A 72,089-nucleotide genomic window follows, 5' to 3' on the forward strand; every position below is an offset into this window, starting at 1 on the left:
AGAATAGAACATCCTTTTCTCTCTCATTACTTAAACTGTGAACAACCTTTGGCCTCATTCTAAGAGTCAAAAGAAATATTTTCCTCTGCAAAGGTACCATTGGCCATCATATCCAACAAAATTCATGCTGTTCATCAAAGGATACTTCCCCTGGTGAAAGACATGAGCAAAGTCTGTTGTAGGAAGCCTTTTGTTCATTTCCCAGCCACCCAGACCCCGAAATAATCACACAGAAACTAAATTAAATCACTGTTTGGCCTATTAGCTATAGCTTCTTATTGGCTAGCTCCTACTTATTAATTTAATCCATCTCCATTAATCTGTGTGTCACCACGTGCCTGTGACTTACCAGCTAAAGTTCTAGCATCTGTCTCTAGCTGGGCTACATGGCTTCTCTCTGACTCTGCCTTCTTTCTCCCAGCATTCAGTTTAGTTTTCCCCACCTACCTAAGTTCTGCCCTATCAACAGGCCAAGGCAGTTTCTTTATTTACCAATTGTATTCACAGCATACAAAGGGAAATCCCATATTACCTCTTCTTTTCTGTTTAAATAAAAAGGAAGGTTTTAATGTTAGCATAGTAAAACTACATATAAAAAAGCAGGCAAGAATTATAGCTACAATATTTATATCTACTTTATCTCTTATCATAACTAAGGAAAACTATAAATTCTTCAACTCCACCAAAGATTCCAGAAGGATATAATATTACCTAAGAAAACAGGAAGTGCATTGTAAACTACTTCCAGAACTCTAGAATTGACAGAGACTTCTTGCTACCTGGACATTATACTGGATTTCTTTTGAATTTATTGGAAAGGTAAAAAGAGAAGGTGGAAGCTAAAAGAATGACTGTAATTTGCATAACTCTCCTATTCTATTCTTTTCTGATGCATTGCTCTACAGCTAAGAAGGAACTAGAAACACTAGTAAACAATTGGAACTCCTTGGATTTGTGAACTAGATCATTCTAGTTGAAGCCATATAAATCCTTTCTTTAGCAGGTGAAATCCTTACCATGATGTCATTTCCCTTACCTGTGTCCTGAGTTTTGTTAGTAATCCTTCCATGCCGATGAGACATGCCAGTGTACATTTTTCCTTTGTAATGGAATGGTCACAACTCTCTTCTGTCCACTTTACACTGGTAGGAGCACTGTTCTGCACTCACCCTGCCCACACACCCTCTCCATTTGTCCTGGTCAGGGTCTCTCCTGCTGTGAAGAGACACCATGACCACAGCAACTTTCAGAAAGGAAGAAAACATTTAATTGGAGCTGACTTTCAGTCTCAGAGGTTTAGTCCATTATTGTCATGGTGAGGCTGCTTGCAGGCAGGCATGGTGCTGGAAAAGGAGTTGAAAGTTCTACATCTTGATCCGCAGGCAGCAGAAGGAGACTGTGTCTCACATTGGGCAGAACTTGAGCATATGAGACTTCAAAGCCTCTCCCCACAGTGACAGGCTTCCTCCAATAAGACCGCATCTACTCCAACCAGGCCACACCTTCTAATAGTGTCACTCTCTATAGGCCAAGTACTCAAACACAGGAGCCTACAGAGGCCAAGCCTATTCAAACCATCACACCATTCCTTACACATTTATTTTCACTTATCTTTTGTCAGCTCAAATTCATAGTGAGAAATTCGTTTGCCCAGAGGATCATGAGCATGGGTGACCACTAAGACCCTCCATGCTTGTTTTTATTGTAAAGCGACATCCTTTCTGTGAATGACAGCTGACTTACCCCTTACCCTGTCCCTTCTCCACAGCTCTTTGATTGCCTTTCACGCTTGTGTTGGGGCATTGAACATCATTCTGAAGAAACCTGATTTCAGTATGGAAATTGGTCCTTAACAATTACTTGCTCTCAGCTCACAAGTTTTAAGAATTCTTCTTATACTCTAGTAGTATGGCCATTAATAATTTTGCATATATTTTCTAGCATATCATATACTTTAGAAATATGCACATGTCCTTCTCTTTTCTTTCATTTTTTTTCCTTTTTGTTAGATGAGTTTTCCAGTTTTGTCTGAAGGTTGTCTCTCCTGCCTCACATATTTCCTCCCAAAGATCTTTTCTATATTTGCATGCTACCAAGAACAAAAGGCAAAACCACCTCAATGTCTTCACATCAGACTTGGGGCACAATGTACAAACAGATATGTTTTCTAACAAATGGCATAAAAATGGATGCACTTCCTGTCCTCTGGTATGGTTTTACTCTCTACCATTTCCTGTTTCCATGTGAATAGTACGGTTCAGGTGAGTGTCTAAAGTCGATGCATTAAAGGTTTGGTCCTCAGGGTGATGTTATCAGAGGGCGGTAGAGTCTTTAGGAGGTGGAGCCTTGTGGGAAGTATTTGGGTGATCAGGAGCAATTCCTTAAAGGAGACTGTGAAACCTTGGTCTGCCGGTTTGCTTCTGCTCCACGAATCACAGTATCATTGGTGCGCTAGACCTCAAAACTCTTCTTACAGAATGTTACTATCAGTAGGATCCCCAAGCTATGTGATACCCAGTCTCGAAATAGAACCTCTGAAACAATAAGCTAAATCAACCCTTTGCCCTTATAGCTTAATTGCCTCAAGCATTTCATTATAGTAACATACAGCTGACTAATTCAGCTGCCATTGTTGGAAGCTAATGAGATTGGGTTTCTGCCACTGGCAAATAGTTTTGTTGTCCTTTTGTTTTCTTGGTTTTAAGTTGTTCATTCAGAAAACTATTCTGTAAGACTTTCTTACTCTTCCATCTTAACATAAATATTCCTAAAATTTGGGTCTTAAGTGATTCAAGAATTCAGTTTGAGCTCAGTGGTCTCCTCCGTGTCAAGCCCAGTAGTGCTCACTCTTGCGCTGATGTTGTATTAACCCCCCTCAGACCTTGGAAACTCTTCTCTTCCTGCATCTTATTGTGAGGCTGTGGCAGGGAGACAAAGAAGGTAACGGGTGGTCATACATTCCAGACAAACACTGCCAACTCAAGAGAGGAGACATTGTTTCCATTGCCACCTTCTCTTACAGGAGGAATTTGATCGCATACCAGTTCTTTCCATCTATGTGGACACTACAAGTGCGAAGAAAGTTACCCTTATTTCCATGGATAAGCCTGTAGTTCCCTTCTTCGTTATTATTTTATCACAGAGGTCATAAAACCACCTTGAAAAACAGCCAGGTGCTTGTTCACTGAATGGCACAAATTCAATGATTTAAAAATATCCCCTTAATTTATTAGTAACCTATAAAAAAATCCCCTAATGAAAAGATTAAGCAACTGATGCCTAAAAGAAGTGGGGACGTGATGAAGAATAAAGCCCAGGAAGCCAGTGAGTTGTTCTGGGTCTATTTGCAACAGTGTTTGCACTGAAGAGAGGGTTACAGAGAAGCAAAGCCACATGGAAGGATCCCTGTCTTTAGTTCTCTCCTGGAGACAGCCAAGCCAGGCGTGAACAGCTGAACACACAGAGCTGGGAAACTCTCATGTGCTTCACCTTGCAGTACATCAAAGTCATAAAGGACATTAAATAAATGTTCCCCTAGTTCTGAAAACAGAGCCGAGGACTGACTTATGACAGTAACCAAGAGGAAACAGGCAAGAAACTCCATGCCCCCTTGTGAAACCCAATAGCCTTATCATTGGACTGAGGGTGACTCAAGAGTACAGTAGCCACACTGTTCTTATGACTGAATCGTCATAGATCTCTTCAGAATTCATAAACCCCTAAAGGCTCTGGTCGCTCCGCTTCACCCTGACCTCTCAGGACTCGGTGTCACTATTTCTTGCTTCAGACTTTCCACCTCAGGAAAATCGTAATGAACACTTGACAGGACCGCTCTCCTTACCTTTGCTCTCCATTTCTTGCAAAGCAGTGTGATGCACGCCTTTAATCCCAGCTTTCAGGAGGCAGAGACAGGGGAATATCTGTGAGTTAGAGGCCAGCCTGGTGTATATAGTTCTAGGACAGCCAGGTCTACACAGTGAAATCCTATCTGAAACAAAAATAATAAGTACGCTTCTTTTCTATAGTCAAAGCTCTCCTTAGTCAAGGTAAAGGGACTTTAAACAGTTAGCACTCTGCCTATGGTATGGAAGAGTTTGAAGACACATTTCCCTGGAAAGCCTTTATGCAGGTAAGAGTCACATAATATGAGCCAAACAAGAACGTATAGAAAACTGCTTTACAAGGATACATATTTAAAAGCTAAATATAATTTATTTATAAATAGTATTTAAATACAGAAATCAATTATATTTCCCAGGTCCCTTGTTTATTAGTGCATACACGCCAGAGAAGAAAGGAAACATATTATGCTTCTGCCATTTGACAGTAAAACAAGGTTGGGTCGAGTCAGATGTCTTAGCAGAGACACAGTGTCAGGCCACCTACAAAGTGCAGGCACGGGTTACGTTTCTTATTTGTGGGAACGTATGAAAAATTTCTCCAAATATACTTATTCCCATTGCCCATGCTATAAGACTGCCACAAATTCAGTCATATGATTTTAGGTTGACTTAAGTTTGTTCTTTAATTGCCATGAGTTCTGCTTTAAAAAAAATTGATGAATAAACAATATCTAAAATTTAACCCCCTCTTATTTCCCCTGTGAATTCTCTCCCAGGATTAATTTGTTCCACCTATGCATCACCAAATATAGTCTAATGTGGTGAATGGTTCTTTTTATTATTATTATTTACTGTTATCTGTAGTATCCCCGGCCACACATAGCATGGCAGATTTGAATTTGGGAGATGTGTAAACACTAGCAATATGTGTCTTTTAGAGTGAATGCCAATGTAGACACTGATACTCTGTAGCCTGGAGGGTTTTAGCCAAGGTTGACTTCTTCCTCTGTCCCCAGTAGCACCAGCTCAGTGGTTTCCATGAAGCACAGTAAAGGAGGCTCTGAAAGACTTGAGAGAGACACCTGTTGTCCACACGGGAGCAGCAGGAGGCTGTCGTGTGGAATGGAGGTGGTTGTGTTGGCGCACGTGCACACACTTCTCTCCAAATGCCTTCAGCCCACAGCCACATTCCTCTTCTCATTCTGTTCACACACCTCGGAGAATTAAAAAGAAAAAACAAAAGTTTCCCATGTCTTCACAGTTCTTATTCCTGGCCTTATAATTTTGATAATGTTAAAAGAAAAAGGTCACGCTGATTCTTTTCGTGGGAGAGGGAAATCTGTCAGTAAAGGACTAGCAAAGATGCATAGCCATCACCGGGCTCAGCCTGGCCAAGGAGGCTGACTGCCCTCTCCAGCTTCAAGGGTTGGTAAGTCCAGGATGGGGAGCAGCTAGAAGCTCAGAGTGTGTGCTGTTCCCTTTAGACTGCCAAAGAAAACTCATGAGTGCAGGTTCAGCCATCTCTTTTAATCTGGAGTTAAGAAGAAATATCCTGTCCCCACCAGATCTCTGCGCAGAAGGTAAATGTCAACAAACAACTCCGAGAACAGAGGAAAGACTGAGGTCTCACAAGGCATAAACACAGTCCTTCCTTAGAGAAATATAAACGTAAGCTCTTGTACAGGGCTGGGGCTGGATTCTGCTCTGCTCAGTTTGACCTTGAACCTGAACTCTCAACAGAAAAGTCATCAAGTGTCTGTCTGAACAGGGCTAAAGCTCCATTCCTTCATCTTTCTAGTGTATCTTTTAATATTTATGAAGAACACAGAACCACTCTCAGTAACTCAGAAGGGCCATAAAGACCACTGGTTGAATTCATGGGAAAAATGCATAAATAAACAAAATGTAGACTCTTTTTTTTTAAGAAATAGGAAAATAGGTTGTGTTACAAAATGACGTCTGCAGTGTGAGTGCCACATCTGGCTCAGCTGCTCCCGGAGTCTCCCCACAGATATGAAGAGTCCCTAATGCAGGTTTGCAAACCACAGCTTGTCACAAAGACTAGCATGAACTCATCCTACTGATGGGCATCCATGACACTTTGGTTTGCTTATTGGCAACATCTGGTGGCACATCCTACACTACCAGAAAAGGCAGAAACCAAGATGACAAGAGCCAGACCCAGCACCTATTACTTCTTTTCGTGCTTCTTGGTCAGCTCGCACCCTCCCAGCTGGCTTCTGGCCCGGCTGTCACCGGGTCTGCCTTCCCTCCGCAGGCTCTCCTGGGAGACTTGCTGCATGGCTCGCAGAATGGCGTTCTGTACAATCTGCTTGCTGGCATTCTGAAGCTTCACCTCCTCTGGCTCAGTCCCAGGCTTCTCACCTAGGAAAAGGCATGAAAAGGAAGAGAGAAGTTAACTTCAGGAGCTGTGACTCTGGAGGGGTAGGGGAGCCCTCATAACAGAAGCTGTTATTGTACCCCTCCATTGATTTGCCCTGCAATGCACCCCAGTTAATGTTCTCGTCATCCTAGAATGCCCAACTGCTAGAGGTGGTCACAAGACAGCCCTGGATATTGAAGTCCTCTGAGAAGTCTGTTAGTAAGGGACATAGCCACACCTCAAGTGTTCATCCCTAAAGACATGTACATGAGAGCAACACTAAATGGACTAAGCAGGAATCATATATATATCATACATGCCGCACATGATTGTATATATATTACATATAATCAAAGGCAAAGGGGCCATGAAGTTGAGAGTGAGGGTAGAGGGACATGAGAATGGAAGGGAACAGGAGGAATGAATATGATGTGTAGCACAATTAATAAAAACCCAGAGACAGATATTGGGGTCAACCTGAAGGTCAGAGAAGCAAAACAGCCTGTCACTGGCTCTTATCTCTTCCTCAACCCAACATGGCGATCCTGCCTTCAGGAATCTCAGAATGAGACTGTGAGTGACAGCTGTCTCCTCCCATCTTACATTCCTCTCTAGGGCTGGCATTAAAGGCGCGCACCACTACCACCAGTTTCTATGGCAAACTACTGTGGCTACTGGGATTAAAGGCATGTGTCACCACTGCCTGGTATGTAGGGCTGACCAGGACAGCTGTTTTACTCTCTGATTTTCAGGCAAGCTTTATTTATTAAAATACAAATGAAATATCACGACAATGATGTAAAGTATGGACATATAAGAAATTTTCAAGAAAATAATTTAAAAAGAAAAAAGAGACAACAGGGAACTGCTAGTAGAAGAATGTTTTTATTGTTGTTGCTGCTTCTTTTATTTTTTGAGAGTTTCATATAGTTACAGTATTTTCCCTTTTTCCATTCTTCCCTCCCAAATCTCCCATATATCCCTCCTTTCTGTTCAAAGTCATGGCCTCTTCATTAATTGTTGTTATATACAAATATGTATATATTCCTAAATATAACCCACTCAGTCTATTTCATGTAACATGAGGGGCTAGCTTGTTGGGGTATCTGTTCCGCCCAGTACCCCACAGTCGGCAAGTCCCAGAGAAAATCAATCACACAGAGATCTCTATAAGTTATAAAGCTGATTGGCCCATTAGGTCAGGCTTCTTATTAGTCCTTGTAACTTATATTAATCCATTATCGTTATCTATGTTAGCCACACGGCTCAGTACCTTTCTCAGCATGGCAGCTCACATGTTGCCTCTTTGGTGATCTGGGCAGAACTACGGAGGGAGCTTCCTGTGTCCCAGAATGCTCCCAGTCTCTTTGTTCCACCTCTACTTCCTGTCTGGCTTTCCCGCCTATACTGCCTGCCTGGCCAATCAGCGTTTTATTAAAATATGATTGACAGAATATAGACAATTCTCCCACACCAATTTCATGTTACTTATATGTGTGTTTCTGGTCTGGTTAAAAAAAAAAGTCAGAAACCACACCCAGAAAATTTCACCAACAATGCTGCCTAAACCTGGGCTGAACAAGGACAACAGCGGTAGACATAATAGGCCAGGAGGCCTCACCACTACACAAAGCACTACAGGCAACTAAGGAATGCTGGGTGCAGTACAAACAGTCTCCCCAGGGAAGAGCACACCAACTGTTATCCAATAGCGAATGGTCAGCCTAGGAAAATGCGTTCTAAGGTACTTCAGGGCCTCATTCAAAGCCTCCTGCCCCACACAGCCATGTGATCTTGTGCAAGACCCTTAACCTTTCAACATTCACTTGCACATCTGTGCAATGGCTGGCAACACCCATTAAAGAAGATTGGTATGGGGCAAAGTGATGTAACATCCAGTCAGAACTCTGAGCAGACTCTGGTACCAGGTAAGCATCTAGGGAAAGCCTGTCATGGTCTATTAGTGAGGGGGCAGACTATGTTGTGGGAACAGAAAGACGGAAACATGAGACTGCCCCATGGACAAGGATACTTGTATTCTCCCCTGTAGCACTACAGATAGACCCCAGTGTGTCTGTGGTTTGTGCCTCCGGGTTATCTGAGGACTTCCCTTCCTCCTGTGTCATTATCCTGATGTTCGGTACAATACAACCTTAGCCTGCACGAGGGACACCAAATAAGCACCATCCGGACTGGAGTTGTAAGGAAACAAAAGACAGGATGGAGAGAGAGAGCAATCAGTTTCTCTTTGAAGACTTGTTAAAGAAGCTAGGCATAGCAGTGCACCCTTGTAATCCTCATGTTACATAAAGGCAAGGGGGTCATGAGTTCAAGGTCATCCTCGGCTGTAAAGTGAATCTTAAATGAGAAAGGGAACCGTCTAAATTGAGCACTGACCTAATATTTAAGCTAAATTATCATGTCTTCACTCAGTCATTACAAATATAAATGGATTAATAAGTCAAAGTTGGTGTGTGCCATAGTCTATGGGGCCCCTCAATAGCCAGGTTGACATGGCTGATGCCCTCTGTGAGCTAGCCTCTCATTGTCCTCATGACCTCTTCGTCTTGGGTCATGAATATTCACTTGCATAGGAGATGAGGAACAAAGTCACTTGTAAGGAAGGCACAAAGGAAGAGACATGACCAAGAGCACTTAAGAGACCACTGAAGAAAAAGAAATGCGGCATACTTGTGCATCGGACATTTGGGTGCATCCCCTCCCTCTCCCCTAAGCTATAAAGAAAGGACAGAGCAGTGACTGTAGGGACAGGAGTCCCATAGGCGACTTCTAAGATGAGCCTCCTAGCTCCAGCCATTGCATTATCTGGGTTATCCTTTGCCAAGAGAGTGTCAGCTCTCATCGGCTGCTACCAGCCAACAACCTCTCCAGTAATTCTATGCTCTCCCCAGTTCCATGATTGGTGTAGGAGAGTCTTCTTTCTATGTGTTGCTTTCATTGGTTGAATAAAGAAAACTGCCTTTGCCTTTTGATAGGGCAAAACTTAGATAGGCGGAGTAGACAGAACAGAATGCTGGGAGAAAGGAGGCAGAGACAAAGAGCCGCCTGCCATGAAGCTGCCAGGTCAGACATGCTGAATCTTTCCCGGTAAGCCACGAGCTCATGGTGACATACAGATTATTAGAAATGGGTTGAATCAAGATGTGAGAGTTAGCCAATAAGAGGCTAGAACTAATGAGCCAGGCAGTGTTTAAATGAATACAATTTGTGTGTTGTTATTTCGCGGTTCAGCTAGCCAGGCGGTGGGAACGCCACTCGTTCCTTCTTACTACACAAGTGCTCACTCAAGTCTCTGCTTCTCTGTGACTTGTCTTGTTTCCTGATTTTACAGGCTTCTCACAGGCATCCTGTATCAAGAGTTCTAATAGGTCTTAATAATAAGCCCTGAGTCAGATATAGGGGAAATGCTGAGAGATCAGAGAGATGGAAGAGCAAAACCACAGCCACCTTACCTACTCAACTTCCCAGCCAAAAGGAGAGTGAGTTCCTGTCTCCTCCCACCCTATCACTTCCTCTCTCTGCCCAGCCATATCACTTCCTGTCTATAATGGTTGTTCTGATTCTTTAAGAGACAAGCCATGCCCACTCCCTCCCCCATCCGCTGAGGCAAGTTGATCTTCAGCTTCCAGCCTGAGTTCTCTCTCTTTTCCAGCTCCCTCTTGGGGGGGGGGGGCAGCTTCCGTCTCTCTCTCTCTCTCCCCTCTCTCTCCCCCTCTCTTTCTCTGCTCTCTGCTCTTCTCCCCTTCTCCCCTCCCTTCCACAACCAGTAAATAAATATCCAACTTCACTCTGCATGGTGTGCCTATCCGTTTATCTCTCGCCCACCAACAGCCACATGGCTTGCTGCTTCCGGGGACCAGCCACTTTCAGAGACCTGCCGTGTGGTCTCGTGCACCATCCTTGACTGGGACTGGCTGCTTTCGGGATCCCGCAGCAAGCTGCTCGGGGATCTGCAGCTTTTTCCATGTACAATGGAAATGTAATTTTTCCATTACACTGTCTGTCTGTATAGACCTCCAGGTCTGCCTCTATGGTTGGCTAGTGGCTAACTGCCCTCTGATCTTCAGGCCAGCTTTATTTGTACAAACAAGATATCACCACAGTATCCCAGCTCCCTGGCCCTTATATCTTAAGCTGAAATTTTTAGGAGAGAGTGTTAGACCTAGCGCATCACCACCAACCACAGAAAGGTAGGGTCAATTGTTATCAAGGGTTGTCTGTCTGCCATTTTTGCCGATCCATTCATCTGTGGCTAGGGAAGTCAAACCCACAGGTAGGAAAACAGCTCCTTGAAAGAAGAAATCACTCAGGCCCTTGAGATGTAGGCAGAACATGTGTTCTTTGTCCAACATAGTACTGATGTCTAAGCCAAGAATTCATTTACAGAAACATAGTGTTGGAGAAAATCCTGGTGGAGATGCAGCTTCTCCCACAAGTTTAAAGTGAAGATGTGTAGTACAACCTGACAGAAGGCAGAGGCAGCCCCAGAAATGCCTGGAGCCTTGCCATTTCCTCACAGGCATTTAACTTGCTGTAATGTAATGTTCACCTACGCATTTTAGGTGGCCTCCTGCCTGGTTTTTAATGACGCGAACGTCCTCTGGGCTAACTAGCATATTATTGTCAATACCTGTTCCACAAAAGATGACGAATTGATTTAATTAGCTCTAAAGTAAAAACACCCAAAGCAAAGTCAAGAATGCGATACAGTTAAATTGGTCTTCAGTATCTTCCTGTGGAAAATTGTTAGTCCCTCCCCCTGCCCGAGCACCCAGAATGCCTTGCTTTCCAGGGTCCATCAGGCCTAACCTGTGGATGTCCAGCATTCCAGAAGTCTGCTGCTCCCTGCCATCCCTGTCAGAGCTTCCTCCTCAGTGCGTGTCTCACCCCTCTGGAGCTCAAATTCTAATTGTTCTTAATAACTAAAACCCAGAGTCAGATATTAGAGGATCAGATAAGCAGAGAGGCCAACCCCTAGAGAGACCTTTTACCTCTACCAATGCTCAGACCAAAATGGACAATCCTATCCACAGGCTGCAGCTGTCTCCACCAAACCTCAGACAGCAATGAGCTCTCACCTCCTCCTGCCTTACATTCCTCTCTTGCCCAGTCATGTCTCTCCTGTCTCTACCTCCCTAGTGCTGAGATTAAAGGAGTGGGATCCCAAGTCCTGGGATCACCTTTGTCAGAATTCTGTTTTAGATAGGTTCACTTTTGTGTGGCCGAGGGTAGCCTTGAACTAACAGAGATCCCTCTGCCTGTGTCCCCTGAGTCCTAGGATTTAAGGTGTGAGTCACCACTCCCTGGCCTCTAGTGGCTTAGCTCTGTACTCTGATCTTCAGACAAGCTTTATTTGTTAAAAACATAAACAAAATATCACTATATACACCCTGGTGGAAAGTATCTAAAGAATTTAATTGACACGTGGCTCACGGTTGCTGTCTAGATGGGATTGGGAGTTTCCCTGAGGCCCTGATGATTGGATACGGGTATTTCCCCTCACCTAGATGGGTCATGCCTGGTAGACCAGCTGTGGACTGGCACTAGGGCCTGGGTTGCCATAGTCCAGGAACAGGAACTTGACATTTCTTCCCATGAATGTGGTCAAATGGTCTAGATGCTGAGATGTGAAATGTTGTTTGCATCCCAGAATTCACTTGTTAAAGGTGAACTTGAGATATCTTGAACCTCTCTCTCTCTGTCTCTCTCTCTCTCTGTCTCTCTCTCTCTCTCTCTCACACACACATACATACACACACACACACACACACACACACACACACACTTGAGAGTTATAAAATGTTAGTAAACTTGCTGACCCTTGCTGCCCTCCAGACCCCAGCTTTTAACTCTTCATCAGCTCTTTATTTCTTTTTCATCCCAATTCCCCCACCCCAGGACCCTGTCAAGAACCCTTTTTTAGCTGGTCCTGCTCAGCTAATAATTGGTATTAATCTTTATGGATAACTTAAAATTATGCATCTAACAACTATGGGAAGATACAAATTCGCATCAGTCCTTAACTCCAGAAACCTAAATGCTGTTTACCTCTGTTAAGTTCACCTTATCATATTCTCCTGCAGTGGGGTTGATATGGGGTCGCGTTGCCATGCAGTTTAGAGACAGGATCTGAACGGTGACTTTATCTGCATCACACAGAGAGTGACAGAGGCTGTGGCACCAACAGTACCTCTAAGCTCTCATCACTGTCTGATGGGTCACCAAATCTGCCAGGGGTCACCAAATCTGCCGGGGGTCACCAAATCTGCCAGGGGGGGTCACCAAATCTGCCGGGGGTCACCAAATATACCAGGGGGTTACCAAATCTGCCAGAGGGTCACCAAATCTGCCAGAGGGTCACCAAATCTGCCAGGGGTCACCAAATCTGCCAGGGGTCACCAAATCTGCCAGGGGTCACCAAATCTGCCAGGGGTCACCAAATCTGCCGGAGGTCACCAAAACTGCCGGGGGTCACCAAATCTGCCAGGGGGTCACCAAATCTGCCAGGGGTAAATGTTCTCTTCAGGACAGCAGAGGGCCCGCCACCTCTGTCCCCATGTGCTCTCAATATATCAAGTTGCCGGGGGCAACCAGCCAGGCATTTTTTTTGTCGTTTGATATTATAAGGACAGTGTTGTCATTCATCAATGACCAGAATATGAGACACAGAGGAGGAGAATTCATTATGGTCCCTTTAATAATGGAAAGCACAGTCTTTTCTCTGCTCTGTGCACACAGGAATTTTTCATGAAGGACCAGATGTTAAGTCTCACCCATCTGTGCCCATGGCTAATGAAGCTCTGCTGCCTGCCCCGCTTTGGAACTGAGAATGGTAAAGCTCCAGCCCCTGCTTTTCTAGCTTGATGCTAACCTCCCTAATCCACGCTTTCCCCACACACACCATAACCACATCAGGACAGTTTAGAGTCTCCAAAAGTAGTTTTGATGACATAGTATCGTCAGCAAGGGAAGAACACTTCTGATCATATTTAAGCGGTATCCTGGTATTATAACTCTCACACCTACCGAATCATGTGTGGGGCAGCAAGAAGGCCCAGTGACTCTGCCTGCAGTGGCCAGGAATATTATTTCTGTCGGATCCGGCCCTAGGGGTCCTTGTGTTCCAGAGGAGGGGATGTGGATTGAGGAGAGGAATATACAAGAGACAACAGAGAGAATCAGTGGGGTGTCCAGTGAATACTGTATTCCAGCCTCAAGTTCATTATTCAAAGTTGTCATATACCCCAGTCACAAGTGGGCAGCAAAGGACTTCTTTACCATGACAAAGAACAAACAAAGCAATTTCCTCCTCACCTCTCCAAACATCAAACCACACCCTTGGTCAAAACATCCTTTTGTCCTGTAAACACTCCTTAGGTCAAGCATCCTATCCCATGACCTTGAAGGAGCAAGAAGAGGTCTGAGCTCTCTGACCTTCAGTCAAAGTGGAACAGATTCATTCTGAGGACCCCAACATACGTCAGGGTGTGGCTACACTCACAAACTACATGGAGCTCGTTAAAATTTCCTACAGAACAAAATAAGAAGAATTGCAAAGACTTTTTAATGAATATATTCTTTGATGATTTCACACACGTATGTAATATCGTCTGGTTACTTTGCCGCCCCCCCCCCCCGTCCCTCCTCTAACCCACACAAGACCATCTCCTCCTACCAAATCTCCACCCTTTGTTCCTGTCTTCTTTGGTATTTTTGTTTTCACTTTGTTACCAGCTGGGCTTAACCAGTGTCGCCAGAGCCCTGTGAGCTGCCAGGAGTGTGGCACTCTCCTCTGGAGCAAGGGTTACATGGTGGTTACACCACAGAAGACAATGAATTAGCTTTTCTCCCCCTGTAGCCCCGGCCTGCCATCAGTTCCCCTATGTGGAAGCCCCTTCCCCGTCTATGACTGGATATTTAGAGGCTCAGTCTGAGAACCACAGAGATAGTTACGGAACACCTCTGTGCAGGGCACCACTCCGTGGACCAGAGTCCTGCGGGCTGAAGCATTTCTGTTTGTGCATTCATCCACAAAATAATTACAGGGCATTTTCGGTAGCATAAACACTAGCTTGGGGAGGTCAAAATATTGAACAGAACACGCATGAGCCCTGCCATTTTTTCCTCATATAATCTTACAGAAGAGTAGGGTTTAGACTGAGTAACTGAACAGGCTTAGAATTTTTGAGCTGAGGTACACACTGTGGCAGAGGAACAACCACAAAGGTGACTGATCCAGTCCGGGGTAAGAGCAATGGATTCCCAGAAAAGGAGCTTCTGTGTTAACAAGGCACTAATCAGTGAAAGTGTGAGAACAAGAAAGTGAAAGACCCCCCCCCCCATATGAGAAGACTCTCACTCAAGTCTCGGGATAACACGACCCTCCCAGTAACTCATGAGAGACCGTCCTTGCTGCAATCACACGAGGTTTAATCGACGGGAAGACGGGAACCATTGCAATGGGGCCGAGACTCATAACCCACACAGGGGAAGAGTTTGACCCCGAGTATCTGGGAGAAGGGAGAAGGGGTTTTTAAGGGAAGAAACCACAGCCCAATAATCCGAAGTGGGTAGGGAGGTCCAGTGACGAACACAAAGGGGCAACTCCCTGTTCCTCAAGGTTATTCAAGATTATAATCAGCTAGTTCCTGAAATACAGTATCCCAAAAATACCAATGATAATCACAAGGGGGGAAACTCCCTGTTTCAAGATTATTCTCAAGATTATAATCTAACTTTATCTTCAGCTAGTTCCTGAAACACTGAACTGGCTAATCCTGGATTTCTGATTCTTCCCTCCCTGCTTAGATTTTTGGCTCTATTTTTTTCCTGCTGGGGGGGGGGAGTCTGGATTTATCCAGGTCTTTCAAAAACAAGAAGAGATGAGGCCAGGAGGTCAGATTGGAAAGTCCCAGAGGTGTGCAAAAGTGAGGCTCACCGAGACGAGACGTGAGGAAACCTGAGTGTCTGGGAGGAGGAGACACAAGGTCCCACAGGAAAGGAGGCCAGCCCAAACAATTTGGACTCGAGATGCCTTTAAGAGGCTTTTGTGGCAAAGCAGCATAAAGTCAAATCTATACCACACATCATAGCTGGGGAAACCCAAGGGACCTGAGTCACTGGAAATCTGTAGGATCTAGAAAAGGCCTGGAAAGACAGATGGAATTTAGACTGCTAAGGGGAAAACAAACTGAGTCTTTCTTGGCCCCAGATGACAGGGTAGGCACGGGACTCACTAATAGCGCCAAGGAAGGCTTTTAGCTTGAGAGCTGCTAAATGATTTCAGCGCATAATTTAATTTCTACACTATTACTGGGGTGCAGTGCCCTAGGGAAGCCATGCAGCATAGTGTCAATATAACCTGGAAAGGAAACAGCAATTTTAATCTAGGAATCGGACTTGATTATTTCGGGCACAAAAGACCGAGGTAATTGGAGAAAAATCAATGAATGGAAGGGTCCAAGTTAGCAGCGACCAATGCCAGTTATAAAGCAGCCTACTCAGGAAAGCGCGGGAGCGTAGTTTCCAACCGTCTAGAAAAGCACCGTCCAGGAACAACCCAATAAATACATGCGCATCTGCTTCCTAAGAAACACAACAACAGGTCTGAGCCACCCAGAACTCTGACTAATTTACGATCCCCATAATTATCTCCAGGTAGATTTGATGTCTATATTAAATACACATTTAGAGCACAGAGGATGTTTTGTATAGTGAAACTGCTCCTATGTAATAATAGGCACATGTCATTGAAAGACCTGGATAAATCCAGACTCCCCCCTCCACAGCAGGAAAAAATAGAGCCAAAAATCTAAGCAGGGGGAGAAGAATCAGAAATCTAGGATTAGCCAGTTCAGTGACTCTGTTTCAGGAACTAACTGAAGATAAAGTTAGATTGTAATCCTAAGAATAATCTTGAGGAAGAGGGAGTTGACCCCTTGTGATCATCACTGGTACTTTTGGAATTTTCTATGATGCCCTCCCTACCCCCTTCGGATTACTGGGCTGTGGTTTCTTCCCTTAAAAACCCCTTCTTCCAGTTACTCGGGGTCGAACTCCTCCCCTGCGTTGATTATGAGTTTCGGCCCCAGTGCACTGGCTCCTGTCCTGTCAATAAACCTCGTGTGATTGCAGAAAGGACGGTCTCTTGTGAGTTCCTGGGAGGTCGTGTTATCCTGAGACTTGAGTGAGAGTCTCCCCTCACTGGGGGTCTTTCATCATAGTCTACTTGACCAAACCCACAGGGGCTCGCGCAGGGAAAGAGCCTTAAGGTGTCACAGACTTTAGATGTGTGATGTTCACAAGTCACTGTGTGAAGTGGAGTGTGGTAACTGTGGGAAGTTGTGCGTGAGCAGGGACAAAGGACACATGGAAAACCCGTGTCCTTTTAATTCTGTCGTGAACCTAAAATTGCTCCAAAAATAATAAATTCTTTAACTTTGTTATTTCTTAATATGTTGTGTGTATGATGAAGGGGCTTATGTGTGTGGATGCTGTTTTAGGTGGAGGTCAGAGGGTAACTTTGGGTGTCTGTCCTTCCTTCCACCATGTGAGGGAGGATATTATTGTCCTCCCCTGCATTCCCCAGGCAAGCTGTCCACCCTACTTCTCTTCCCTTCTAGAGATGTTATTTCTGTCTATTACAAATGTACCCTTGTCACATTTGGCTTTTAGGTGGATTCTAGGGATCAGAACTCCAGTCGTCAAACCTGCGGAGCAAGTACTTAATACACTGAACCATCTCCCCTGCCCTAAACACCAATGAATTCTTAGAAGAAAAGGGCACATCAAGTAACAATTGTAAAGCGGGGAGGTGATCAGACTAGGGAAACACAGAATGGAGGTGGGGTTTGAGGGGATGGGGAAAGTCAACAACCCGGTGGTGCACGCCTTTAATCCCAGCACTCAGGAGGCAGAGGCAGGCGGATCTCTGTGAGTTCGAGGCTAACCTGGTCTACAACAGCTAGTTCCAGTACAGGCTCCAAAGCTACAGAGAAACCCTGTCTCAAAAAACAAAAGAAAAAAGAAAAAAAAAAGAAAAGAAAAAGAAAAAATTGTGCAGTGGAAGAAGTTGGAGCACAGCAAATGTTCATGAAAATCTTATGTTGGAGATGCTTAAATATTGCATTTTTCTGAGAACGTGGAGAACAAGAAACTCAACCAAAAGTGGGTTGAATCCATAGAGCCCCAAAGCTGTTCTGCTGAGTACAGGACAGAATGGAGTTAGCAGTGATTTGGGTTCCTGCCTTTCACACCATCACTTCCAACCCCTACTTTCGGGTGGTCAGTAGGAGTTCTAGAATATTCCAGAATAGGAAATCAAGAGCAGTGGAGCTTGCGGGTCTTTGGGCGGAATAAATCTTCCCTCCCTTCTCCTAGGCCAGGTGCGCCCCCAGGTCCTCGCACAAACACAACCTCAAGCAAGGCCCAGCGGCCTGGCCCCAAAGGTGCGCGGTAGAGCGCGGGCCCCATTGGATGGAAAAAGCCAGGCATGGGGTGGCCTTGCTCCACTCTGGTGGAAACCAGGGCGGACCGCGGAAACCTCTGCTGCCCCCTGCAGGTCACTCATAGTCCTGCTGCAGCTTCGAAGACCCAGAGGTCGTAGGATTGAGCGGAGTGGTCCTGACCTCTGGACTCAGTGAGACAGGGGTGTTGGAGTTTTCTTTTATTAAACCCACTTAAACTGCTCCAAGGACCATGTTTGTCAGGCCATTTATTAAAAACGGACTTACAGTTCCTGTTTTGAGGTTAGAAGCAATCCAGAGGCTTCTTGCCCTCAGATTTGGAAAAAAAAATTATTTGTCTGCAATGCCAGAGATCTTAAATAGTTAACAAAATACTCTGTTCTCCTAGGTAAAATTAGCCAGATACTGGCCCTCCTCACTTACTAGGACAGTGGGAAGAATCAATGTGAGTAGAAATAGCACGAAGGGTTTTAAATGAACCCTTAAAACCACCTTCTCGTGCTGCCCCTCCCTAGAAAGCGCTGTGGCATTGCGGTAGTCAACATCTTCGGCTAAGGAAAGATTGAAGTTCCCGGAAACAGCCAGTACAGTGTTAACTAAATCAGCTCTCACAAGTCACTCGTGGTCGCTGGAGGCAGAAATCACATAGGAAGGAAGATAGCAGAGGAAGGTGTACACTGACCTATTTCCTTCTTCCCTGGAACAAAGAGGCTTCAGAACTTTGGAAATAATCCATTTGTAATATCAAAGTATCTCATGTATTCTCCTTTCACACCGATGAAAAGAAGCTATAATTTGGTCATGCGCCAATGAATTTGGATAGTAATAACCCATATTCATTTAAAAATATTCAGGTGAGGCCCGGCGGTGGTGGCACATGCCTTTAATCTCGGGAGGCAGAGACAGGTGGAACTCTATGAGTTCGAGACCAGCCTGGTCTGCAAGAGCTAATTCCAGGATAGTCTCCAAACCTACAGAGAAACCCTGTCTTGAAAAACCAAATATATATATTCAGGTGAAACCATGTTTCGTCTATGGACATTCATAGCACAAACATGGAGTGGTGGTTTGAATGAGAATAGCCTCCACGGGAGTATTTATTAGAAGACTTGGTTCACAATTGGTGGAACTGCTTGGGAAGAATGAGGAGATGTGACCTTGTTGGAGGAGGTGTATCTCTGGGGATAGGCAGGAGGCGTGGCCTTGTTGGAGGAGGTGTGTCTCTGGGGGTAGGCAGGAGGCGTGGCCTTGTTGGAGGAGGTGTGTCTCTGGGGATAGGCAGGAGGCGTGGCTTTGTTGGAGGAGGTGTGTCTCTGGGGATAGGCAGGAGGCGTGGCTTTGTTGGAGGAGGTGTGTCTCTGGGGATAGGCAGGAGGCGTGGCTTTGTTGGAGGAGGTGTGTCTCTGGGGATAGGCAGGAGGCGTGGCTTTGTTGGAGGAGGCGTGTCTCTGGGGATAGGCAGGAGGCGTGGCTTTGTTGGAGGAGGTGTGTCTCTGGGGGTAGGCAGGAGGCGTGGCTTTGTTGGAGGAGGTGTGTCTCTGGGGGTAGGCAGGAGGCGTGGCTTTGTTGGAGGAGGTGTGTCTCTGGAGGTAGGCAGGAGGTGTGGCTTTGTTGGAGGAGGTGTGTCTCTGGGGATAGGCAGGAGGCGTGGCTTTGTTGGAGGAGGTGTGTCTCTGGGGGTAGGCAGGAGGCGTGGCTTTGTTGGAGGAGGTGTGTCTCTGGAGGTAGGCAGGAGGTGTGGCTTTGTTGGAGGAGGTGTGTCTCTGGGGATAGGCAGGAGGCGTGGCCTTGCCGGAGGAGGCATGTCTCTGGGGGTAGACAGGCTTTGAGGTTTCAAAGGTCCACACCATTCCCAGTTAGCACATTTTCTGCCTCCTGCCTGTGAATCGGAGTGTAAGCTCTCAGTTGCTACTCTAGTGCCACGCCTGCCTACAACCGTCCTTCCTGTCATGATGAGGATAGACTAGAATCCTGTGGGACCACGAGCCTGCAGATCAAATGCTTTCTTTCTAAGTTGTCTTGGTCAAGGTGTCTCTTCACAACAATAGAAATTAATTAAGACATACAGCATTCTGTCCACTAGACAGTGTATGGGCTGCCTTGTGCCCTACCAATCCTGTCTGCTAAATAGTGCATAGCCTGCCTTGTGCCCTATGTGGCTGCCATCTGAAGCAACCTCAAGAAGCAGAAAAAATGTGAATTGATTCCTAGCGGTGACTTTGCAAACCCATTATGGGGTCGGGGGCAGGGCCACAATCCTAGGCTTCCACCAACTGGGTGTCATTTCCAGTCTCTCCCAAACAACTATGGCGTGGTAATTAAATGGCCAGTTCTTCAAAGTTTGTACATAATAGATACCTTCAGGGGTGGCTAGGATTTCTCTCAATTTTAAAACTAAACTGTATTTATTTGTCTTGGGTTGGGGCATGCTCACATGTGTCACAGGACACGTGTCGATATCACATACAACTGGTAGGAGTAATTTTCTCCTTCCGCTGTCTGGGTCTCAGGTCAAACTTGGGTCATCATGTTTGGTAGCAAGCACCTCTACCCCTAGACCATCTTGCAGGCCCAATATCTTACATATCTTACACAGTGTACTGTGAACTATGTTTAGCATATGAAAGAACTAATGGATATAAACACCAATCCTATTTTCAATTTCTTTCTCTTGTCTATTTGCTCTGTATAAGACTTTTAGTGGTGTTACTGAGAACACCATGAGTATTTTAAGAGAAATGCTTTCAGGTTTCCCCCATTCCTTAAAATGTGGAATGTGGTTCGTCATCAGAAGCCTTCATTGTGTTGAGGTGTGATTCTTTTATTCCTAGTTTGTTTGGTGCTTTTATTTTGAAAGGATGTTGAATTTTATAAAATGCTTTTACTGAATCTATTGAATTGATCCCTCTTTCTGTTGTGATATATTATGGTTATTAATTGGTGTGTGTTGAAACACCCTTGCAGCCCACATGATCATGGTGTGGTGGTTTGAGAAGGTATGGCTTCCATAGACTCACGTCTTTGAATGTGTAACCCATACAAGGGAGTGGCGCTATTAGAATGTGTGACCTTGTTGGAAGAAGTGTGTCATTGTGGGGGTAGGCTTTGACGTCTCCTATGTGCTCAAACTATGCCTTGTGTGACACAGTCTCCTTCTGCTGCCTGCAGATCAAGATATAGTACTCTCAGCTCCTTCTCCAGCACCATGTCTGCCTGCATGCCGCCATGTCCTGCCATGAAGATAATGGACTAGTCCTCTGAAACTGTAAGCCAGCCCCAATCTAATGGTTTCCTTTATAAGAACTGCCGGGGTCATGGTGTCTCTTCACAGCAATAAAAGCCTAAGACATGTGGTGACTGACATTTATGATGTGTTATTGAAATTGACTTGTTAGAGTTTTATTAAGAATATCTACATCTCTGCCCCCATGGACTTTTTGTTGCATCCTTGTTTGGTTTGGGCGAGAAGATGGCGCTTACCTCATAGTGTGAATTTGGCAAGTATCCTTCCCTTTCAGACTTGTGGAGGAACCGTGCAAGAACTGGCACTGGTTCTTCCTGGAAGCTTCCTTAAATCTCAGAAGTGTCCAGGGAACTAGAGGCACAGAGTATCCTGTGCCTGATAAGTCTGATCCTGACTAAACTGGTGTCCTCCCTGTGGCCTTGCCTGGGGCTCTCACACTTCACAATAATAGGTAAGAGCCCAGGGGCTTTCTCCTCTCCACAGGAAACAGACAACACATGAAGTAGCCTCCCACTCACTTCCTCATAGTCCCTCCTTCTAATTTAAGTGGCCGTCTTGTCTTTGAACTTCCCTTAGCTCAGCCAAGAAGGCCATTTGAAGTCCCAGCACTGGAAGCAGAGGCAAGAAAGGCAAGCAGATCTCTCTGAGTTCAAGGTCAGCCTGCTCTACAGAGCAAGCTCCAGAATGGACAGTCTCCAAAGCTACAAGGAAACACTGTCTTGAAAAAGAAAAGAAAAGAAAAGAAAATGAATCAGACAAATCATACCCTGCTTGGGACTCTCTCACCAAATTTGAAATGCAAACTCTGTATCCTGATACGGAGAGTCCTGGCTTTCAGTGCCTGCAGGACAGCCTTGCCCTGACTCCCACCTCAGCTGATATGGATCTCCCTGTGGTTTTCAAACTATCCTGCAGGAGATCTGATTCACAGTTTTTGTGACTGGCACAGTTTTGGACTGTGGGCCCAAGCCAGTTTCTTCCTTTCTATGAAAAGAGAAAACCCTCATATGGCTGTAATTAATAGTGAATGTGGCCGCTCTCCTTAGCACAGTCAAACCCAAGTGCGACACCTCTGCCCTGTCTTGTTCCCTGCTCTTCCCAACACCTTATGCTCCCAGGGGACAGTTAGTAAGCATTGCTCAGGGGATGACAGTCCCAGTAGCTTTCCATTTCTGCTCTGACTCCTCCTTTCTTGGCTCCCATTAATCTCCGTTCTTGCCCTCCTTGGCCCTTCTGTTGCTTGGCCACAGTGGACTAAAGAGCATGAAGAAAGGGCCTGAGAGATGATCTTTGAACACCAGCTCCAGCTCTCTGCAGGGAAACTAAAGAACACAAGCAGGAGTCAGGCTGTTAGAAACCTTCTTCAATTTCCCAGCCTCAGCCACAGAGCTGATGTCTAACTTGGAGATTTTTATACTAAGTTCCCATCTCGATGTAGCAGCTTCAGAATCCCCCCATCTCTGCCTCCTTTTGCATCTTAGTAAGCCTCTTACAGGGGTGGAAGGTTCTTGCTCTCTCCTCATGCAGGGGTGGAGGGCTCTTGTTCTCAGCTCACACAGGGCTGGAGGGTTCCTGATCTCAGGTCACACAGGGCTGGAGGGTTCTTGTTCTCTGCTCCCTCCCCATAAACTTGGGTACTTTTCAGAATAAGAACACACTGGCCCATCTTAGTAGGTTCTGAGGAGCTTCCCAGTTGGTTTTGTTTTTATCAGCCAGCCACTTCCCGTGAGTGCACGCTCCATGAGGTTATGAACTCCCAGAACCCTGAGCGTATTGATCATGACTACTGAAGAGTCCAAGAATAAGAATATAGAAATGTAGAGTCCAGAAATAATAATGTAGAAGTAAAGAAATGCAAAGTTGTAAACCTAGAGAATGAGAGCAGGCTGTCAGCAGCTTTCTCGGCAGCTTAAGGGTTAACCATTAACAGTGGCTTACTCTGCTTTATAGATAGCTCTGTTTGCAAGGCTGAAGCAGCCCTCTACAAATGGAGGTTCAGCTTTTAAATACCCCCTACCCTCCCCCCCCCCCCCCCCCCCCCCCCCCCGGCCACTGATGGCCAGCAGTTGATGTGAGCTGAGTTAACTTTTAAATGATGGGATGAACCTGACGTTTTGGTTGTGCAGTTTCCCACACCCTTCCTCACTGTGTGAAACTGGTTGTATCAGGAGAGGTGCAGAGCTTTGGTAAATACCATCAGGGAGCGCCAGGAGAAATCAATGGACTAAATACAAACACTAGTTTAACTGAAAAACTCTGTAAATGGAAATTGTAAAAAAAAAAAAAAAAAAAAAAAAAAAAAAAAGGCTGGTTGTATCTGAGTTTTACCTCGAGATTGTAAAAATTCCTTTGTTCATACCTAATGCTTGTTGCTTCTTGCTATTAAAAGGGGGAGTTCCAAAACCATCCTTTGCCATGGCCTTACAAGTCCATCCATCTCTGTCTGTTGTCTCAGCTAGCTGATAAGCTTCTTCTACCCCAGGGAGATTTATTTCTTTAATCTTTTATTTTTTTTTCCTGGAATAAAGTTTGCTTCTGGTTTAATAAACTTTGGTGGTCTGTCCCTATTGTTGCGTAACACCCCAACCACAGACCCAACAATGATCAAGTTGTGTCAACTCTTCAGGCCCTGTAACCATCAGCGTGGCCTGAGAAAACCCTCATTCAAGACACCATCCATTCAAATCTCACTTCTGCAGCTACCCAGCTTTGACTGAGCACACATCAACCTTCTCATCCTTTCACAAAAACAAAGTGAAAACATCTGACCCATCTTTAAAGCATGGAAGAGAACACAGGTCACCATTGCTTCATCTAGAAACCGGACAAGAAATATATGAGTCCTGCTTTGTTCATGAATTTCCCATGAGTGAAACTCTAGTATATTTGGCTTTTCTTGTACCTTTATTTTTCTCCAATCATGAGAATCTTGACTCCTCTCGCTGTGTTTGGGGTTAATTAGGAGAGAACAGCTGGCCTGAAAGTGAAAGGGAATCGAAGAGCAAGATCAGATGTTCTGTGTCTTTTCCCCCTCAGTGGCATTTCAGAAGGGAAATTAAGTTGAAGACAAAGAGACTGACTTTATAAGTGCTTGTTAGAGTTTTGATCCATAAGCCTCATGCCTCACGTTTCACCCTGTGTTTCTGTGAGTTTTGAGTTGCCAGGAATAAAATACTCCAAGTTAAATGCACTGAACTTTGCATTTTTTATCTATTTTTATCTATTTTATCTAAAAAATTTATCTATTTTTTAGATACTTTGGAGGTGGGGAGAAGTAATATCTCAGAGCATGACAATTAGTTACCCCAAAATAAAATTGCTCCCTGTATCTAGTTGTAATCGGAGGTAGTGCCCTGAATATTTCTAGCAAACACACAGAAGACAGAAATGAATTACACAAGACACAGCAGCCAATGAAGCTCTTACGGTGTCAGCACAGTAGGGGCTGTAGTTCCTGCTCTATCAGGGGGGAGGTAATCCACAGTGTTCACAATGTTCTCCTCATCTCAATTTTTCATAGAACAGGATGCCTCAACCACAAATCTCCCATCATGCATTACTTGGTTGCTATCTTTAGCCACCATCCATGTAAGAACCAGCCTGCAGTACAAGCTTTCCGAGTGTCCCTATGCAGGTGCATCCTCTCTTCTCACTAAATAAGAAATCACCTGGATTTTCTCACCATCACTTCCTTGCTTTTCTTTAATATTGTTCCAAAGAATTGCACTGTTGCTGACAGCCACTGTTTGATTGTCTTTGTTGGCGTGTACTGTCTGAATCACGGATCAGATTCACAGAGCAAATCTACAGCTAGCACAAGTTTTGGGGTGGGGTTGTACACCGCTATTTTGTTAAGATCTGTTAATTTTTATTTATTTACATTTTGTTTGTTTGTTTGTTTGTTGGAAAAGGATTTTAATCCAGGCTTGACCAGATATGCCATGGTTAGCCTCCTCGGCAGAAAGCTAACAATATCACAGGCCGTGAATTTTGTTGGAGAAGAAAGACATGAAAAATCATTGATTTCTTCAGCTTTCTCTAAAGCAAATTAAAAGGTAAATGTCTAAAATAGATACACTTAAAACATATGGAACTATAACCCTTTAAGGAGAGCCAGATGTAGCAGAAGCCAGGTCTGAAGACCAGTTGGAGGAAGCAGACCAGCGTGAGCCCCTTCCTGCTTGAGAAACCAGAAATGGGAAGGGTAGTGAGACTATTTAGGAATCAGTTTTGCCAATCAGCTGGCAGGCCTCAGCTGGGACCAAAGATAAGTCTGTCCCTAAACCCTGCCCTAGAACTTGGAGGCTAGGATAGTACCCAGGCTCAAGATCTATGTAGTTAAAACATGGCACGGTTCCTACCACCCAGTAAGGCACCACAGCCCCTAGCTTCAGAAAGCAGTCGTTTCTCCATCCAGGCTCTGAAGGTTCAGGACCCTGAGTGTGTACCACAGTGGCCTCCAGTCCCTGGCCCTGCCATCACCAGGCCGAACCCTCCAAGGCCTGCACCCAGTGAATGGTGCGGGCCTTGCTCTCTTCCCATGAGAAGAGGGGCTTGTAGCCAAAATGGCGCTGTGCCTTGTTGGTACGAACAGTAAAGGGGGTGCTGGCCATGGTCAGAGTGTAGGGATTCAGCAGGGGTGTGGCAGCCCCAGTGGGTGGAGCAGCCACTGCAGCAGGGCATTGAGGGTAGCCAGCAGTGCCAGCAGCCAGTAGGGCAACAATGGGTGGGTGCCTATCAGCCGAAGTCCACAGGGACCCAGAAACTCCATGCTGAAGTCTTCGAAGTTCTTGTAAGGTGATTTATCATAGCAGAAGTACACCTGGCCACCCGTGCGTGCTGCCCGCTGCTCCAGCTCTCGGGCCGCCAGCACATGCATCCAAGCCACGTTACTAACATAGACTCGAACGTGCTCCACAGAAGCTGGGATGGCCTGTGGGTCGAAGGGCGCATGTCACCAGGGGTAGCCCTCCGTGGACCTTCCTTCCATTGGCCTCCAGGACCAGTTGCTCAGCAAGGGCTTTGCTGCAAGGGTAGGGGTGCCTGTGGGCTGCCTCATATGGGGTATCTTCATTGCCCCGTAGAAGGGGTGGCCCTTGCTATTAGGTCCCACAGTGTCCATGCTGCTTGTATAGACCAGGAACTGAGTTCCAGTCTGTATACAAGCCTCAGTCACATCCTGTGTGCCCTGCACGTTCACTTTGTGGACGGTCTTTAGACTGGGCTTCCCAAACACATCCACCAGCCCAGCTGTGTAAAAAGACCGCATGAGATCCAGCCACGGCAGCTGCCACCTCGTGGGCCTGAGTCCAGCCCGGAACTGAGGTGCAGGTCAAAGACACACAGCTGGCAGAGCCTGGGTTCCCGCTCCAGCAGCATTCAAACAATATGATCCCCAGGAAGCCACAGCCACCTGTGACTAGGTATACCAGTGTGGGCACCTGTGCAGATTCTACCATGCCCAGTTGTAACAAGTCCCAGGGAGTCCAAACTGGCCACTGAGAGAGGTTGTGTCCTGGGCTGGTGGGAGAGCTAACCGCACACGGGCTTCCTCCCTTCTGCTTGCTCCTCCTCCATTTATTTTTATTTTATGTGTAGAGTGTTTTGCCTCCCTGTGTATGCATATCATGTGCATGCTCAGTGTCCACAGAGGCCAGAAGAGGGTGTCCGATCCTGGAACGGGAGTTACAGATGGTTGTGAGCTACTGTGTGAGCGCTGGGAACTGAACCAGGGTCCTCTGCCGGAGCAGCGGTGCTCTGAAGTGCTGAGTCCTCTCTCAGTCCCAGTGTCCTCTTACTGGATGGGCAGCTTTATACTCACAGAGGATGACTTGTGTAATTAATGGAGACAACCAAGCAGGTGATTCAAGACCCAAAATGCAAGGTTTGCCTTTTGCATCTAAGCAGCTAATTTCCAAATGTGCACTGTACTTTGAGAGTCAGCAACCAAAAATTAACCTTTGCAAATGTTTAAACCATTCATTTCAAAACACTGATGACTCTATATGCATCTCTCCGGGCCTCAGGCCAGGGTATCCTTTGAGGTTTGCCTGCTTTAGTTGTAGTTAAATTTGTCGAAGCACTCGGTTCATGAACAACATTTTTTGGAAAGGAACTGTAACTACTTCTATGATAGTTCTCTGATAGTTTTTTTGAATCACTGACAAAAATAAATCACATGAAAATATTCAAATTGAATTTGTGGTGAAGCCAAAGGCCAGAAATACCACCAGGGATATGTGCCCACCCCCTGCAGGAGACCCTGTCCTTCATTTTCTCTGCCTTCCTTTCCCTGTTAGTATCCTATTCCCCTAGGCAGTTTTACTTTTATATTATCTATCTATCTATCTATCTATCTATCTATCTATCTATCTATCATTTATCTATACATACATACATACATATACGTGTGTGTGTGTGTGTGTGTGTGTGTGTACACACACTAAAATCTAGGAGCCACAGATGAGAGAAAAATATGATACTTCTCTTTCTGAAATTGGTTTAACCATTTTCTTACTCCTAAAGAGACATTTTAATTCATTACTATTATCTCTAATCAAATATTACAAGAAGTTGCTAGATGGCTGCCAACAAGACAACGTCGTTAACCTACAGAGAATTCAGAGCACGGATATGGAAGAAAGTTTTCAGCAATTAATCGGGGAGAAAAGAATCATGAGAAGGGGAAGACAAGGTTAGAAGTGGAATATTCTCACTATACAATACGAATATGAAAGGATAAAAATGAAAACAGAGATTTTAAAGACCAATTCCACAAAGCCTTACTTTTCCAGGAGGGTAAACATGTATAAAACAAGCAGAAACCAGAGTTAATTAAATTCTGTAAAAGTAGGAAAATGAGAGGACCCACCTCCCAATACTGTGAATCAGGAACAGGTGACTCAAGACAGAGACTTCCAGAGGAGGAGAAGGAACTGCTGGCAGACAGCATGATCAATGCGAGTGTTCAGAGGCTGAACAATATGACTCAAAGTCTCTGGGATCCATCTGGGAGAGTTATTTGGATCACATAATGTACCGGACAGTTTATTTTTAAAATCCATTAGTACAACAATTATGCCTTTTTAGAAGGCTGAAGAAAGGGTACAATGCCAACATTAAATGAACGAAAAGGCCAGTACATATGTGAGGACGTGTGATAAGAACAGTACATACATGAGGACGTATGATAAGACCAGTACATACGTGAGGACATGTGATAAGAACAGTACATACGTGAGGACATGTGATAAGAACAGTACATACATGAGGATGTGTGATAAGACCAGTACATATGTGAAGACATGTGATAAGAACAGTACATACGTGAGGATGTGTGATAAGACCAGTACATACGTGAGGATGTGTGATAAGACCAGTACATACGTGAGGATATGGGATAAGACGTACATTCGTGAGGACATATGATAAGACCAGTATATACGTCAGGATGTGTGATAAACAAATAAGATGCTGCTTGTGGACTAGACATTCTACCCATGTGCAGAAAATCTAGAGTAAGATGAACAAATCCATGGTTTAAAAACTCCTATCTGAAGATAAAACGTACAGAGAAGTGAATTTATGTGCAAGCATGTTCTCTCAGGCTGTAGGTAATTTGGTGTGTGTGAGATGAAGATTCATGAGAAGCATACTTGCGAGGGCCTGTGCTCGTCAAGAAGTTCTCTTCCATTAGCAAGCCAGGAGTCAACCAAATAGAAGAGGGAGCATTTGATTTCTAAAAATTTGGGGTACAGTTAACACAATTTCGAGAGATGGTTGTGTTATCAATATATGGTAGTTTGCATTTAAAAGTATCATTTTCATGCAAAAAATCCTTGAAGGAAAACAAATAGAAGTATGCTAATTTATTCATTATATGGAACCCAATTTACTCAGCTGTTTTCTAGAGGGTTCAGGACAAGGCCATGCCTATAATTACAAAGGAACAGAAGTTCAAGTCCCCTTCAGGGGTACAGATAGCATCTCTCAGTGACTTAAGATATTCTCAGTTTAGCCCTCGGTTGTCATGGAGAACCCCTGGTTGAAGGGATTTAGCTTAGCAAACATTTGAAGGTTTTCCACCTGCCTTATAACCAATGCATGGTAGGAGAGGTAACAGCAGTTGCACCGCCCAAATGTAACATAAAAACCAATCAAAGCAAAGCCCGGACCCCGTGGAGCCTAGGGAAGATGGCGGGACAGAAGCTGCCTCCGTGTGGCCAGTGGAGAAATGTCAGGACAAGAAACAACAGACTCTGCACAGGACAGGAGCTTCAGAGCTCACCAAGGCGATCACAGAACATCGGAAGAGAAGTGCAGAGAAAAATGTAGGTGTCGCGGGGTGGTGATGACACCCGGCGCCTTTAATCCCAGCACTCAGAGGCAGGCAGATCTTTGGGGTCTGAAGCCAGCCTAGTCTACAGAGTTAGTTCCAGCACAACCAGGGCTACACAGAAAAACCCCGTCTCGAAAACAAACAAACAAACAAACAAGAAGGAGGGTATCTCACTAAAAAGAAGCCAAAGGGAGGCAGGAGGCTGAGAGGCTGCATTGCAAAGGTGTTCCAGACAGTCCTGCTGAAAAGTGACCCTCGGGACAGCTCCAGCCCTCACAAGCCTCCTGTACAGATGGCGATTGATTGGGGGAGCTGGAGAGATTCCCCTAGATGGCTGCCCAACAGTGAAGAGGAATTCCATCATGTTACTCCTGGTCACCATCTTGATAAGGTTGTATTTTGTCAAACAAAGCGTCCCTAGGAGCCTGACATGTGGAAAGAGCCACAAGTCAGCAAGCCAGAATCTAACCTGCTGCAAGCCCAGGGAGAGAGACCTCCTGGGGAGGCAGCTGTGGCAAGCAGAAGTGCCAGACACCGACAAGCCAAAAGGGAGCAGGTGGCGGGACACCCTGTTCAGTCTTTACAAATAACACTAACACAGACACCCCTCACACTGCTCCACACATCAGAAACGGAAAGAACACACAACAACTCCTCCTACAAAGCTGGCATTACCGTAGTGCCAAAACAGGATAAGAACATAACACACAAAACTAGAGACTAATTTCCATCACAAACATTGTCTTAATTAGGGTTGCTATTGCTATGAAGAGACACCATGGCCACGGCAATCCTTATAAAAGAGAAAATTGGATTGGGGTGGTTCACGTTCCCATCATGGTGCAACACAGACATGGCGCTGGAGCTGAGAGTCCTATACCTCCATAGGCAGGCAATAGGATGTGGTTTCAAGTGGCTTAAGTATATATGGAACCTCACAACCCGCCTCCACAGCGACTCACTTCCTCCAACAAGGTCACACTTCTTCAGCAAGGCCACACCTCCTAATGGTGTCGCTCTTCTGGGGAGCATCTGCTTTCAAACCATCACAAACATAAATATAAAAATTCTGAATAAAGTTTTTAAACACCAGGCAAGTTGAGATAAGTCAGCAGGTAGAAGTGCTTGCCATGGGAGCCTGAAGGCTCGAGGCTGATCCCCAGAGCCAACAAAAAGGTAGGAGAATGTTCTCCACAAAGTTTCCCAATGACCTCCACACATGTGACAAGGCATGCACACACACACACACACACACACACATACAAACATGCATGCGCTCAGACAATAATAAAGGGTTTTTATTAAAGTTTTCAAAATTTCTTTTAAATTAAATTTGAGAACCAAGATGGTTTCATTTCAGGAGTTCAAGGTAGTTCAACATACGAAAACTTATAAGTAAAATCCAGGTCAGGGACAATCAGAAGTACTGATCATCTCAGTTGATGGAGAAAAGGCCAGGACAAAGTTCGCCATCCCTGTATGAGATAAGCATTAAGAAAACTAGGAAAGACTAAACAGATCTCGACATAGCGAAGGCCAGACCAAAGAAACCAAGAACCAACATCCGAACTCTGAATGAAGACAGGGCACCCACTCTTCTATCCGTGCTCAGTGCAGCTCTGGAAGCCTTAACTAGAGCTGTAAAACAGGAGAAAGAACAGAAAGAAATACAAAAAGGAGAGGAAGAAGTCAAAGACTCCCTGATTGCTGGAAACATGATCCGATATTTCAAAGACATTCAGGCCTCCACCAGCAAATCTTTGACCTCACATTAAGCAAAGTAGCAGGATACAAAACCAATATGCAAAAATCAGTAGCTTTTCTATAGATCACAAAAGAACTTTCCAAGAATGGAATCAGGAATAAAAAAAACTAATGCGTAATGGCTTTTAAAAGATAGTAAAATACGACTCCATCATGGTGGTGCACATCTTTGATCCCAGAACTTGAGAGGCAGAGGCAGGCGGATCTCTGTGAGATCGAGGCCAACCTCGTCAACAGAGAGAGATCTAGGCCAGACAGAGTTACATGGTAAGACTCTGTCTCAAAAAAACAATTATAATAATAAATAAGCACATAAAATTAAATGCCTACAAAAAATCTAACCAAGGGGTAAAGAACTTCTACAATGAAAATGTTAAAACATTGAGGAAGACACTCGCAGACAGGGCTGCCTGCCAACCTCGTAGATTGGCAAAGCTGATGCTGTCAAAATGACTGTATCACCAAATCTATAGGTTCAATATAATCCCCATTGAACTCCAATGGCACCTTCACAGACCGAGATGAAATAATCCTAAAGTACATAATAAACTAAAACAAAAGCATTGCTAAGCAGAGAGCATTAACGGTGGGAGTATCACAATACTGGATCTTAAATTATACTACAGAGTCATAACAGCAAAATCTGCCTAGGACGGGCACAAAACAGATGTGGATCTTAAATTATACTACAGAGTCACATCAACAAACGCTTCCTAGGACTGGTACAAACCAGATGTGTGCAGCAATGGGACAGAGAACTAAACTGGCTACAGTCACCTGAGTTCAGGGAGACATGTCAAAAACATGGGTGAGAGGAGAAAAGACAGCCTCTTCAACCAATGAGTTCTGCAAAAACTGTAGACTAAGGAAAGCAGGCCCATGGCTCTCGCCCTGTTCCAAAACCTATTCAAACACCTTAGAAATACCTCCAAAGACCGGAAACTCTGAGACTGCTACAAAAGACATCGGTAAAACACTTCAAATATAGGCATAGAAACGAGTACCATAGCATGAGAAAGAGTCCCAAAAATGGAAACATGAGATTATAAGAAATTAAAAAATTCTTATAATAATGTGATTCTTCACATCAAGGGAAAGCAATCCCCAGAGTAAAGACTACCTGCAGGGCAGGAAAAAAACGCTCACCGAGTATTCATCAGACCAGAAGGAAATATGCAATATATCTATATCCAGATAGATAGATAGATAGATAGATAGATAGATAGATAGATAGATAGATAGATAGATTTACAAGACTGCAAACACCAGGAGCCCCCAAATCATCTCATCACTACATGCACTGATGGACTGAACAGACAGGTCTAAAGAGAAGAGATAATTCAAACAGTCCATAAGTATTTGAAAAAGAGCAACACTCTTAGCTGTCAGGAAAATGGGAGTTAAAACTCACTGAACTCTCCCTGCCAGCAGACGGCTTTCATCAAGGAAAGCAACACCAACAAATGCCGGAGAGAACACATTTAACAACACAGTAGCGGGAATATAAATTGGGGTGTCCATATACAAGCCAGTGTAAAGGTTCCTCAAAAATAAGCCTAGCATATGACTCAGCTAAACCACTCTTGGGTATTTACCCAAGGACTAGCTGGTCTACATACCACGGAAACAGCACTTGTATACTGCCGCACTCCTCACTGAACCAGCCTAAACATCCATAGCAGGCAGATAAATAAAATATAGTACATGCACAAAAGGATAATTTTGGCCATCAGGAGAAATGAAAGTATAACATTTTCAAGACTCTCAAGGCAACTACAGATTATTACATCGAATAAGATAAGCCAAACTCAGACAAACAAATATCACACATTTTCTCTTACATGCAAAGTTTCAAATGAAATTTTTAGGTTTGTATTTGCACCCATGTACATGAAGGCCATGAAACTAGGAACAGGACCTGAGAGACGAAGTCCTAAGCGGTGAAGGGAGGGAATCCATAGGTCACAAAAGCAGATAGGAGGCCTAGTAATACCTGAGAGGAAGAAAGGACCACAGAGAGGAGGGCAGAGCAAATGGGTGAGGACCACGGGGGAGGGGTGTGTGTAAGAACAAAGTATAATCATGCATCTGTGTGGAAATGCCATAGCAAAACCCTGTCATTTATTTGTCTAAATTGGTTTGAAAAGTACAGCCTACCTTCATCCAATTAAGTCTAAAGACAACAATGTGGATAAGTAATGTCGCCCTCTGTGGTCTGAGCACATCTCCGCCTCTCAAATCCAAGGACTGAATAATTTTAACATGTCATTTGGTTTCCTGTTGGGTATAACTCCTGTTACTCGTGTGTTTATGCTACTCCGTCATACAGAAAACAGGTCGTAGAACATAAAAACTAACTGAGGAAGTATGGACCTGTCAAGGGCTTGTGAAAGGAAGTTAACAGAAGGAACAGCCCCTTCTTCCGTTTAGCCTACCAGGAAGAACTGGCCATTCCACTTAGCCTGCCAGGCAGGCTTCAGATTAGGACGTCAGGCATACACAAAAATTGGAATCCAGTGCCAAATTACAACTTACCTTGGGCTCTCTTTAGCGCCATAGTAGTCATTCCTTGCTCCTCTCTGTTTTTCTCTTACCTAACATGCTGTGGTTAACAGATAAAAACCTTTAGAAATGTACTAACTTAACAAAAATCACAGCTCCCACCAACCAAAAGGCTCCTCACACCATCAGGCAGCATCTATGGCCTCTAGCAAGATTCCCCTGCTTTACTGTAATCCTCCGACGTACTATTTCAGACTATTTGAAAAGTGACTTTCTTTGTTACATTACTATAAATAAAAAAATTCATGAAACTGTTACCGCATTGAAACATAGACTTTTGGGGTAACATAACCTATGCCCCCTGGGCATGGTCTCTCATATTTGGATCCAGAATAAACTATCTCCTATCCTATTGAGATGAGAGCTGTTTTTGCACCAACAATCTGATTGAAACAGAGGTGAAGTGAAAATATCCTATTCAAATGTTTCAGCCTGTATGCTTTGCTTATCCTGGGGGATGCCCTGCAGGATCTTTACTGGGAGCTAGTCTAACTGAGAGAAATGGTCCAGCAACTCTGCACGATGCTCTACTCATAGATGGAGTATGGTCCAGTCTGTCGCAGCATCTCCCAAAGCTCCCACAGTAGTGGGAAATGATAAACACAGGATGAGAGGGAGCCATGCCAGCTATGCAGCTATGCAGCTGTGCAGGTGTGCAGCATGGCCCTACCTGGTCACACACACACACACACACACACACACCTGAAAGTCAGCCTGAGGGTCATGACATTCCTGGGCTATGCCCAATTCTTCAGGAAAGCACGGGTAAGAGTTTTCAAAGATAGGATGCCAAGGAACGTGTCCCACCTCCTTCTTGACCTATATTCTAGTCCACTTGGTAGTAAAGTGCTTACCCAGAATCCTTTGTAGGCTAGCTAAGAGTCTCTGCAAACCCATGTCCTGAAATAGTGGAACAGCAGCACAGGCAGCATGGATTACCACGGCTCTGCTAAGGTAGGCGCTGCAAACTGACTGGGTAACTTGACAAAAGGCAACGTGGCTATAACCTCGGGATCCTTCCACACTGTTTCCCTTTAATCCTTGCAGAAAGATGTCTGCAGTTATAGGACTGAGCATGAAGGTCTGGGTGCACAGCCACCCTCCCCTCTAACTACATGATGTCAACAAGACACTGACCAGGCCCAAGTATTCCTCCCTAGAAAAGGGAATCCCTCTCTCACTCAGAACTCACAGATGTGCTGCGAGTTCATTATTTTTCTGCGAGAAGCCATTATTTTCACTATTTTGAACTGATTTATGAGAAATTAAACTGTAGAGTATGTAGAAAAATAACAAGGTGGTGGTGGCACATGCCTTTAATCCAACTTGGTGGGGGCAGAGTCAGGTGGATCAGAGTGAGTTCCAGGACAGCTAGGACTATGTAGAGAAACCCTGTCTGAAAAAAAAAAAAAACCACCACACACATGCACTCACAACACACCTGGTATGTGTGATACTAATATACATTTATATTAGTACATACATACATACATATATATATATATGCCGCATATATTATTGAGAATATTTCCTCAGATAAATAGCAAATTAAGTAAGTGTCATGTGTATATATGTATCTGTAAGCTTTCCTCCAACTAATTGCAATAGTATTAATTTTTCATATGCGTTAAAATGCTAAAGACATACCTTAATGTATTTGGATTTGTCTATTTCGCGACAAAATGCTGGAGTTTTGTTTCTTTCTGGGTAACTTTGACTCTTCTTGAGTTAGAGATTATCAACACCAGTTTTCCCCACAAGATGAAGAAAGAGATCTTCACATGTTTTCCCTTTTCCTTCTTACCCTCCAGCCAGACCCAGAACCTCCATCCAGCGCTATTTTCCAGAACAAGACTCCATTCTGTGCCCCAAAGCAAAGGACTTATCAAACGCCCTACCTGCCTACAGTTCACTGGAATAAGAATCAAACCACATCTCCACCAAAAGCATGCATGAGGATGAAATATGTTGATAAACATCAATTTCAGATATGAAAACATTCTCAACATGGGAGAAAAAGTAAGGGCTGGACCTTGTCCTCTGTCTCATTGCTCTGGCCCTACGTGAGTGGCAACAGTTTCAGACCAACTTCTAAAGAGAAGTTAGTAGACCACAATTTAAGGTCACAAAATGACACTCGCGGCTAATGTCTTCAGTAACTGCAGTTCGAGTTCACCGAAACATGAGCATCTGCTTCCTTCTGACTCAGGGAGGGCGCTACTTTAAACACGCTCTGCTCCTGAATCCCCATCTCCCAAATGTTTGCACCATCTGCAAATTCTGTGCACACTTGGCTTCAGTGACCAAGACTAGCAATGTGCTACGCAAACAGGCATCGATGTGCAAATTATCGAAGAACAACTCCCTTTACCGTGTCTAAAAGAGACTGAAACACGGACGTCATGCAGAATACCTTGCTACTCATAGTAAATTAAATCCGTGTAATTAAAGCAGTGTGTTGCTAGCACCGGAATGCGCAGATGGCAAATGGAGCAGGTTGAAAGGCCTGCTGCTCTCTATGTGCTAAAGAGGAATGCTCACACAAGGAAAGGAACAGAACAAAGTGGACACATCTTGTAGCCATTACACCTACAGTTCTAGGCTGGGTAGCGAAGCGGGCAGTGCTTCCCGCCCGCCGTGCATCCCAACTAGCAGGCTTTTCCCCCCCTCACAACTCTGTGGTCACATGACCCGAGTTGAGCCACTCCCAGGGAATGGGAGTGAAACCATCAATACAAGCAAGGAGGATGCTTCTGCCTGAGTCTCACGGGCAAAGGCTGGATACTAGAGAAAAACCCGGAATAAAAACCTTTCCCCTTCCGCGGGAACAAGCAGGGAGCTGCGGTTGGCTCGGCAAGCCTCTGCATCTGCAACACCAGAGTTGCCAACCGTGCAGAAATACCAGGCAGCAGGATCCTGCAGGAAGCTCAGAACAATGAGCATATGACACAGACAATGTTTTATGGCACGGATTCTCAACTATCACCAAATGCTGACGTCAATAACCAGATAGCCAGATAGAAGTCTTATGGTATTGTCCTAACCATGTCTTAAGTATTTTGCTTTTTACTGATCTCTATAGAAACTGCTTCAGCGCAGATGATAGCAGAATAGACCATGTGTGTTTTCCCATCCAGCCTGCTTTCCTTGTTGCTGTCGTTGTCTGTCCTCTTCACTTTGGACCTGGACCAATCTTTGCCCTAAAATTCCCGTAGTTGTTGCTGGAATGGTTCCAGGGGTTCAGGAATGGTTCCAGGGGTTCCTCTAAATGGCATGAATCAGTCCCACCTTCCCTTCATGCATGCAGAAAGACAGTCACATGCAGGAGTTGACTGAAGGAAAGAAAAGCATCATTTTTTTATTGTGTCTCCTAGGTTATATATGAATACACAACTTTTTCTGAGTTCTGGTTACTAGCAGAATTTTGTCACTGGCTTACTCCTAAGCTTTTCTGCCAAAAAAAAAAAAGTAATAAAGGGTGAAAGGGTGTGTTTTTATTTATCAGGAATGAACAGTCCCAGGGTAGAGTGGGGTGAAGAGAAAAGGCTCTTGAAGAAGACCTAGGGTTAGGGCCAGCATGGGCGACAGCCTGAGCTACATGGTGAGTTTGAAGCTACCCAAGCCTATACAGGAAGGGAAGGGGAGAAACAAGAGGCATAGGAAGGGAGGAGGCTGGAGAGGGTTAACCCATGCAGTCTTGCTGAAAGAGCCGCCGATGACTGAGTACTGTGTCTATACCTGCCAGAAGATGAGAGCTGCGGTCTTTTGTTACGGAGAAGGAAAGCTACAGCTCATAAAGATTAGATAACTTGTTGAAGATCGCTCCGCTGGGCAGTTTCAGGTTTGGGTTCAAATTTAAGGGACCCAGATTCACAGCTCGCGTGCATTCTTCCTCAAAACCCCTGGTCCCACTCTGTAGTGCACACTGCTTAGAGTGCAACTTCCTCCCCGAGTCTGGGTCTTACTCAGGGTTTCTGTTGCTGCAGAGAAACACCATGACCAAAAAGCAAGTTGGGGAGGAAAGGGTTTACTTAGCTTACACTTCAGCATTGCTGTTCATCACTGAAGGAAGCCAGGACAGAAACTCAAACAGGGCAGGACGCCAGAGGCAGGAGCTAATGAAGAGGCCATGGAGGGGTGCTGCTTACTGGTTTGCCTCCCGTGGCTTGCTCAACCCACCTTCTTATGCCAGGACCAGCAGCCCAGGGAAAGAACCATTTACCATGGGCTGGGCCCTCCCCATTGATCACTAAATGAGAAAATGCCTTACAGCTGAATCTCAAGGAGGCATTTCCTCAGCTGAGGCTCCTTCCTCTGGTGACTCTGGCTTGTGTCAAGTTGACACACAAAACCAGTCAGTACACGATGCTCGTCAGTTTTTCTTCTCTCTTAAAAGAGGTAGATTCACCAAACAAGAGAGATTTCTTGTAAAGACTTAGCTCCTGAGATGTTGGAACTCAGAAGCTAAAGTGTGTAAGGAAAGCCAGCAGGGACACAATAAGAGCTCGTGCCGCCATCTTGAACACCAGTCCATTAGGGCAGCATCTGGGGAAAGTGGCGTAATTTCCATGTCTCCTTGAGAATGACTTCAACTTCAGCAAACCTCAGCCTTTTCTCAAAAGTCTGTCAGCTGATTGTCTGAGATCCAACCACATCATGGAGGATAATCTTCTTTACCCAAATATGATGATTCAAATGTTAGTCATATCTAAAAATTACCTTCCCAGCAACATTTAGATCACTGTTTGACCAAATCACTGATACCACGGTCTAGACAAGTTGCCATGTCCAAGGAATCACCACAAGAGGTGTAAGCAAAACTCAACAAAACGTCAAGGACACAAACCAATGTACGGTCAACTCCTCCAACTAAGACCTTGACAGATACTCGTTGTCAGTCCCTATCCCCTCCCCCAAGGAGGTGTCCACAGCTCAGCTTCAGGATGCCATTTTCACTGAGGAATAACCTGTCAGTAACCCAAAGACTGTCTATCACATGGATTACCATCACACGGCCACTGTCAACTCATGAGACACTCCAGTCCTCTCAGGGCCTCTCCGAATATAGCAGTGATACCAGAAAGCCTTTATAAATTAATTTTTTAAATCCAGTTCTAGTTAACATATTTCAGAGTGAAATGGCAAAGTTTAACAATAAGTCACATTCATTATTCGCTAGGGAAGAAATGGACAACTAACACAGCAAAGCCTTTTGTGTCACCCACCCCCACCCTAGGCTCTGCTTGTCTGGTCATGGCAGTTCTTCACGTCTGGCCTTTCAGATGTACGCTGGCCTGAAGGTTTCTTAACCATAACTCTGTGCATGCCTTCTATAACATCAATTCAAATATTTTTATACTCAAAAGTGCTCTTATTTTTTTTAAAAAAAATTATTGCCTACTATATAGTAGTCGTGATCTTTGCAGAAGCTCATGAATTAAACTAATTCACAAAATAAGTGCAAAAAACCTTTACGGCTGAACACAAATCCACTCCCAAGTGAATGAAGCCTATTTCTCTAGGCTCAGGGCTATTCAGAAGTTGGGATTCACGACTCATGAGCACGTGGTGCTCCTTACTTACCTTCACTCTCTATTCAGAGATCTCTTCTGTGACTGCCAGCTTGGCAGTTCCACGTCCATTGTCTGATCTGTGGTGAGCTCTCGTAATTTTGGCCTCTTGGCCTCAGTTTCTTCTGGAGGACTGAATAAGTTAACTCTTGGGCTTGGATCGCCTCTACCTGAACTGAGAATTTTACAGGCTGAGTCTCCACTAAGCAGAGAGACTCTTTCACAGTAACCTAACACATTCACGCAGGCAGTAACAACAGTACGTTCATATTTACCAATTACAATGTATGATCTATATCCTTTGGATATATTGGCTCATTGAATATTTATTAAAGGTTTATTAAGTAAGAACATATGAGTTCATATTCTGCAAAAAATTACCACAGCATCACATCTCCTCTGCCCCATATTCTTTAGAACTTTGCCACCTCTCAGGGTAGGGTTGCTACCCTCTCTCCTCGAAGTTGCCTCAGTTAATACAATATAGCAGGAAAGGACGATCGGAAGGTATGTCCTTGGATGCAGCCGCCTCACAAGAGTTCCAAGCCATAAGGCAAGGAGCATAAAGGGGCTGCAATCAACTATTCTTACCTGACAGGCAATGTCAGTCCCTAGTCATCAAGTAGGTGAACTTTTGATCCAAACCTCTGACATCACAGTCTTCCTGGCTAGTGGCTGTCAGGGCAGAGCTGAGCTCTCTGGAAAGTTCACTCTCCAGATCAAAGACTGGTGACCAGGGTGAACGGAGCCACACTGCTCGGCCACTGGGCTCTATGACACACCAGGGTGAACGGAGCCACACTGCTCGGCCACTGGGCTCTATGACACACCAGGGTGAACGGAGCCACACTGCTCGGCCACTGGGCTCTATGACACACCAGGGTGAACGGAGCCACACTGCTCGGCCACTGGGCTCTATGACACACCAGGGTGAACGGAGCCACACTGCTCGGCCACTGGGCTCTATGACACACCAGGTTGAACGGAGCCACACTGCTCGGCCACTGGGCTCTATGACACACCAGGGTGAACGGAGCCACACTGCTCAGCCACTGGGCTCTATGACACACCAGGGTGAACGGAGCCACACTGCTCGGCCACTGGGCTCTATGACACTTCATTTTGCAGAAACATGTGACCAGTGCAAAGCTACTTGCAGTTCATCCTCATTTTACACATGAGTCTGAGGTTAAGAATGTACTCGTTGGATTCTTATAGACTCTTATGTCTTCTCTTATCAAATACTTACTGAAAGAATTATTAGTCCTTATGATGTTTCTCAAAATTCTTCATCTAACCATTTAAGCCAATTAATACAAATGTTTTTATATAGTTTTTAATGTAGTCACATGTATTTTACCCTCAAGAAATCCTACTACCAAAGGCTAAGTTGGCTGATACCATTATTAGCAAAAGGAAACGGAAACCCAATATCAGAAAAGAATTTGTTGCTTGAACTCTTTTGTGTATACTTACCAAGGATACAAGAAAGTGAAATTCTACTGCTGGGAGCAGCGATCCCTAGGAAGCCTGACTCACTTCTCTGTAAGCACATTTATAAGACCCTCTCTGGAGAACATCCGCAGACTGAACGTGGCCACCCTGCCAAGAAGTGAAAGAGCGACCACGGAAGAAAACAGTGACATTGTCAAAATTACACAACGGCTGTAACTTCAGATCGATTCCTGAAAGTTTAGTGTATCTCAGACGTTGCCACGTCAAAATGCTGTGTGGGTGGGGGAGGGGCAATGCAGTTCTTTCAACAGAAAGACAAAGAGGCAACCATGAAAATGATGGGTGAGGAATAAAACCTGGGGAAAAAATCAAATCAGAACACAAAGACAGGAATTAGTTTTTAACAGAAGCAGCATCCTGTTGCTCCTGACAGCGCACACCTGTGCTCTTACCACCTTGAAGGCTGAGGCTAGGGGATCGTGGTTTCAAGGTCAGCCTGAGCTACACAGTGAAACCCATAGGAGCTAACATCAACGACTGAGAATAGTATGGGAACTTATTGATCAACTATGCAAGTTGAGTCTCTGATTGAGGTTAATAACCTAAATACAATTATAATTTAATTTTCTATGATGTGTGGACCATTAAACATTTTACATGTCTCTCTTTAAATCATGATTGAAACTCTGTAAATAAGAAAGATTGTTATCAATTCTATAACTCAGCCACCTGAGGTTTAGAAACTCTAAGTGATTTTCCTCGAATCAAATCGTAAGTAAGTAGAAAAACTGTGTTAAACCAAAATTCCTGATTCAAAACCTTACTTCACATATACTAACCTTGAGTTATATGTTTAAAGGAATGAAGACACTGTATGGTATTTAAGATTATAAGATATTGTAGCTTATATTTTAGAGCACTTATCCCCACCCCCGTGTGTGTGTGTGTGTGTGTGTGTGTGTGTGTGTGTGTGTGTGAATTGCCCTTCATAGCATTATAAAACCCTTTGATCCATTCACTTTCTGGATTCTCAAAACAAAGAGACATGCCTAGCTGATGTAGAAGTCCCCTCTGGGTGTTGCTTGTATTGGTTAATGAATAAAGAAATTGCTTTGGCCTGATAGGGCAGAACTTAGGTAGGTGGAAAAGACAGAACTGAATTCTGGGAGGAAGAAAGCAGAGTCAGAGAGATGCCATGGATCCGACAGAGACAGACGCTGGGAATTTTACCTGGGAAGTCACCGCCATGTGGCAATACACAGATTAGTAAAAATGGGTTAAATTAAGATGTAAAAATTAGCCAATAAGAAACTAGAGCTAATGGGCCAAGCAGTGTTTTAATAAATATGGTTTCTGTATGATTATTTTGGTTCTGGGAAACCGGGATAAGCAAACGGCTTTCCTTGCAACACCTAGCATATGTAATAACATTAATATTTATTTTCAAAGTGATGCATTATATACTCTATAAACAATAAACATGCTGATTTAATTTTAGGACATAAATTGCTTCTAAGTTAAATCATATAATAAAAATTTAAGCCTGGAACCCAAAGGAAAGCTAATTCAATAATCTACCTACCTCACTTCTTTCCTTCTGTATTTGAAATTTATAATAATATGCCATTCTGGAATATGAAACCAAGGCAACCATTCCTATTTCTCCATCTAGTCCAAATTACTGACTGAAAAAACACCAAACATTGCTTAGACTGGAGTTGGACAGACCATCTCTGGTGTAGCTGTCATGCATGTGACCTGATTCGTTCACCCACTTTGATTCTGTCTCGGAGTCAACTCAGTGATAAACAGCCAACCAAAGACTATCGATCGTAAGGTCCTTAGTGAAAAATCCATGGCTGCCCTCCAAGTGCTACTCTATTCTATATCTTTCCTGCTACAGTGAAGGATTGTGCTATCTCAGGTCATGGGAATTTGAATAAAAATGGCCCCTATTGGCTCATATATTCGAATGCTTAGTCATCAAGAGGGTAATACTTGAGAAGGATTAGGAGGTATAGTCTGGTTGGAGGAAATATGCCTCTGCGGGTAGGTTTTGCGCTTCAAAAGACCAAGCCAGGCCCAGTCTCTCTCTCTTCCTGTTGCCTACAGATCCAGATGTAAAAGTCTCAGCTACATCTCTAGCACCGTATCTGCCTGTCTTGATGCAATGCTTCCCACGGTGATGATAGTGGACTAAACCACTGCAACTGTAAACCAGCCCCAATTAAACGCTTCCTTTTATAAAAGTTGCCATGGTCATGGTGCCTCTTCACAGCAATAAAAACCCTAAGACACAGGATTATCTCCAAGTCTAGAATGCAGCTAGAGAAGGCCATGACCACCCTCCTGCTACTTGATGTGCGATTCTGGTTGTATGAATGTTTTAATAATCACAAGATGGAAATGTTATCATAAGCTGGAGGGACAAGATCATTCCTGGTCTCTAAAGATTGACAATCCTTAGAGCTACCACACAAGAGTTTTTCCTCTAACTGGTACAGGGCCTCAGTACAAGGGTCCCTGTAGGAAGCAAGGCTAGAACCAATGCTTAGTTTTTTCTTGAATGGGAAGACAGAAAGATGGGCATTCATTCATGCATCCAATAGGTTCCAGGCAGAACCTTACAAGAAACAGAATGGTGAAGAGTTGTGAAGCTGTCTGCCCACTGTGCTATCCTTTGACACTTCTCCATAGCACCCCCCTTCGCCTGGAAAGTTATTAAAAATGCTCACACATAGGGTACACCCCTGGAATTTTTGTTTTACAGACCTGTGTTGAAACCCGTTGGAACTCAAGATTCCCAGAGAATTTTAATGAGTTCTTAGCACAGAAAACCCTGAGTCACAGCACAAAGGGTGATTGGGTAAGCTGAACATAGAGTAAGGTAAATGACCTGCAATAAAATCAAACTCCTGACCTTTCCAAAGGTGGTATGTGTGTGTGTGTGTGTGGTGTGTGAGAGAGAGTGCAGGTGTGTGTATATTTGTGTGAATGAGAGGATACAGGGGTGTGGGGAATGGGAGGGAGTGTGAAAGAGAATACAGATGTGTGTGGGTATGTTTGTGTGAGTGTGTGAATCCAGAAATGTGTGTGTGTGTGTGTGAGAGAGAGAGAGAGAGAGAGAGGAGGTTTTGTGAGTGGGTTTATGTGAATGTGTAAATATAGGTGTGGGTGTATGTTGTTTACACGTGTGTGTGAGTATTTGTGGGTAGGTCGAGTCACGTGCCATAAGTGGAGGGGACAGATAGAGGGCAATTTCTAGCATCTCCTCAGGAACAAGATCCATCCGGTCAGAGCCGGGTTCTCTCACTGACCGACAGGTTACTGACTGGATGAGGCACAGAGCCCAGAGCTCCTTCTGTCCCCACCTCCTCAGCACTTGTGTCACAACCAGGTGACATTATTACTGACTTCTGACATGAGTCCTAGGGATAGAACCCAGGTCCTTGTGTGTACAATGCCATCATTTTGCTGACTGAGCCATCTTCCACAGAAAGATACCCTTAAGATATCTTTATGTTATATTTATTGGTTTTTTTCCTACTTTTTGATGAAAATACAGCTCTACTTTGCTTAGAGGGATGAAGGGACAGCTATGCCTCCCTATGCTTAAGGTGCTTCTTAAAGGGAACCTAGGGCATGTTTGTGTCCTGTCCTGGTAGCAGCAATTGTCATTGAAGGAAAATGACGTCTGTCAGGGCCAGAATGAGGAGGCAAATCAAATCTGCCTGCTCCAATTAAAGAACCTCTCCTGCTCTATAAGACTATGTCTCCTTCTTGAGGATGTCTTCACGGCCATCAACGGTGTCAATGACCATTTTTTGGGGGCTGGGCTGTGTCCAACTGGTAGAGTGCTTTCCTTGCATGCACAAAACCCTGGTTCAATCTCTAACATCCCTTATTCAAACATAGTACAATTCTTCATAGGGCACATTGTGTACCTACACAGACGTAATGGGAAAGGCTCTTTGCCGTCAGCCCTGTCTTCCCACGCCCCAATCTAGCACTCACAAATGGTGCTCAACTGTGCTAAGAGAGGCAACAGAAGAGAAGAGGATTTTCTGGATCTCACCTCTTTCCATTCCCCCAGAATTACTCTCTCAAAGGGAATTAGGCCCAAGGCAAGTCAGTTGTCACTCAACAGAATTAAGCATTCTTTGTTAGGGCCCAAAAATGTGAGCCTGTTCCACCTTATGTGAAGGTCAGAGAGTTTGAGTTTATTCTGCCTCCTCAAAGTTGTTAACAACAAGTGTGGCTGCACACCTTGGCACAGGGTGTGGTTATTTGGTGTTTTGTACATTAAGATGGCCCACAAGGGTAGATCCGTTTCACTCTGACCATAGGTCAGAAAACTCAAGCCTATTTCTGCTCCTTCTTTTGAAATAGGAGGTTTGACCTAGGGAGTGGCTGCCTTCAGGATATTTGGTCTAGGGTGTGTTCACTGCCTAAACATCGGAGTGCTTAACTCAGGATATAGTTGCTTGATGTCTCAAGTATTGGGGCAATTAACTGTTCTGGCTGTCCTTTGCATCATGTTAAAACAGTCTTTGCCTCCCCCCCCAATTTGTATTGGGGTATAAAAGTATATGGGAAAATAAACATAAAAAAATAAACTCAGAACTAAAGAATTTAGGCTTCAGTATTTGCTGAGCTGCCCTCCCGTTACTATCCTGTGTCTCTGTGTTTCTTGCTTATCTCTCTTCCTCCTACCTAACACTTCTAATTAATCCTCATGCCGCTACCCTGGAACAGGATTGTGGCAAAAGTTGCCCCCCCCAAAAAAAAAATGTGGCTCCTAACAATTCTTCCTTTGATCTCCCTTTACCTTCTTACCTTCAAACACAGAATTCTAACTTGTAATGTCCTTTATATTGACATTCTACCGTCCACTGCCTAGTAGACTGTAGGATTCACAGAAGATAAGCAGTTTACTGCATAAATAGTGAAATTATCAAAAGTCTGTGTCTCCATACACTTAAAATATCACACATCATCTTGGGCCTCCCTGATATTCTAGCTGAATTCCCCCCATGGCAGCTATTTCCTTCCCTGCAGGACAGGCTCATGTGATTTTCACTGACAGTTCTGGCCCTTTATAAGACAGTTGGAAGAGAGGTTATAATCCAGTCTTTTCGATCAATTCAGATGTCTGCAACTAGTATTGGGCTCTATGAATGAATGAAAGAAATAGCAAAGTGAATGGAGCTTTAAAGTCTGACTGCTTTGATAAAAGTTTTTTTTTTTAAGTTAACGGCTATTTATTGACTTTTATAGCACAGCTTCATCATCTGGTAAAATAATACATTCTGAGCTATGGAGAAAGATTTCAGTCTAAACTCCAGGTTAGGGTCATTGAGACCTCGCTGATGACGACACAGCAGAGAGTTTTATTGTTTATGAAAATGTATAGTTCAGATAGAAAGGGCTGGATGTGATGATGCACATCCCTAATGGGATGCATTTGGACGGATTCCACAGTCAGAATGGTGGATCTGAGTTCAAGGTCAGCTTGACCTACATTACAAGTTCTGGGGCTACCCGATAGGACTTTGTCTTTTTAAAAGAGGAGGAAGGAGAGAAAGGCAAAGATTAGCGAAGAATGTTAAAAATAAATCCTGTGGAGGCAAAAATATCTTCTCTCCTCCAACACGAGATGTGGGTTACAAAGAGGTAGCCTTTCTAACTACCAAACAGACCACCGTATCCTCCCAGGAAGCAATTCTGACTCGAATCTGTGTTTATTTCTCGAGAAGCATAAGAACTATTGGTCTAAATTGGGGGGGAGATACATTTTAAAGAGAACTGGAGAAATTGTTTCATTTTCATCTACTTATTTCAGCAAGTAAATCAGCAGCAACCCCAGTGGATGCAGGCAACCTGGCAGCCACAGGTTAAAGGACGTTGTAGTCTGGCCTTTCCCTATCTAAAGTTATCCTTGCTTTAAAGAGCGCTTGGCACATGACAGGCTGTCCCACAAATGCGAGCTCCCTGCTCTGTGATTGTTTTCTCTTGTATTCATCTCCACAGGGAAAAGTCTTAACTGAGAAGGAAGATGGGAAGCCTCTGAGAATGCTACAAATCATCATTTAGAACAGGAATGGAGAAGAGGACTCAGCCATGTAGCAAGTAAATATTTCTAAACTTTGGTCCTCTCCAAACTCCTAGAGAGGGCTGTGTGATTGCCTCACCATTAATGCAGTAGCATGACAGATATTAGGGTTCAAGCTGAAAGAACAGAGAAGCAAAACAGTCAACCACTAGAGAGCTTTTACCTCTATGAAATCTTCAGACTGAAAAGAGAACAAGTTCCTGTCTCCTCCTGCCTTATATTCCTCTCCAGAGCTGGGATTAAAGGCATGCATCACCACTTCCCGGCCTCTATGACTAACTAGTGTGGCTGCTGGGATTAAAGGTGGGTGCCACCACTGCTGGGCTTGTATGGCTGGCAGGTGCAACTAGCTTCTCACTCTGATCTTCAGACAAGCTTTTTCTGTTAGAACATAAACAAAATATCACTATCTGCCGAAGATGAGGTTCAATAAATAGTTGAATGTGTCAGCCGCTAGGGCGCAAGACCACAGTATGGGAAATGAGTTCTCAAGCAAATCAATGGACACCAAATGGGGAATGATGCCTTGATGTACAAGTTTGCCGTCACTTGATGTGCAGTATTAGAAACATGGGGTCTGGTGCTCACATCAGGACAGCGTCTCCCCTGTGCTGTTCAGTATTCTTAAGGATTCATCCCGGTACCTAAACTCAGTCAGCTTTTAAATTTAGACAAGATCGGAATTATTCAGATCAGCGAGATGGCCATCTGCTTTCGAGCATGCAGCTGCTAGCCTTTAAACAGCAGCTTTTCATGATTCATAACTTATTCATCCCAAGATGCACTCAGACATCTGCTTCATCATCAACTCAGCTTGGTGAAGCATTCTGTTTTCAAGTTTCATAAGCTCCACCCAGGTAAGTGAGCTTCCTTCCACAGAAATTCAGCTGTGGTTCCCCAAGACCGATAAAAATCCATCTCCTTGTTCATGGAGCTTTTGGGTTCTTTCCTCTCGGTGTCCATAGAATATATAACAGCTTACTGTGGATTCCAGGCATCTGGGGGACAGCAGCAAGTTCATTCTTTCCGTGTCTGCTGTCTTGCCTCCCGTATTTACCACCCCTTCTTCTAGTAGCCACCATCTTAACTCAGATCAACACTCTTCTGCTTCCAAATACAACAGAGATATGCAATATTGTCATTTCGTGTCTGGCTCATTTCACATTAAATGATGGCCCACTGCAATGACTCGATTTCCTTATTTAGTGCGGAATAAATATCCATTGTGTACAACAGAGTGCATTCTCTTCAGCCATCCTTCCACTGATGAGCACCTAGGTTGATCCTATATCCTCTCTATCTTTTATAGTTGACACATTAACTTTATTTTTATCTTTGGAAAATACATATTATGGTATTTATTTATGAGAAAATAAATAAGACTACTCAAGGACATTAAGTACAGAGATGGCTGAAGTATATTGTTGAAAACCAGACACGTCTGGTCTTAAATTCAAACTTTGACAACAAACAAGGCAGTTTTCTATTGCAATTCTTATGAAGCAGCTGAAATGTCCTCATAATATCTGTAATGTAAGGACAATTACATTGTCCTACGCCATTCATCCTGAGTCTTGGAATGGCCCTTGGCTCATGGGAATGCCCTATGTACATTGATTGAATCGGTTTGCTCTGCTGAACAGCTTAGGCAAGCTCAGCGACCCAATTTCTCACTTTTTGAGAGCAGCAGCTGGGGAGATGAGAAATCCATGAAGGATGCAAAGACCGTCTTCTGTGAGATCTGAAAGTAGATATTCTGTCTACCCAGAGGAGTTCTAACACAGGGAAGACCCTCTCTGAAGAGAAGCAATTGGGCTGAGTAATGGCCAGGGAGATGATTCAGAAGGGAAAAGTGCTTGCCACCAGGCTGATGACATGAATCTGATCCTCAGAGCCATGGGAGAGGGAAAGAACACATACATGTGCATGCACACACACTCAAAATAAATACACGAGTTCAAAAATGTATTCAAACTACTGCTGTCTGTTACCTACTCCATAACCACGCTACAGGACCCACGTTTGGGTCCTGGTTCTGCAGCTTAAACTTCCGGCTTCTGGGTCTCACATTTGTCATCTGAAGTAAAGGAGAAGACAAAATCTTCAACTCCATCTTTTAAGAAAGGAAGGTGTGGGGAGACAGCTGTGGGGCACTGAATGCTGATGACAGCACATGTGGCAAACAATCAAAGCAAGAAATATGATGTCAGAGTTGTTTTTAAAAAAGATAGTGTTCATGAAGATGAAAGCTAGAAATTATGTATAAATGCTAACATTTGTTTTGTATGATGGTGATGTTTATTTCCTTTGTTTTGGTTAGCTAAACATGATGAAATATAATTTAAGTGCTAGTGGAGAAGTAGAAAATGTGATAATTATAGAGGAAAGGCATCTAGGCAGTTAGTAATTGGCTTAACTCACCTTTAAGATAGTACACCAGATTGAAACAAAACCAATAATTCCCTGTGTCCAAGATGACCACACTGAATATGAAAAAAGTCAGTTTAAAAGCAAAATGAAAAAACAAGCCACCTAGGACAGAGAGGGCCTGAGAAAACAAGCTCTACCAGGAGCAAAAGCCAGGAGCAAATTCAGTCCTGGGAGCCAGCACAGTCCTGGAACACTGGCGGATCAGGATTGAGCCAACGACTAGATCCACAGTCAACGATCTCCAGAAGAACAGGTCAAACTCCAAGCCAGGAATTTCTGCAAGAGGGGATCCAGACCAGGATTTACAGAAACAGATCAAAGCCAGTAGCCTAGGCCAAAGTAGGCCTGAGAGAGCAAACCCCAAAGGAGCAGAGCAAAGCACAGGAGAGTTGAGCTTTCTCCAGGAACAGGAGTAACCAGTCGGGTAACTAGAACTGGCTGTACCATGAGGAACAACCATCTGAGCTTTGGATTCACTGGCACCTAGAAGATTATTCAACAGAATCTCAGACAGCCCCAATCACACCTATTATAGAAAAAGATGACTAGAAAAGGTAAGATCACACACTATACCACAAAGAGCAATACAACACCAGTAAAACCTAAAGACCCTACAACAGCAGACCTGAACAACCAAATATGAATGAACCAGAAGAAAATGATCTAAAAAATAGCTTCAAGAGAAGGTTTGACATTCTTAAAGATGAAATGAGAAATTCCCTTCAAGAAATTGAGGACAAGTCAAACAAAAAAAATGGAAGATATCAGCAAACCACTAAAAGAAAACCAAGAAAATGAAATCAAATGTATAAAAGAAACTATCCAAGACTTGAAAACTGAAATAGAAACAATAAAGAAAATACAAGCTGAAGGAATTATAGAAACAGAAGTCATGAGAAAAAGATCAGGAACCACAAATGCAAGCATGAACAGCAGAATACAAGAAATAGAAGAGAGAGAGTCTCAAACACTGAAGATACAACAGAAGAAATAGACTCATCAGTTAAAGAAAACATTAAATCTAACAAAAGCTTAGCCCAAAATATCCATGAAATGTGGGAAACAATGAAAAGGCCAAATCTTGGAATAATAGGTATAGAAGAAAGAGATGTTCAACTCAAAGGCACAGAAAATTTATTTAACAAAATGATAGAAGAAAATTTCCCCTACCTAAAGAAAGATATACCTATGAAGATACAAGAAGCTTACAATACACCAAACAGACTGGATCCAAAAAAAGTCCTCTTGCCACAAATAATCAAAATACTAAACATACAGAGAAAAGAAAGAATATTAAGAGCTGCAAAGTGAAGAGGTCAAGTAACGTATAAAGGTAGACCTATCAGAACTACACCTGACTTCTCAGTGGAGACAATACAAGCCAGAAGGTCATGGTCAAGCATTATGCAGACATTAAGAGACCAAGGATGCCATCCCAGACTACTATACCCAGCAAAATTGTCGATCATCATAGAAGGACAAAACAAGATATTCCATGACAAATCTAGATTTCACCAATACCTAGCCACAAACCCAGCCCTACACAAAATACTAGAAGGAAAACTCCAACCCAAGAAGATCACTACACTAACAAAAACGCAGACAATTGATGATCTCATTACAGCAAATCCCAAAGAAGAAAAAATGCACAAATTGATATTGTCAATGATGAAAACTAAATTAACAGGAGATAGCAACCACTGGTCATTAATATCCCTTAATGTAAATGGACTCAACTCACCTATAAAAAGGCACAGGCTAACAGATTGGTTATGAAAACAAAATCCATCTTTCTTCTGCATACAAGAAACATATCTCAACCTCAAAAACAGACATCATCTCAGAGTAAAGGGTTGGGGAAAAATATACCAATCAAATGGACCTAAGAAACAAGTGGGTGTAGCTATCCTAATATCTAACAAAATAGACTTCAAGTTAAAAATCAGTCAAAAGAGAAAAAGAAGGTCATTCATATTAGTCACAGGAAAAAAACATCAAGAGGAAAGCTCAATCCAGAACATCTATGCCCCAAATACAAGGGCACCCTCATATGTCAAAGAAAAGCTTCTAAAGCTTAAATCACATATTAAACCCCACATATTAATAGTGGGAGACTTCAACACTCCCCTCTCACCACTCAACAAGTCAATCAGACAAAAAATAAACAGAATAATAAGAGAACTAACAGATGTGATGACTCAAATGGACTTAACAAACATCTGTAGAATATTCCATCCAAACAGAAAAGAATATACTTTCTTCTCAGCACCTCATGGAACCTTCTCAAAAATTGTCCACATACTCAGTAACAAAACAAACCTCAATAAATACAAAAAAAATTGGAATAACCCAATGTACCTTATCAGATCACCATGGATTAAAACTAGAAGTCAACATAAGTACTAATTCCAGAAAGCCCACAAATACATGGAAATTAAACAATGCTCACCTGAATCATCAATGGGTCAAGGAAGAAATAAAGGGGGGAATAAAGACTTCCTAAAATTCAATGAAAATGACTACACAACATATCCAAATTTATGGGACACAATGAAAGCAGTGTTAAGAGGCAAGTTTATAGCACTAAACACCTACATAAAGAAGCTGGAAAAATTCCACACTAGTGAATTAACAGAACATTTGAAAATTTTAGAACAAAAAGAAGCAAACTCACCTAAGAGAATTAAATGGCAGGAAATAATCAAATTGAGAGCTGAAATCAACAAAATAGAAACAAAGAAAACAATACAAGGAATCAATTCCACTGAAATCAGGAACAAGACTAGGTTGTCCACTCTCTCCAAAAAGTTGGTTCTTCAAGAAATCAACAAAATAGACAAACCTTTATCCAAACTAACCAAAAGGCAGAGAGAGAATATCCAAATTAACAAAATGAGAAATGAAAAGAAGGACATAACAACAGACACGGAAGAAATATAGAGGATCATCAGGTCATATTTCAAAAACCTGTACTCCACAAGATTGTAAAACTTAAAGGAAATGGACAATTTTCTGGATAATTATCATTTACCAAAATTAAAATCAAGATCAGATAAGCAAATTAAACAGACCTATAAGTGCTGAAGATATAGAAACAGTCATCAAAAGTCACCCAACCAAAAAAAATCCCAGGACCAGATGCTTTTAGCTCAGAATTCTACAAGACTTTCAAAGAAAAACTAATACCAATACTCCTCAAATTATTCCACACAATAGAAGCAGAGGGTACATTGCCAAACTCATTTTATGAAGCTACAATTACCCTGATACCCAAACCATGGAAAGACATTACTAAGAAAGAGAATTACCAATCTCACTCATGAACATTGATGCAAAAATACTAAATAAAATACTGGCAAATCAAATCCAAGAACACATCAGAAGCATCATCCACCATGATCAAGTCAGCTTCGTCCCACAGATGCAGGGATGGTTCAACATACAAAAATCTGTCAACGTAATCCACCATAGAAACAAGCTGAAAAATAAAAACCACATGATCATCTCATTAGATGCTGATAAAGCTTTTGACAAAATACAACATCCCTTCATGATAAAGGTCTTGGAGAGAACAGGAATATAGGAACATACCTAAACCCTAATATACAGCAAGCCAACAGCCAACATCAAACTAAATGGAGAGAAACTACCAGTGATTCCACTGAAATCAGGAACAAGACAAGGTTGTCCACTCTCTCCATATCTATTCAATACAGTTCTTGAGATCCTAGCTAGAGCAATAAGACACCAAAGGGAGATTAAGGGGATACAAATTGGAAAAGAAGAAGTCAAACTCTCACTGTTTGCTGATGATATGACAGTTTACATAAGAGATCCCAAAAATTCTGCCAAAGAACTTCTACAACTCATAAACACTTTCAGCAATGTAGCAGGATACAAAATTAACACAAAAAAATCAGTAGCCCTCCTGTACACAGATGATAAAAGGTCTGGGGAAGAAATCAGAGAATCAACACCCTTCACAATAGCCACAAATAGCGTAAGATATCTCGCGGTAACTCTAATCAAACAAGTGGAAGACTTGTATGACAAGAACTTTAAATCTTTGAAGAAAGAAAATGAAGAAGACACCAGAAAAATGGAAAGACTGCCTGTTCTCTTAGGTAGGCAAAATTAACATATAAAAATGGCAATCTTACCAAAAGCAATCTACAGATTCAATGCAATACCCATCAAAATCCCAGCAAAATTCTTCAAAGACCTTGAAAGGACAGTACTCAACTTCATATGGAAAAGCAAAAAACCCAGGATAGCCAAAACAATTCTGTACAATAAAAGAATTTCTGGAGGCATCACAATTCCTGATTTCAAACTCTACTACAGAGCTACAGTACTGAAAACAGCCTGGTATTGACATAAGAACAGGAAGAAGGACCAATGGAGCTGAATAGAAGACCTGGATATCAACCCACACATCTTCAAACACCTGATAAAGAAGCAAAAAATATCAAATGGAAAAAAGAAAGCATATTTAACAAGTGGTGCTGGCATAACTGGATATCAAAATGTAGAAATATGAAAATAGACCCATATCTATCACCATGCACAAAACTCAAGTCCAAATGGATCAAAGACCTCAACATAAAGCCAGTCACACTGAGCCTTATAGAAGAAAAAGTGGGAAGTACACTTGAATGCATTGGCACAGGGAACCACTTCCTAAATAGAACCCCAGCAGCACAGACACTGAGAGAAACAATTAATAAATGGGACCTCCTGAAACTGAAAAGCTTCTGTAAAGCAACAGACATAGTCAACAAGACAAAACGACAGTCTACAGAATGGGAAAAGATCTTCACTAACCCCACATCAGACAGAGGTCTGGTCTCCAAATTATACAAAGAACTCAAGAAATTGGACACCAAAAGATCACATAATCCAATAAAAACAATGGAGTACAGACCTAAACAGAGAACTCTCAACAGAGGAATCTAAAATGGCTGAAAGACACTTAAGGAAATGTTGAACATCCTTATTCATCAGAGAAATACAAATTAAAACAACTCTGAGATTCCATCTTACACCTGTAAGAATGGTCAAGATCAAAAACATTGATGACAACTTATACTGGAGAGGCTATGGGGAAAAGGGAACACTTTTGCATTGCTGGTGGGAATGCAAGCTGGTATAACCCCTTTGGATGTCAGTGTGGCGATAGCTCAGAAAATTAGGAAACAACCTTTCTCAAGACCCAGTAATACCACTTTTTGGTATATATCCAAAGGATGCTCAATCATGCTACAAGGACCTGTATTCAACTATGTTCATAGCAGCTTTGTTTGTCATAGCCAGAATCTGGAAACAACCTAAATGCCACTCGACTGAAGAATGGATAAGGAAAATGTGGTACATTTACACAATGGAGTACTACACAGCAGGAAAAATTCACATCTTGAATTTTACAGGAAAATGGATGGAGCTAGAAAACATTATTTTGAGTGACGTAACCCAGACCCAGAAAGACAATTATCACATGCACCCACTCATAGGTGAGTTTTAAACATAAAGCAAAAAAAAGCCATCCTACAAACCACAATCCCAGAGAACTTAGACAACACTGCGACACTAAGAGAGACTTACATAGATATTATCTACATGGGAAGTAGAAAATAGAAAAAGACAAGATCTCCTGAGTAAATTGGGAGCATGGGGACCTTGGGGTAGGATTGAAGGGGGAGGAGAGAGGCAGGGAGGGGAGCAGAGAAAAATGTAGAGTTCTATAAATATCAATAAAAATGTACAAAAATAATCCACAGCATAAACAAATGTAACACATCTTAAAATGATATTCCATAACAATGGTGTCATTCATGAAGGCACACCTCCCACGCTCTGCTGTGTGTATCCACGGTAAGAAGGTGACTGTCCACAGGAGATCCGCCATACCCAATCTGCCACACTTTGGTCTTAGACTCCCTGCCTCTGAATTTGTAGGGAATGAACTTCCGTCATATATCAGCCACACGGTCTGTGGTTTCTGTTGGTGTGGCATCAGTGGCTAATTGTGATTCCCATTGTAGGACATTCTGAGCAATGCAAATGGTGAGGGACAGAAAACAGATCTGTGATAAACTCGGGGAAGGGCAGGGGGAAGGTGCTGACCGAAAAGGGAAACAAACGAAGAAAAGTATAGTGTGTTGAAGGTATTCTGTGGCAATTACATGAGTCTATGCATGTTTTTAAACTCACTGAACCATATGCAAAAATCAAATCTAGTGGACGTTAATTTTAAAGAAATGAATATGTTTCTAAAAGACTATAGTAACAGAAAAGAATTCACAAGTCTGGCAGATTACAAACCTGACAGTTAAGACAGTGTACTGTATAATTTATTCATCATTTTCTTTGAATTGATAGATTTATATGAGTGTCTAAAGGCTATAGCTACCTTGTAATAAATACTTTCTTAAATATACTTCGTCGCTGTCTGAAGAAATACTGTGCTTGTTAAATGTTCTCCAAGCGCAGCTTAGATGTCAGGGTCTGCCTAACTAAATGCTTGCAATTACACTATTTTATGTCCTTATGAAATCTTCATTATTATACCTTACCTCATTTGTGTGCAAGAGAAAAGACATTTTTGTTGGCACAGGATCCAACTTTGAATCAGATCCAAATAAGTGAAGCATATGTGAAGCCCATCCACAAGAGAAGTGAGTTAATTCCTGAAGTGTATGGTTCTCGCTGGCAGAAGCGGTGTCACCCAGAGATGAAGGAACTTCTCTGCTCACTCCCATCCTCATTTCTCATTAGATTTACTCTGATTTGGGGAGATAGATGTGTGTGTGTGTGTGTGTGTGTGTGTGTGTGTGTGTGTGTGTATGAAGACAACATGGCAGTGAAGGGACTTGAATTTGTGAGTGTACCTTCTTTTTCCATCCTGGAACTAAGCCAAGAAATACAATCTGCTGCGCTTTTGCCAACTTTAACACAATTGACCAGTGGTCTCTCTTTCTTCTTCCACTTTGCCTTTGTCTATAAATAGACAAGAACACTGTGATACCTGCTATGGGATAATCTTTTGTACACTGTGAAGATGTGTCTTTGCTAAGGTGCCTTCTGATTGGTTTAATAAAAAAAGAGAAATGGCCATTCGCTAGACACAGAAGAGTCAGACACAGAGAACTCTTGAAAGAAGAAGGGCATAGTCACCAACCGGGTGGAGAGGAAGCAGCACAGGCGTTACAAAGTAAAGGTAACTGAACCACATTAAAAAAAACATAGATGAAAAGATATGGGTTATATGAACTAGTTAAAAACTAGCTTAGGTTGGTTGGTATGTAAAATAAATTTTAAAATTTATTTAAAAAATGTCAGCTATTGGCCAAGCTTTTATAATTAAGAAGTCTCTGTGTGGTTATTTGGGAGCTGGAAGGTGGGACATAAAAATCTTCCTACAAGATACCCCTACTCCAAACACCTGAGACACCACGTGGAAGTTCAGAAATCATACAGTACTTTCCCACTTCCTAAACTCTAGCTATTGCTATGCCCACAGATAGGTGATATGGGTCAGTTTAGCATCACAAATGGGAAAAAAAGTCTGTTTCCATATTGGTGTATCGGTGGTGTCTCCCTTTGGGCCTGGTCATTCACACTTGGAAAGTTTTTCACACTGCTTTGGAAATATTTTTACCTTCAGTTAGAAGAGACAGTAACAGAATGAATGGGGAAAGAGACACAAGGCCTCTTTTACCAATGTGACCCATGGTTTCACTTCTGTTTGAGGGTGTTCTGTCAGTCCGAGTGGAGAAATCAATATACCTTGTTATTCATTCACTTGCTGGCTTTGTGTAGCTGCCTTCCAAGGCATGAGAAATGAGTAACCAACTTCAGGTCCTTCAAAAATATTAGTAGTCATGGCTGCTTACCTTGGAGAATTTTAAAATTAGTTTACACAACTTAATTAAATCTTCCTAAGTTACAATGTCTATTAATCATGTAAGAGAAAGGAAATATGAAAAATTTATTTTTCTGTTCTAGTCAAACTGAGGAAAACTACTCAAGGCTCTTGCCCATCTGAAACCTTGTTTCTTCCAATGCATAGATACCAAGACATGAAAATGCACATGTGGTTCACAGCGAATGGCAAGATTAACCTCTAACTACCGTCACACAGAGCTCTTTCCTGGTGCTTCCCCACCCCGCTGCATTGCTAGCCTGAAAGCGGCTTCTCTTTTCTCCTTTGCCTGTGAGGTAGGCAGAGGTAGGTAGAGAAGAGTCAAGCCTGCAGAAACAAGGCCAGAGCTGGAACCCATGGTGCCTGTTTACTTCTGTGAAAATCCAGTAAGAACACACTAGACCAATTTTAGGATTGGCTGGTTGCTAACTTTTGAGTAATCATAGTGGATGAGTCTCCTTTGCCTATTAGGTTAGCTTGGAGGAGTGTGATGGGAAACATTCTCCTTAACTCAGAGAAAAAAAAATGTGTAGAGTCCCAGTCTACAGTGATTTGGAAGAATAATAGACCAGAAATGAGAACACCATGGTGAGGTTTTAATGGCGTTCAGAAATCAATCACTCTTCTGGTTTCCTTCCACAGAATAATGGAACCACAGGGTTTGGAAGCGGATGGGCAGGAAGCACGATGGTGATTGGATATTCTTAGCTCCCGAATGCTTGTACTTTTCAAGAAAACCTCAAAATTGGGGCAAGGGGAGACAGGCGAACCTTTCACAAGTTTCTGTGCCTGTCCTATTCAGACCAGTTTTTGAAATTTTTTGGCAGATATGAATCATCACTATTTCCTCCACCGCGATCAACAGAAACTACAAACTTGAAAGTTAAACGGGAAGGCCAGCTCCTGCTCAAATCGGGAGTTGCTTGAACCCAGACTTCCCCTCCAGAAAAGGTCTGTCATTCATTACCCTGCCCCCACCCCTTCATTTGTAGGGAAAAATGTCTAGATAGCGTCATATCCGTAGCCATAGCACGAGACACAGCTCTACCTCCACCTCTGTAGCTGGAGGGAGGGGGGGTGACCCCTCCGGAGGAAAGACTCCAAAGACTTGGTGAACAGGCAGAGGCTGAAGGCAGACAGCTTCAGCTCAGCCTGGCAAGACTGTCTGGAATCAACCACCATGGAAGTGGTAAAGCTAGGTGGACTCACTTTGCATGGTGCCTGAAGTCAGAAGGAGATGCCAGCAAGGAAGCTAAGTGTTTTCTGAGGTTGGAAATGGAAACCCAAGCTACTTCCCAATTCACTGACCCTGGACTGCCTGTCTGTCCCTCACATCCCCAACCTCCACTGCACTCCCTTTGAGTTGCCTGCTATGGGAAGGAGAAGGACTCTTGGGCATTCCCCTAAAGCAGGGGGTTCTCAACCTTCCTAATGCTGCAACCCTTTAATACAGTTCTTCATGTTGTGCTGACCCCCAACCATAAAATTATTCTCGTTGATATGCAGGATAATTAATATGCGACCCCTGTGAAAGGGTCCTGTGAACTCCCCCAAGGAGGGTCGCGACCCACAGGTTGAGAGCTGCTGCTCTCCAACATTCACTACCTGTGGTAACTTGGAACTGACATAGACTGGATCCTGCCTGCTGAGCTAACCTTCTGAGAACGTGCGGAGGAGGGTCTCCGACAGACGGACAGCTTCCTCTTGTTTTATTCCAGCGATTATTTTTTTAAAGCCAGATTAAATTCCTTCCTTTTAGAACTGTTTTATTTTTCCTCTCCAGTATCTGGCCAGGACATATTCAAACATGTTTCTCAAAGTAAAGACACCTAACAAATCTATAGAGAGCCAACCCCTGTGTGTTTGTGGCTGCCTGTTGTCCATTGCCCTTAAATAAAAGTACAGCCTTAAAAATAAAATAAATAAAAAAGGGGAGAGAGAAAGGAAAGGAAGGGTTAGAAAGGGGAAAGATAAAAATAAAGACACCGGCAGACAGACAGACGAACTTTGGATCTAAAAATGTCAACTCTGATTGTGGTCCACGTTTCAGCTTTCCCTTAGAGTCCCTCATTCTGCCCCTCGCCCCGCTTCCCCCAACACGCATCAACCTCAGATAAATCTGACTCCTGGTCAACTTGTAGGCTTTAGTAGCAGCAAGAGGACCAAGGTCCACCTGCCCCCCAAAGACACTGCAAGAGCCCGCGGCGCCGCAGTAGCCGCCACCTCCTGCTGCAGTCCGGACAGAGTTTCAGATGAAACCCTGAGGGCTAGCGCTCCTCTGCCGCTCGCCCCGCTGCCCTGGCTCCGACCTCCTTCTCGGGAGGCCCGGAGGAAGCAGGTCACTTTGCCACCTCTGAGGCTGGGGTGAAGCAGCAGCGACAGAGACTCCCACCGAAGGAGCCCGAAGCCGAGTACCCTTTCCCCAACTCCCCGCCCGCACGTCCGCGGGGCAGGTCCGGTGCTGCTGGCGAGAGAGGTCACTTGCCAAGGTGCTGGGTGCTCACTGGGGTGCGGGGATTCAGGCGGGACGGTGAGGAGGAGAGGCTAGGGGTTGCCTGGGAATAGATGGGGCGGGTGGGGAGAGGAGCGACCAGGTGTTCTTCAACCCCTGGCCACCGCAACTCCGATGCGCGCCGTCTTAAAGGCCTTTCCTTTCCCTGGGCGCTCGCCTCCCGCCCCGCTCCCCGCCTAGACGTCTGCAGGAAAAGAAGGTGTAAGAGTACCTGGAGCGAATACCATGACTACCCTCAGCCGCTTCGCTGGGTTCAGAGAAGTGGGCCAGCCAGAGGGCGGGAGCCGCCCGGGGACGGGGATCCACGCGCGGATCGGAGCAGGCGGGCGCGCGGGCCGGACGGTCAGCACCTCGGACAGCTCCCCGCGCGCGGTCCCGGGCTGTGGCTCAGCGCTGGGCGCGCGCTGCCTCCACAATGCACCGCTGCTCCGCCGGCGGGAGGAGGAGACCCAAGCCGGCTCTGCTCATCCTTGGTCCCCGAGCCAGCTCGGCGTTCTGCCGCTGAGGGAGCAGGGAGCTTCTACCGCTTTCATCCGAGCAGGAAGGACGGAAGTGGAAGCCAGAGAGAAAGGTAATTGCCCGGTTTCCCGACAGGGGCAAGACTAATTGCTTCTAATTACCTGCTGTCACTCACCCCCAGGGATGCCGGACTGACATTTAAGATGAGTTTGCCCCTTTCTCCACATCGCACTGGAGTTTACTCCAGAGGCTAACTAAATCTGAGTTCTCGGAGTCTGACTGGCTCTGAATAGAAGGAGGGACCGCCAAGTTAACCCATGATTTGGTGCTCACGACTTCTCTGGCTGTCCCAGGCCTCTCCAAAGGTCAGCAAAAGGGCCAAAGAAGAAAACCAGGATGACTGCAGAGTGCGTGAGGAGGATGCCACTAATGAGCCCTGCTCCCGGGTGACAGCTCGGTCAACTCCCGGAATTGCAGGCTCTCAAGGTCACAGCCTCGGGAGGAAACGGCGATAGTCAGGGCAAAGGAAAAGTCCAGATTAGACAGGTCTCATACAAACTCAAACTTCTGCAGAATCAACATATCCCTGAGATCGATTACAAACCCAAAAGTTTGCCCAGAACTAGCTCAGTTGGTATCTTCTCCCTTTCTTCACACCTGGCTCCACCCTAACGATACCCGGACGTACCGGCTGATCAGTGCAGGTTCCTAATCCATTACTCACAAGAAAATATCTGTTCTCCAGTTAATATCTGTGCGATGTGGGCAACCCACATTAGACGGCACCAGCTTGCAGCAGGTACGTGTGGGTTCTGACGCCAAAGTCGAACCACGTAAGGATCCACTTGCCTTGGCTTTTAGCCTCCATGTCTGCCGTTGAGTGAGGCTGCCCAAGCACAAAGGCCGTCAGAGCCGTCTCTGGAGCTCTTTGGGCATTCTTTACCTTTCTCTGTAAACAGTCCAGGTATTCCGAACACACAGTATTAACAATTCGGTGGAGGCCATGAGCTCTACTCTGCTTTGGCAAAGGTAAGTGTTTGAACAGTCAGGCTGGCGCTGGGTTTGCTCAAAGCCATAGCAGGTGGAAAATACAAACGGTTTCACAGCTTTTGAACTACAGCGTTTGTAAAGGCAGATGGGCAGCTTCAACACCATACAACCAGAACTGCTCTTAGCGCCTGGTGCCAGTACAGGCTGAAACAGATGGGGACTGCCTCAAGACAGCTGGTGGGCAGGATAAATAATAGGCACGAAGGGATGGAGTCCTCTCATACCCCAAAGTTACACTCGCACCCCGGGGCCAAAGATCCTTGGCCTCTCTTGCTTCAGCACCGTGGTGCCACCTCGACAACTTCACCATTACTCTCTGTGTGACCTTGGATACATCACCCAATTTCTCATCTTATCTGTCTATAAGGACAAAGGCAGCTGGAAGGTTTGCTGTGCAGACTCTCTGAAATATGAATTGTGAGTTGAGTTTAAGAAAAAGTAAGGGGGCCAGGTGTGGTGGTGCGTGTTTTTAATCCCAGCACTTGGGAGGCAGAGTCAAGCAAATCTCGCGATTCCAGGACTGCCAGAGCTACATAGTTGAGACCCTGTCTAATAAAGAGAGAGGAGGGGGGGAGAGAGAGAGAGAGAGAGAGAGAGAGAGAGAGAGAGAGAGAGAGAGAGAGAGAGAGAGAGAGAAAAGAAAAAGTATGACCCAATTAAACTCATTCCAGAAATCACTGACACCCTGGGAGAACATTATGCCCTGTGGGAAAGAAATTAGTAGATCGGTGCTCATGGATGCTAATGTGCCCGTGAGTCCCATGGGGATCATGGTAAACTGCAGGCCGTGAGTCAGTCGGCTACTGTAGATCCTGAGAGTCTTCATTCCTCACCGGTTTCAGGTAATGTCCATTCGGCAGGGCCTTGTACTACCCTCTAGTAGCAGGCATATCAGCATTTAAAAAAAAAAAAAAGTTCTTACACCTCCCCCAAACCAAAACTTATCTTTTTAAGCATTAAACAAAAAAGGAACAAAGTCCCACAGAATGCTAGACTAGATAGTAGTCAAAATAGCAGGGGAGTTTAAATCATAATAAATAAATAAATAGAAGCATGTCTGAAGATGGATCCATGAGCCCAAAGTGGCAATTATATGGAATATGGCTTAACAGAAACCAGAACAGCAGATCAATGCTAAACAATAATTCTCAGTCCATCTTCCTCGATAAGAGTTACAGACCCTGTCCTTTCCTGAATCACCTCCTCATTGTCCTCCCCCAACCAAATACCACACTGCTGCCAAGCTAGAGGACAGTGTTGAAAAGGTTGCTGCACCCCAATAAGCCTCTCCGCTGATGCAACCAAATAAGACTGAATTAGAAAAAGCCCAGGTTTAATGAATACAAACGCTCCCGGATGGCTTTCCAGCCCCTCAGAGAGGAGACCGGAAAGGAAAATCAGAATACCACACACTTGTTCTCTGAGAGCAGTTTAAATACCCTGTGGGAGTGGTCCTGAGCATCTGTGGGGAGGGGTCATCGTTTGGCGGGCTTTTTCAGGGGTGGTGTCTGTTCTGAGGCAGCTCCCCAGGAAAGGAACTTAGGATAGAATTTCCATTCTAACAAACATTCCAGACTTTTTAGATATATGGATGCCAGGGGCTGGGGTAAAGCCTTCACCCAGACAAGTATGTTTTTAGTCTAAGGGTGTGTGTGTGTGTGTGTGTGTGTGTGTGTGTGTGCAAAATTTTACTTCTACTGAGGATTATTCCAGGGCCTCACACATTGCCAGCAGTGGCTCTGCTGCCAAAATATAATTGCAGCTCCCGTATATAGTTTATTGTTCCTTAAACCCAAGTTACTTCAGTGATGCTTTGGTTTCTTTCAAAGATTTCAGTTGTACATTTCACTGAAAATTATCTCTAATTTGCACCATGATCAGAATAATTCTGCTGATTTAATTTCCTTATTCTGGCATAGCTTCTAGATTTTAATATCTTCACATCTTAATGTAAATGATATATTTAATAAGTGAATACCTAATATGATGGTTCTCCCCTTTTATTCTACCAAGATGTGAGCCAGATCCTTGACAGATCATTTACCCAAACTTACCCCACACCTGAAGCTTGAGTTCTTGGTGTCTTTTCCCTCTGCCTCTGTTTGAACACCTTCGTGCATGGCAGCTCACTCTACTCAGACAGCCGTTCTACCCACGAGGGACCCCTTGCTACCATCTACCATACTCTGACTTCCACAGTCATTTCTGCTCAGTAATGGAAGCAGCAATAAAATGTAAGACAGTAAACAAGCAATAATAGATGCCCAACTTTCAGTTCCAGCACTGGATCCGTCACATTGGGCACTCTCCCTTCCATGGGGTGGTTGGCAAGGCTCTGGAAGGGCTAGAAGGCACATGTAGAGGATGATCACCTCACCAAAGTGATTGGGGACTTGGGAGAGTTTGGGGCTTACATAAACATGGAAACATTTTAAGTAAGAAGCAGAGTACTTCTTACTCTAAATGCTAAATAATAGATTCTGGAAAAAAATTCACTGCAGGCCACTTGGAGCTGAACCTCTTGGGTGTCTCCAGATCTTTCTCTATCATGCTTTTCTTCTAAGTGTACTAGAGCTTTGACAAGTAGAAAACATTGCAAGTCCTTTCCAGAGCGCACCCAGGCCCCCAACATATGTGGAGTCATGCAGTTCCAGACAAACCCCAATTCTTCTCACGCAATACTCGTTTTAAATACATTATCCAAACAACTAGACTTTAAAAGAATTGTTCACCTCTGGGAACGATTGTAGCAGATTGAAAAGAGGCATTTTCATTATGAGAAATTAAGCCATAGTTCTTTCCAAAATGTCTGAGCATTGCAGTTTTAAATTATTACAGAAATAAGATACTGGAAATGAACAACATTCTTCCTCTCCTAAAAGTCACTGGAAGCTGTTGAGCTGGCCCGAAGGAAGGACAGGGGTTGATGGAAAGCACAAAGAAAGGGAAAGCGTATGTGCTACTGAGACGCAGGAACAAGAACTGAAGGAAGAAGGCACAGAAAACTGATGGTTATACTTTCTGGTCTGCAAAGACATAGAAAACTAAAGCAAAACTACACAGCCAACAGAAAGACAGCCTCAGAGAACAATAAAGGGGAGGAGAGAAGATGGAATAAAGGAGAATAATGACATTAGGAAATATTAAGGCATTTTTCGGGCTTGAAGGATGCAGAGTAATGCCTTTGCAGGTTTACGTTTATGAGCCGGTTTATGAGTCCTGTGAGACACTTTAAAATGTGAAATCATCATAGCTTCTGAAATGGAAACAACAGCGAAACCTTCATATTGGAGAAATTATACTGGAAGAGTTAAAGTTTTACATTGTGCTCACAGAAAATGAATAATTTCCTGGAGAATGTCAACATCATTGAAAACCCATTTCCCTTGTCAGTGACCTATAAGCCCATATTCATTTCTGAGGGTAAAATACTCCCAAAAGTAAAACTGTCAATTCCACTAGACAACATGGATGGAAAATGAGACAGTATGGGTGGCAGGGGTGGGAAATGAGATATCGTGGACGGACTTCCTGGAAAGTGACCATGGTTGGCTGACATTTGTCTAGGGGTGTCCTGGTGAAAAACGATGGGTACGTGCTGGCAGGTGACCCTATCTACAATGGTTGGAACATAGGAATTTCCTCTGGATGGTCTGTTCTGGATGGTGCCTGGGTAGTCTCAGTTTGTGGCCTTTCTTGGAACCAGGTATTGCCTTAGGGTAAACTACTGAGACTCTGGCCTCTATTGAGTTTGTCATGGCTGGGTCCTACATTTTTTTTTTCGAGACAGGGCTTCTCTGTAGCTTTGGTGCCTGTCTGCAAACTTGCTCTGTAGACCAAGCTGGCCTCGAACTCACAGAGATCTGCCTGCCCCTGCCTCTACCTCCTGAGTGCTGAGACTAAAGGCGTGTGCCACCACCACCCAACTTGATTAGCTCTCTCTTAGGGTGCAGTATGAAGCACCCAACTGACAACATTCAACTCATCTTCAAACACTGAGTTGACCTTATAAATTTTTTTCACTAAATTCTGAGCATATGAATCTATTTATAACCAGGTTCTACAATCAGTCATGTTCAAATGGACAGTGAAAAATATAACAAAGGAAAATGGAGGGAGACAAAGAGAAAGAAATAGAACAGCAATGAAGAGAAAAAGTGAAGACAACAAATGCAAGAAATACTTTCCTAAACAAAAGGAGAAATGGGGCAAAGAAAAATTGATAGTCTTTCTGTTTTCTTGGACTTTTTGTTTCTTGAGACAGGCTGTCACTATGTAGCCTGGTATAATATCCAGGATCTGACTACATAGACCAGACCAGCTTCAAACTCACAGAGATCCACCTGCCATTGTCCCCTGAGTGCTGAGATTAAAGGTGTGTGCTTCCACACCCAGTGCTTTTAAGGGTTTTTGTTCTGTGCTGGCTTCTTGCTGAGACTGAAGCTCACAGGTGCCTTAAACTAAGTATCCCAGGTGGAGCTGAGGGGTGGAGTGGGGGTGGAGAACACTGAGACTCAGCTGGGATCAGCAAAGATTAGAGTGGCAAGGTCAAAAGAGAATGCCACTAAATCAATGCTTTTTAATTTCTTTATTCCTTCCTCCTTGTTGAGAAGGAAAGGCGAGGAAGGAATAAAGAAATTAAAAAGCATTTTGCACTAGAAGTAATGAGGTCAAAACTCTGGCTCCGTGATGACAAAGAAGAAGGTAAACAGGGCTGGACCAGGACTTTGTATTTAAAGTTTGATGTTTGGTTTCAGTTAGGATAACAACCAGACTGCTGAACAGGCAGAGACAAGAAAACCCATTAGGGTGAAGCCCTGTGCCGCTGAGTCATCCTGGATGTGGACGCAGAGGAAGGCAGCCTTCCTCACAGCATCCTCAGCACCAACCCAATCTCGGTATACAGCCGTCAATCACCCCACACCGAAGGACTATGCCAAATGCTGTGCTCATTTTGTTGCCTGGATTTACCTTATTTAACTCTCATGATTGTGTGGTGTGTCTGTTATTGTTTTTATTTGAAAAACAAGCATACTGAGGCACAGATAGATTAAATACCTTTGCAAAGGTTATATATGCAATCGGTGGTAAAACCAGAATTTAAATACAAGTTGGGGGCAGGGGACAAAGCTGAGTATGACTGATAAAATCACTTGCTCTCCTATATCTTACATGGCAGCTCCTGCACAAGTGCATGGATCTCCAGCCATCCATGTGACTCTGCAGCATCATGTGACATTGGAGCATAGCTAAGGAAATTACTTTCTGGTGGGCACATATGGGAACAAAACCATGGAGCAAAATCATCCTCTACATCATTTCTGGAAGCCTAGGTGTCATGGGCTATTTGGACCCAATGATGCCAAGGGTTTCCCTGATGACAAATACAAGTTTCCAGTATTGCCTTATGTGCTGGTTAGTTTTTCTGTCACCTTGATAAAAAGTAGGGTCATCTGGGATAAGAAAACCACTATTAAGAAAATGCTTACAGATTAGCCTGTAGGAAATTTTCCTTTTCTTTTTCTTTCTTTCTTTCCTTTTTTTTTTTTTTTTTTTTTTGGTTTTTCAAGACAGGGTGTTATGATCTGCTGGTCTGGCCTGTCACCTGGTACCCTGTCCCTTTAAGAGACAAGCCCTGCCAACCCTCCCCCTCTTCTGCCTAGGCAAGAGGATTCTCCTGCCTCTTCCAGCCTGTGCTCTCTCTCTTTTTGACCCTCCCTCTTCTGAAGAGGTAACTACTCCCTCCCTCTCTCTCTTCTCCCCCCTCCACCTCTCTCTCTTCTTCCCCCTTCTCCCCTTTCCATATCCCCTTTCCCCTCTATAACCCACTATAGATTTCCCTGACACACACCTTTAATCCTAGTTCCCAGGGAGACAGAGGCAGGCAGGTCTCTGTGAATTCAAGGCCAGCCTGATCTACAGAGTGAGTTCCCATCTCTCTCTCTGCATGGCGTATCTGCCTGTCTCTCACCCACACGCCAAGGGGACCCCCCAAGACCTCAGGAGACCTGCCAAGGCTCAAGGGAAACTCTGAGGCCTTTGGGGACCCTCTGAGGCCTCAGATGACCCACCACAGTCCCTCCGAGGTCTCTGCAACCCTCGTGGGACCGCTGCCCCTCTTGGGACTGCTGCCCCTTATGGGACCCCCACCACCATGTGTTTTTAAAAGAATAACACAGGGTATCTCTATATAGTCCTGACTGTTCTGGAACTCACTCTGTAGATCAGGCTGGCCTTGAATTCATGGAGACCTGCCTGCCTCTGCCTCCCTGGGTACTAGGATTAAAAGTGTGTGTCAGGGAAATTTTCTTGATCAATATTTGATATAAGAGGAACCAGCTCACCATGAGTGGTATCATCCCTCATACTTATACTATGAGGTGGTCCTAGATAGTATAAGAAAGTAGGGTGAGCAAGCCATGAGGAGTAAGTCTGTAAGAAGCATTCCTCCACGATCTCTGCCTCAAGTTGTTGCCTGGAATTCCTGATCTAACCTTTCTTCAGAATGAACTGTAAACTATGAGATGAAATAAACCCTTTCCTCCCCAGAGTATTTTTAGTTGTGGCATTCATTACAGCAGTGGAAAACAAACAAAACACCTTGGGTCCACATGGAAGATATTTCATACCATAAGGAAGAAATGAAGACATGTTTGATTTGAAAATACTGTGGCATCCTCTTAAAACACAAATCATGGGATTTTTTATCTTTTTTAATCACTGTATAGCAGCAACCACACTTGTCTTAATCCAGACCTTTTAATTCTCGAGCCTCATGAGTAAGGGTCATGTGAGGTGCCATACGGAAGTAGACTCACCATATCCAGAGCTAATACTTTAAAAAAATTGTTGCACTTATTTCCATAGTTCTGTGTATTCATGCACTGTCCCAGTGAATAGCAGTCAAAGTCTACAAATGACACCAAATTTGGCAACAATTTTCTAAGTGTGTCTTAAAGTTACCATCTACTCACCATTCCTGACAACCTTGTCCAAGTAAGCCAATGTTCTCCCTCTATCTTTTTAATGTTATATGTATTGGTGTTTTGCCTGCATGGGTATGTCTGTGTGCCAGGTTTTCTGGCAGAAAGGGCAGGGACAGAGCTGGACCTGCCGGACATTCCCCTAGGGCTGAGCAGGATGGTGAGTGTTGAAGACCCAGACCTCCCCTCTGGCCACTGGGGAGAAACACACTGAGTTGGGAGCCTGTTGAAGCAGGATCTCATTTAATTGTATTAGGCAGAAATTTATATAGGATTGTGATGGGGGGTGGGAGTCTTGGAATGGGGTGAGGTAGAGTAAAGAATAAGGGCCAATAATATCCTGTCATGTCAGCGGTGACTGGGCAGAGGCAGGTTTAGGCCGGGCTGTCACACATATGTGGAAGTCATGACCAAAGACAGGTTTCCAAACTCAGGCTCAGGAAGTTACCCTGGGTCTCATGCCTGGGCCTCATGAGGCCCAACAACATCTGTGTACCTTGTGGGTTGGATTGAGAGAGAGCACCAAATCCCCTGGAACTGAAGTTACAATAGTTGCTAGCTACTATGTGGGTACTAGGAACTGAACCCAGGTCCTCTACAAAAACAAGAATAAGTGCTCTTAACCGATGAGCCCTCTCTACAGCCAGCAACATTCACTCTTACCTGTACTATGGCAAGACCTTTTAAACTAATCTTTTAGTCTCATATTTTTAAATGTCTGCTTATTTGTATGCTGTATATGAAGCATTTCAGAGCTGCTAGCTGCTTTCAGTGTACAGAAGCACTCAGACACAGTGTAGAAATTAACAGTCATGATGGTGTTTCGATAAAAGTTTGCCTACAGCAGCAAGTGAAGGGTCATATTAATCCTCAATGGAGCCCAAATGACTACAGTTATCTAGTTATCTGTAGACAACACAACACAGGCCATGTAGCTATGTCACTTCTCTTGAGAAATGTTTGACTTCTGATAATGCCATACAGCTATGAAATCTATGGGTTCTTGCATAAGAAAGCTGTGAACAATGCAAGGAACCGAGTGCAGAACACCCACCACGCAACGTGTCCTTCTAGGAAGAAAAGCATAAACCGTGATAGGCAGATACACTTGAAAACAAACACGAAGGGAATGCCCTGGCATGTCCCCATTATCTCTGCAGGAAAGGCAAAGGCCTGGCAGGAATGTTCTTGGCACTTTTTGCATAGCCAAAGATGATAAGAAACAAATATTCCCTTGCTGCACTTGTATTTGGTTAAGTTGTAAACATCTCACCAGTTTTATTTGCTTTAATGACAAAAATGAGACATTTGTTCGCAATACTGTTGAGCTCAAATGCACGGAGTCCTTGGGTTGCCCCCACGCAGATATTTGGCATTTCCATCAATCTGCAGAGTCTTACCCTTGCTGACTGGGGCCATTTGACAAAAACCTACTTTTGAAAGTGTCCTACAGGTTTGATCAGTACCCCCTGCCTACTGGGTAGCTTTATATATCACCAGTGTTGTAATCCCGCTCTCTCTCTCTCTCTCTCTCTCTCTCTCTCTCTCTCTCTCTCTCCCTCCCTCTCTCTCTCTGTCCCTCCTTCTTCTGAAAAGGTAACTACTGCCTCTCCCTCTCCCCTTTTCCCCTTCTCTCTTTTCTTCTCTCTTTCCTCTTTTCTCTGTCCCCCCTTCTCCCCTCCCCTCCATAACCCCTTACTCTTATACTGTTCCCAATACTCACTAAATAAACTCTACACCCAAGCTCTCTCCACATGGGTCACAGCGTATCTGTCTCTCACCCTTCCTGGTCTCCCACCCACAAGGGGACCTGCTGAGGCCTCAGATGACCTGCTGTTGCCCCTGGTGGGACAGGCCTCGGGTCACCCACATTTATAAATGATAACCACTCCATGCCTGGCACTTCATATGCCTGCAGTGCTAATGTTTCTACACAGCCTGATGATCCTAGTCTGGCATCTATAACCATGTCTTCATCTTGCTAAGTGTACTCTGTGCACACTTTCTCACCTGGCTGACTCCTGGCCCAGCCTCCTTCAAGAAGCTTTTGTGAGCTACAGAGGATTAGGTATCCCTCCCCTGTCTTGCAAGAGTCCCTGTTTGCCTTTGATGATGTTTTACCTACACTGGATCGCTGCTTCCTGCTGTCTCCATTACTGACCCCTGAGTCCCTCGTGGAAGGTTTTGTGTGCTATGCCCTACTCATTTTTGCAAACCTTAGCAAATATCAAAAAGTCTAGATAATCAATGAATAAACAAATGTTTAAACAAATTCACTAAAATGTTAGTTTATATAAAGGGATCGGTGACTATCCAGCATTGCTTCTCCCCGAACGTACTTTATCTTGTGCCCACACTATGTGAGTGTGCACCTGTACTTCTTGAATTTTAAATTCTATAAATATAAAAGTCATTCCCATAAAGTTGGCAGCAACCCTCATCAGAAATATCTAGGACCAGAGGTGTTTCATATTTAAGATTTTGTTTTCCAGATTTGGGGTTTCTCTGATTACTTAATAAAATATCTTTAGCTAGAACTGCAGCAAAAGCACAGAATTCACTTTGCTTCATGTATGATTATACACAGTTTATTGTAATTTTACACAATTTTCAGTGAGCCTATCCGATCAGTCACTTTCGGTGATGAGGTTCCCATGTGTAGCACCATGCCAATGACCTGAACAGTTTCAGATTATGGAGTCTGTGAGCAAATGCTTGCTTTTATGAGCATATTTTGACAACTGAGAACATTCTAAGCCTGCACCCGGGGAGGAGGGCTGGAGGTGGGTTGTGGGCAGGACCAGAGGTCCACACTCAATTCACCGTGGCTTTTCACCGTGGCTTTTCTTCAGACTCCTGCATTGAAAGTTATTTCTTCTCCCTCACAAGCTATGGATCCAAGAACATACTAGACACTATGGATGTTTACCCTTAAATAAACATAATTTATTCCAAAGATAAGATTTTCCTCTGAGCATTTAAATGTCAAACCTAAGTAATTCATATTACCTTTCTAAATGTTTCTATTTCACCGCTTTCCTTATGAGGTTTTACATTTAACAAAAGTAATATCTGTCACATGAACTCTAACTTACCTTTAGTATAATATCATTATTTCCATTTATTACACTGCAGACATGCATAGAAAAACCAATATTTGAATTCATATTGGAAACTAGAGGAAGGCTGCGTAGAGAAGACTGGGAAGCTGGGAGTAAAGCAGGCCTGGCTTTGGATGTTTCACTGGGAAATGCAGGGATATAGCTAAGCCTCCAGTTCTGAAATACGAAAAGAGGGGAAAATAACATTACATGGGTATGGCGGAAAAGTAATAGTAACAAATGACAGACCATAGGCCTTTTCCATAAACAACTATTACTTTTTTGTTCCATATCATCATTGCCATAATCTTCATCGATACCATCATTATTTACCTGTTGTTATTCAAGTTTGATAATTAGATTTAAGTAAAACAATACTATGTGGTGTTTTCCTCTGAACATAGCTGCACCTTCACCTTATAGAAATGATTGAAAACAAATGGGAAATAATCTTAAAATGGTATGTATAAATGATATTCGGGATTATTGTTCATTAGATATTCATTTGAAAATTTTGATTAATAACTTTAATATACAAGACAGAGGGCTAGTTGCTATGTGAGATACAGAAATACTGTAATAGGACCTCTACCTTCCAGTGGGTTACACTTTAATAAAGAAGAGACACAACTGGGTGTGGCAGGGCACACCTTTAATCCCAGTTCAATCTTTGTGAGTTCAAGGCCAACCTGGTCTATATAGTGTGTTCCGGGACACCAGAGATACACAGTGAGACTCTGTCTCAAAGACCAAAAGGAAGCAAGGGAAAAAACAGCAAACAGAAACAGGCAAACAAACAGTTATGGCAAATAAGATGAAATGCCATATACAGTGTAAAAACACAATTTTATAGGGATGCTTTTTATGTGTGTATAGG

At 43.8% G+C, this 72,089-nt stretch overlaps 1 protein-coding gene and 1 pseudogene across 1 annotated transcript; both read right to left on the reverse strand.

Moving 5' to 3' along the window:
* Positions 1-4,245: 4,245 nt before the first annotated feature.
* On the reverse strand, positions 4,246-60,526 carry Akain1 (A-kinase anchor inhibitor 1). The gene is made up of 2 exons (XM_048435665.3): positions 59,831-60,526; positions 4,246-6,227 (listed from the first exon to the last, which is right to left on the reverse strand). Exons 1-2 carry the CDS (start codon positions 59,844-59,846, stop codon positions 6,034-6,036), a joined length of 210 nt encoding a protein of 69 aa, XP_048291622.1. The 5' UTR covers positions 59,847-60,526; the 3' UTR covers positions 4,246-6,033.
* On the reverse strand, positions 25,402-26,414 carry LOC125401375 (3 beta-hydroxysteroid dehydrogenase type 7-like; annotated as a pseudogene).
* Positions 60,527-72,089: the final 11,563 nt, after the last annotated feature.

This window comes from Myodes glareolus, chromosome 27, assembly GCF_982192425.1.
Source record: "Myodes glareolus chromosome 27, mMyoGla1.1, whole genome shotgun sequence".
Taxonomy (NCBI): Eukaryota; Metazoa; Chordata; class Mammalia; order Rodentia; family Cricetidae; genus Myodes; species Myodes glareolus.